The sequence below is a fragment of the Martes martes genome (assembly GCF_963455335.1).
Source record: "Martes martes genome assembly, chromosome: 12".
NCBI classification, from domain to species: domain Eukaryota; kingdom Metazoa; phylum Chordata; class Mammalia; order Carnivora; family Mustelidae; genus Martes; species Martes martes.
In genome coordinates this window covers 15752962-15816251 of record NC_137900.1, presented here as the reverse complement: position 1 = coordinate 15816251, position 63290 = coordinate 15752962, and the positions used below count along the sequence as shown (strand labels likewise).

The window sequence follows — 63290 nt, the reverse complement described above, 5'->3', positions numbered from 1 at the left end:
GAGATTTCTATAGGAGAAACTCACTGCAAAGAAATGAGGTCAAGGAAATCCTAAAAGTGTTTTAAAACAAGGCTAAAAATTTATCCTAAAGACCTCTGAAAGGAGGAGAAAAAAAAACGAACATCTATTGAGCAGATATAGCAGTCATTTCTCATTCTTTATCTCATTTATTCCTCTTGATGACCCTGTAAGAAGGGTTATATGTCCATTTTAGAAATAATGTAATCAAGGGGCACCTGGGTGGCTCAGTTGGTTAAGCTCATGACTTTGGCTCAGGTCATGATCTCGGGGTCCTGAGACTGCCCACATCAGGCTCCCTGTTCAGTGAAGAGTCGAATTCTCCCTCTCCATCTACCCCTTCCCCTGATGGTGCACTTGCTCTTTCTCAAATAAATAATATCTTTTTTTTCTTTCTTTTAAGAAATAATGTAATCGAGGTCTCAAATTACTTTTCAAACAGTCACAGTTAGCAAACTGGCAAATCGAGACTAAAAAGCTCAGCTTCTAACTGCCTTTAACTCAGTGCAAGAAACATAGGAGGCAGTCAGCACATTTGTTGAAAGGAATGAATGAATAGATAAATGTCAGCTCTGCTGTTTATTTTTTTAAAGATTTTATTAATTTGACAGAGATAGAGAGAGATCACAGGTAGGCAGAGAGGCAGGCAGAGAGAGAAGGGGAAGCAAGCTCCCCACTGAGCAGAGAGCCAGATGTGGGGCTCAATCCCAGGACCCCGAGACCATGATTTGAGCCAAAGGCAGCAGCTTAACCCACTGAGCCACCCAGGCACCCCAGCTCTGCTGTTAATGTATCCCTTGGCAAGACTATTAATTTCTCTGAGTCTGTGTCTTCATTTGTTAAAGGAAGACAGTAATAACACCTCCTTCACAGAGTTGTGAACAAATAAGGTGATACAATAGGGAAAAAAAAAACCAATTTGGAAAATGTAAAATGTTGAACAGCATAATATTCAGTTAGTGTCATAACCAAATACTGACAAAATGCAGGCAGGAGACTTGGCTAGGAAGGTGTAGTGCCAGTAATGTACTCTGTCCCAGGAATCACTTAATTGCTGTTTCCCTAGGTTCCGCATCTGTGAAATCACAACTGAGATTAAGGTTGAGCACCTTAATGACACAGACCCTAAGATTCTTACCAAGTAATGAGGCAGAATCAAGCAAGCCTCTACATAAGAAATTAATCTGAAAATGTTGCACCTGGTTGGGTCAGTTAGTTAAGCATCTGACTCTAGATTTCCGCCTGGGTCCTGATCTCAGGGTTGTGAGATCTAGTCCCTTGTCAGGCTCTGCTCTAATTGTGCAGGCTGCTTGGGATTCTCTATTTCCCTCTGCCTCTATCCCCCCACCCCAGCTCTCTATCTTTCTTTCTCTGTCTCAAAAAGAAAGGTTTGTTATACTTCCCAGGATGATAAAAAGTATTATGCTGATTATAATTATCCATGGCATTTTGGCCTTTATTAGGTCATTTAGACCTATACCAATGCATCAAAAATTATTACATAGATAATTTGTATATTGATGTGTACATGTATATATGAAAACAGTATTGGTAACAGTTAATAACATGAGTCTATATATATAACTTACAAACACACACGGGTCTCTAAGAAAAATCCACTGGATTATTTCTATCCACAGTGGATAGAAAATGCAGAAGAATGGGCAAGAAATCGATACATTGTGTCTGTGTAGGGGATAAAGCTGGCTAGGGAGAAGGGCACAGAAACTTCACATTTGTAACCCTTTGTACTTTCCTTTTGAATTCTGGACCACATATTTCTGCATTACTATTAAAAAAAGGACAAAATTTTTCTAAAAATCTTATATAAAAACGGAACATTAACATAGAATAACCACAGGACTTTTTAAAGCTTTGCCCTTAAATTAATAATTTAAATTATGAAACCACTTCTGTTTCAGTATGATTTTATGTTTTTCTATGGAATTTTTGCTTCCTGGGCATGTTTAACTCTTCTGAATCAAGCAATCTTTTCTTTTAGTACTTTTTTGTAAGACTGATATGCTGAGTGTAGATAAAATTGAATAAAATGAGTTATTTCCTAAGAATAATATTAAATGTGTGTGAGGCACCTGTTTTAACTATGAGGTCAGAGACAAATGAGATAGAAAGTGTATGTAGATGAAGAGGAAGATGTTAAGTCTTGCATTGCTGAGGGCCACCATTAGATGCTACTGGCGCCAGTGTTGAGGCATTGTGGCTCCTGTGCATTTTGGTGGTCTTCCAAAGCGTGGACACGGGGTAGGGTTTGGCTTTAACAACTTCTTCCTCTGCTGCCGTCACCAGTCAGGACGGGATGCGGATTTTCGCAAGCCTCTAAACACTGAAAAGATGATGGTGATTCTCTTCCCTATGTAATTAAAAATGGAAATACATTTAGAAAATAAAGCTTAAATATTCCCACTAGATTTTCTTAAACAAAAATTCCTAATAAATTCATCAAAGCTGAACTTTTTTCCTGTTTTTCCTTGCTTTAGACTTGGCTCCACAATCCAGCACTTTCAGGCTGTTAAATCAACCCACGCGGCTTCCCGCAGGTGCCAGCCCCACCCCAACAGGGATCTCCTCCTTCACTCCTCCCACCTGCCCCTTCGCCCCGCCCACTGGGCGCGTCGTCGTTACGGCAGCGCGCTGTCGCCGAAGCCCGGCAGCAAATGAGCGCAGGGCGGCTGCGGCCCTCCGTCGTACCCTCGCAGGCGCATGCGCGCTCGTGCCGGGCGCTCCTGAAGACCTGGCGGAGCCCGGCGCGGATGGAGGCCTGAGGGCGGCGGGGGCGGAGCGCACCGCGAGCTGGGGGCATGTCCGCGGCGGGCGCCGTCTAGAGGAAGGCCGAGCAGCCGCCACCACGCTCTCAGTCGCGGCGAGACGCAAGCGAGCCAGGCCTAGGGCCGCGGCGGCGATGCAGCGACGGCGGCGCCCTCCGCCGCCAGCTTCTCAGCTGCCCGAGGGCTGCGGGGGAGGCGGCGGCGGCCGCAGCGGGAGCGAGGAGGTGGAAGTGCAGTTCTCCGCCGGGCGTTTGGCCTCGGCCGCGGCGGTTTCGGCGGCGGCGGCGGCCGCGCGCAGCACGGAGGAGGAGGAGGAGCGGCTGGAGCGCGAGCACTTCTGGAAGATCATTAATGCCTTCCGCTACTACGGGTAAGAAGCCCGTGGCGGACCCCGGCGCAGCCCATCGAGGTGCCCGCCGGTCGCGGCGGACCCGCCGGAACGGGGGCGCCCGCCGCGCTCGCCCTCGGCCGCCACGCCTCCGGGGCGCGGGGACGGGGCCGCCAGATCTGACCTCCGGGCCCCTGAGTCACCTCGTACCACCTTAGCCCCTCCCGGCCCTGCACAGCCGCGTGTCTGCCGCGCCGTCTGCTGCCCAGCCTCGTGTCTTCCAGCCTCGGGATCAGATTAGCTCTCTTGCCTTCCATCCCTCGTTAAAGGTTTGAGGCCGGTGGGGGTGACCGGAAAAGTGCTGTTAACAATTGCGAATAGAAGATGATGGTGGTAAAATCGGCCGGTGCTGGGCATGATCTTTATGTGTTGTCGATGTCCTCCAAACTGAACACACGGAGAACCCAAGTTCACCTACACGTGGGATGCCGTAGGACGAAATTTCCCAAACTGTTGCCAGTTCTTGTGAGAGCTGCATAAGATTTTCACCCCAACCCCCTTGGCGCTTTGAACGTGCAGGCACATTAGTGGTGAATGATGGCGCTCAATGTCTTTAACTGGTGGGTGAAATTAAGGTCGAAGGTGGTCCGGATGTTCTAAAATTTGCTAATTATTAAAGAGGGAAATGAGAGAAGGCACAGTAAAGAACCCTTTTTTGATCTTTTATTCTGCAAACATGTATCGAATTCTCACTGTGGGCTGGGCACTGTGGTAGGACTTTTAAACTCCCTAACTTTACTTTTCTTCTTTCTAGATAGATGTTTAAATAGCGTAGTCACAACATTATAATTCCAGGATCTGAAAGGGACTTAGATTTTCAGGTAAATAGAGCACTTTTATTCCTGTTAGAATTGAGCCCACCGACGACTATGTTCTGAGTCTGCAGTTGTAAAGAGATAGGACCCGCACAAGTAAAACTGTTCCCTTAGATGGGCTCCTGCTGTGATTTATGCAAACTATCTTTTTTTTTTTTTTTTTAATGACTGTGACCTCTTCAAGGGCAGGGACTGAGCCTTATTTATTTTTGTGTCACCAGTGCTTGGCATATGTTGTTGAAGCTCTATTTTTAACAAATAAGACAAGTAGTAGCAAAGAAATACATTTGTCCTTCCCGGATAGCTTGCGAATTTGTGACAAGTGGGTAGTTTGTTACTATTTTGAATTTGGAAACTTGCTTAATTAAAGCTTAAAGTGATTTAGAATCTCATTGCATTTTTGTAACATGAGTTTTTTGAAGTGCAAAGATCTTGAAATAATTTACTGGCTAAACCCAGGCATAGGAACTAGACTGCATTACCTGTGGAGCCCAAAAGGGAATTAACTAGCGTGGGGATTTTATTTGGTATCAACAGAGACAGGAAGGCAGGCAACCACAGAATTGAATTTGATGCAAGTATTGTGTCTTGAGAATCACACAGGGAGGAGAAACAACTAACACTAGATTTAGATAGCTAGGAGAGGTAGATACAGAAAAATCTGGTACATTTTACTTTTGAAAAATCTAGAAAAGGGTACTGGACTATGTTTGGGAAAGATAGTGGACCCAGATAGTTAAAATGTGTTTCTGTGCTGGCTCTAATATATTAAGACTAATCTAAAATTGATAGTTAAGATTCGATATCAAGTTGGCCCTTGTGTGGGCCAATAGGGACCTTTGACCTGGAAGTAGGGCTCAAGTGTGGCAGTGTAGAGAAGAGTGCTTGTGTGCATATTCTAATGGTTGTGGTATAATTTCCTATACTCTAATCCCTCTTTAGCAGTTTAATATGGGATGGAGGATAATTTCATTTTTTAAAAACAATCCTTTTTATTTGTGTGTATTCTTTATGGAACACTTCCAATACGGGCACCTGGGTGGCTCAGTGGGTTAAGCCTCTGTCTTTGTCTCAGGTCATGATCCCAGGGTCCTGGAATCTAGAGCCCCATATTGGGCTCTCTGCTCATCAGGGAGTCTTCTTCTCCCTCTCTCTTTGCCTGCCTCTCTGCCTACGTACGATATCTCTCTCTCTGTCAAATAAATTTAAAAAAACTTTAAAAAATTTATTAAAAAGAACACTTCCAGTAGACTGAAAATAGTATTAAAAATATGCTTTAAAAAACATCACTGGAAGGACTAGGGATATGGAAAGCATTTTGTAGCAGAAAACACACTGGGTTGTTCCATTGCAACATTTTCTGATCTAGACCTGTGCTGTTCAATACCGTAGTCACTAATCACATCTGGCTAAATTTAAGCTTAAGTTAATCAAAATTTAATAAAATTTAAAATTCATTTCCTCAGTCTTACTAGCCACATTTCAAGTGCTCAGTAGCCACATGTGGCTGGTGTCGGCTTTATTGGACAGGGCAGATGTCAGCCTTTCCATCACTGCAGTAAGTTCTGACGGACAATCCTATTCTAAACCTTTAGCAAGTACTTCTAAATTTTGGAGAGCTTAGTTTCACTGCTAAATGCCTTTTAGTCATTATATAGGGGATTTAGCTTAAAGGTCGCAGGGCAAGAGATGTCTTAATATTTTTTCAATGGCTTCTAATTTTGTGTTGCCTCCGGGTTTTGCTTAGATGACATACTTTGATTAAGGCAAAAATGATTGTAGCATTGTAGCGAATAGTAAAATAAAAAAAAAAAAAAGTTGTCATCCCTAAGATACCAGTCTTGTTATGAATGAAGATACTCACATTAGAATATACTACAGTTGAAAATTAAAGATCTTGTCAGAAACAGCCTACTTTTAGAAATAGCAATTAGGTAAGATTTTAAAAATTGAGACGTAGCGTTCTTTTGTACAGGTGCAGGAACAGGCATATGAAAAGGTGAACAGCTTGCCCAGGCTTATACAACCAAATTGTGGTAGAGTCTGGCCTGAAATCCAAGATAGTTCACTGCATTAGTAAGCAGCAATATTAGTAAGACAATCTTAACTTAATATTTCAATAAATTTTGAAGTGGATTGGGTCAGATTTTCCTTCTGAAAAGATACACTTTCCTGTTTGGAATGCTAGAGTAGTTCAACAGGTGCAAAGTAATGGGTCTATGACCTTGGTTCTTGGCTCAGACCCAGTATCAGACCCACCCTGATGAAAGGAGACAGAGTTGGGGTTCACTGCCAAGACCAGCCTTCTGGAGAGAGCTGAAGGTAGAGATACCCTTGAAATATAGCTGGCCACTCTATTTTCTACCCTTAATCACCAGAGGATATGGCCTCTTGCTGCTGACTGTGTTCAGAACCAAGGAGAGTCTGAAGGTTGTAAAACATTCCTTTAAAGCAGCATTGGGAAATTCTTTAAAGGGCCAAGCAATGAATATCTTAAGGTCAGAGGGCTTGGTGGTCTCTGTTACAAGTATTCAACTCTGCCTCTGTGTGAAAGTAACCGTAGGCAGTATGTGAACAAACGGATATGGCTGCGTTCCAGTAAAAGTCTTTACAAGATGGACCTAGTAGCCAGGGGGACATAGTGTGCCCACCCCTGCCTTAAATTACATTGGTAGTGTAAGCATTTCCAGAATAGTGAAGTTAACCCCATTTAAAATAGTATAATAAAGAGTGGACTCTTGTGTCAGCTTTAGTAAGACCTCACTTATTTCGGGAGACTCACTGTGGATGTATGTTACGGACAGTTTTGTGGACCATTAAAAATTAAGGGTTAGGAGATATGCTGCAACTCGCCCTGTTCTGTGTAGTTACCTCACTTCTGTTGTCAGTAATTGACAGCAGATATGTGTGGGCTCTATGGACCATTCCATAACTTACCTCAGCTACCCGGCAATCATGGAAGTTAAGTAGTCCTCATGGAGAATAAAAAATGGCACCAAGGGGGTATATAACTGAGTATTTATTGATTGTTTTTTGCATAGGCTGAAATCTGGAGATTCCGTTGGGACAAACACAAGACTTTGTATTTTAGAGTTCGTTGAGTGTGGTAGACTTTGGGGACAGTATTCCTAGGGAGCAGGCCTCTTAGGAATCTTTGAGAGACCTAATGAGGGCCTGGGAGAGGTAGTGATTTGTAGAGAGTTTATGAAGTAGAATCAAAAGGATCTGGAGCTTGTGGTTGTGGGGTCTGTGAGAGGAGGCGTTTTAGGATGACTCATTTGTTTCTGACTTGAGTGGACGTATGGTATACCATTCATCAATGTCAGCCATACAGGAAGAAGTGCAGGGGTTTTATTGGGGTGGGGGGTGATCATGTGCTAAGTTCAGTTTGGATATGTTGAATTTTGAGATATGCTGAGAGGAAGGTTATGGGGCATCCAGTGCCCAAGAATACTAGAAATGAAGTACTGTGAGACTTTAACCAGTGGACTCTGAGTTGTAACCCTTCATGACTCTGCTGTTTGCCTAACACATAATGGTCACTTTAAATAGTTCCTTTAGTGTCCTACTCTATTTTATAGGAATGTAAATTGATACGATCCTTCTGAAAATCAGTTCGTATCAAGAACCTTAAAAATATTTACCTTTTTTTCTTAAAAAAAAAAAAAGATTTATTTATTTTAGAGTGAGCGAGGGATGGGGTGGGGTAGGGGAGGTGGGGGAGGTGGGGAAGGTCAGGGGAAGAGGGAAAGGGAGAGAAGCAGACTCCCCACTGAGCTCAGAGCCCACTCCGGGACTCCATCCCACAGCCCATGAAATTATGAGCTGAACTGAAACGAAGAGTCAGACACTTAACTGACTGAGCCACCCAAGCACCCCAATACTTGTCCTTTCTAACTTGGTATTTCTTCCTTTGGGAATTTGTACTGTTTTTGTCTTTCTAAAATATAGACAGATTTGGGACACAGAAAGTTCATATAGACAAGTGAAAGTATCTAGATGCCTAGGGAGAAGTACTAAATAAATTTTGGTTGCACAGATGGGATAATGAACAGTCATTACAGTCATTTGCCCTGTAGTCATTAGGGAAGTTTTTTTCTGATCTGGGAAAATTCTTTGATAAAGATGAAGAATTACAAGTGCTTCTAAAAAGTTGATGTGCATGTGAACCATTTGGAGAGCTTGTGAAAAGGCAGATTGCATTTCAGAGGTCTTAGGTTGGGCCTGAGCTTCTTCATTTCTAGTTATCTCCAAGTGAAGTGCTGTTCTCTGTATCACATTTTGACTAGAGAGGCACTTAAATGGCTTTGTTTTAACAACAGCAAGGAGAAAGAATGCCAAAAAGTTAGAAGTGATTCCCTTTAAAGAGGGATTATTAGTAGCTTTTTTTCCTAGAGTACTTTTAATTCTCTACATTTTTTGTATTTTCATTGTGAACATATTAGTTCATAACTGAGGTGTACCTACCATGTTTGAGCTGTGTTTTATATAGGCCCTGGGCTAAGTGATTTGTGTGCATTATTTTGTTACATTTTCAGTGAAATCCCGTTGGATTGGCAGAAAAATATAATAGTACGTAACCTTGTGGGGTTTTATGGCTATTTTCCAGAGTAATCCATTTTCAGTGACTTAGTGGTGGGCCTGGCTTTTATGTTAGCTTCTCTAATCATCATCAGTGTTGTTGTTATGTATTACCTTGTTTTTTATGTGAGACAGTTGGGACACAGAGAAAGGAAGTAACTTACCAAGGGTCACGCAGCAATAGGTGGCATAACCTGGATTTCAATCCAGATTGACTCCACAGCTCACTATTACACTGTCTGTTTGGGGGACAAAAGCAAACATCAATGTAGCCACTGGCAACTTAATCTTTTCCCATTACCCTGCCATTTCCTCCTCGCCCCTGACCACCACAACCACCACACACAAGCTTCTAAAAACCTGGTCAGGTTATTGCTTCACTCAAGAGCTTCTTCAGAACTTCTTAATTATTATCCAGAAATTAGAGAGTAATTTGGCATAAAAATGAGACAGTTACTTGGGTGAATAGAAAGATTCAGACAACCAAATAAAAAAGTGTTTTTCATTTTCATTTAGTATTTAGTATTGAGAAGAAACACAAACACTTACTCATTTGTTTGTATATATAAAATGCAAAGAATTATACAGTGAATACTCATGCACCTAACACCTGGTATGCAAAAAAATCCTTTCCCCTGAAAGAACATCACTTTCTTTAATTTTCATTTCCTTGCTTTCTTTGTAGTTATTTTTTATGTGTGTTCAGTCCCTGTAATATTATTTTTATATAAGATGGAATTGTACATTGTGTATTTTTCTGCAACTTGCTTTTTTCAACAAATATTTACATTCATGAGTTTTCTCCATATTGTGTATAGTTGTAGTTTATTAATTTAGTAGCATTCCATTATACTGCACTTCATTCATTTTACTGGTGATGAACCACTAGGTTGTTTGCAGATTTCTTGTTTGTTATATATAACAGTGCTAATAAGAAGATAGTTTATGTTTCATGGTGCCCATTTGCAAGAGTTTCTTGAGTATGTGTCTAGGACTGTAATTGCTAGGGAATGTGCATACTAAGCTTTACTGGGTAATGCTAAATTATGTTCCAAAGTGGTTGTACTGGTTTATGCACCTCTCATCAATCAGTATGTATATATATTCAAGTTACTCCATACTTTTGGAATATTTCCTAATTTTTTTCCATATTACCTATAGTCAAGCTTTTAGATTTTGCCCATCTGATTGATGTAAAATGGCAGTCATTACAAGTGTAATAATCAGCTTTTTAAAATGGTGGGTTTTTTTGTTTGTTTTCAGGTTTGGTTTTTTTTTTTAAAGATTTTTAAATTTATTTATTTGACAGACAGAGATCACAAGTAGGCAGAGAGGCAGGCAGAGAGAGAGGAAGGGAAGCAGGCTCCCCGCTGAGCAGAGAGCCCATGCGGGGATGCGAGGCTCGGATCCCAGGGTCCTGGGATCATGACCTGAGCCGAAGGAGGCAGAGGCTTTAACCCACTGGGCCACCCAGGTGCCCCTGTTTTCAGGTTTTGTAAATAGGTAATCTCCAAAGTGACCTTTAGAGTTATTTGGAAACTTCTGGAATGCAAATTGTGAATACTATCATGTAAAATGCTATAGAATTTCAATTTTTCCTCTGTTTGCTACTTTTGTAGTACATAAGATCCTTTGTTTTTTAAAAAAATCATCTTGGTTGGTTCTTAATTTCAAAACACATTTTGTATATTCTAAAGTAATTTCAGAGCAGTGTTCTGTTTGATGGAGAAATTTAAAGTATTCATCTATTTTGCTGAAAATTTTAAGTTTGGAAATGAAAATCATAAAAATAAACTAATTGTACATTAATCCTCTTTATGTTTTCTTTTTCCCTTCTAAATGGTGCAAATGTTTACTTTCTTATAAACTGTCTTTTGTTTGGTTGCTTAGAGAATTTGTAATAAGGTAAAAACATAAAACTTCCTAAGTTGATATCGTTTAAGAAACCAAAAGATTGTAAATCACAGGACAGTATCCCAACATTATAAAGGAATAATTGTACAGAAAGGCAACCTTAAAATAAGATTAGCCCTGGTGAGAATTCTTTTGCCAATTTAAAAAACACCTTTTATGTTTTAGCACCAGTATGCATGAGCGAGTGAACCGAACAGAAAGACAATTTCGATCACTTCCAGATAATCAACAGAAACTACTTCCTCAGTTTCTTCTTCACTTGGACAAGATTCGGAAATGCATTGATCATAATCAAGAAATACTACTGACCATTGTGAATGATTGCATACATATGTTTGAAAATAAAGAATATGGAGAAGATGTATGTGAAAGTTTGTTCTATTTTTATTTTAGGGTTTAATCTCTGCATTTTGAGGTCTTTATCTTTCTGGATTTCATTTTTATATTTTGCATGGGCCATTTGCTCTACTCAGAGAATGTTTTCACTTACATGTTCAAGTATTTGATTAGACTTTTTAGAATAGCATGCCAGAAACTGGATTTGTTCACAGATTTTTTTTTTTCCCTAAAAGTAGTAAGGTAATTGTTGGCATATTGCTGTATGATTCACATTGTGTTCTAACTGTTCTAGCATATAGAGTTAGTGACTTTAACTTTTATAACCAACTTTTTAGCTGTGTAAAATTAATTTCCCTTAAATTCATTTTCAATATCTTGTATTGATACTTATCTTTTACTTTAAGAAGTTATTTTCACTTATAAATCTCAAGGGACTAGCAGTAATAGAGACTGAAGTCCTTTTTTTGTATCCACAGGATGGATACAGTTGGGCCACTCCTGTGTGAGCCTCTCCATGCTGCCCCATCAATGACCTGGAGGGACTTTCTTCTCTCTCTTAGAGAGAGAAGTTGTTCCGTCTCCATAGCAGCTCAGTTCTGGTCCTCTCCTGAGTAAAGACTGCTTAATTATATGGTGGTTTCATGATTAATGGACCTTAAATCTATTGAGGGTAGAAGTGAGACCACCAAACTCTTTTCATGTAGGATCTCAAGCTGCACTTGAACCCTGGTTGAGGTGAGAGGCTAGTGATTTATCCACTAAACCATCCATATAGCCCTGTAGTAGCATGTCTGTTTGATCATATTCAAGACTGATTCCTTGGTCAGAAGCTAATTGATTTCTCTTTTTTTAAACAGGGGAATGGAAAGATTATGCCAGCATCTACATTTGACATGGATAAATTAAAATCTACACTGAAACAGTTTGTGAGAGACTGGAGTGAAACTGGGAAAGCAGAGAGGGAAGCCTGCTACCAACCAATCATTAAAGAAATTTTAAAAAATTTTCCGAAAGAAAGATGGTAAATAGTATCTTATTTTTAACCTGTTTCTTTAAGATATGTAAGCACTCAATTTCTCTGTAAGAAATTCCACAGTCCTGATTCATGTTTATAGTTGCTGCATGCTTGTATTTTTCCACATATGGGTGTGTGGTGTTGTCTGTGTTCGTAGATGCTTTGTGTGAGGTTGTAGTTAATATTTTGAATACTCGATTTAGCACTGAAGGGAAATCACTCCGTCTAGAAATTAATAAGGTTAGATTGAATGTTCATTATCAATTATGTTTTCTTTTATAATTTGCTAATGGCAATGCCAGAAGCTGCACTGCAGACTTTGCACTTTCCTCATTATGACAAACTTGTAAGTAGATAAGGGATCTGTAGCTTAGAGCAGAGATTCTTTTTTGTGCCATGAAAAGCCTCAGCAGTCCGCTTTTCAGAATAGCATTTATAAACGAATCAAGTGAAATGCGTAAATCATTTTATGGAATATTCCTCAGTTTGAGATTATTGATGTTTCTTTCTTTCTTTTTTTTAAAGATTTTATTTAATTATTTGACAGAGAGAGAAATCACACGTAGGCAAAGAGGCAGACAGAGAAAGAGGGGGAAGCAGGGCCCCACTGAGAGAGAGCCCAATGCGGGGCTCCATCCCAGGACCCTCAGATCATGACCCGAGCTGAAGGCAGAAGCTTAACCGACTGAGCCACCCAGGTGCCCCTATCTCATGTTTCTTTATGATTGGATCTGGATTATATGCCCTTTTCAAAATAATACATAATTGATATGTAATTGATCGTTCTTCTCAGGATATCCCATTGAAAGTCATACAGTGTCTGCCTTAGAGTTGTCAGCCATTGATGATTCTTGCATGAACTCGTCTGTCCTGTGCTGAGTATGGAATGGTGCTTTCCTAAATTTATAATTATCAGTCAACATTCTACTGTATCTATAAACTATTACCTGAAAAGACAAATTGTTCCTATTTTATTCAGTGGGTTAATCTGTTACTATTGGTTTTTTATTGTCATTGCTGCCTCAGATTTAGCAAGTGGGAATCCCTTCAAGTTGGCCCCTATGTCCTTTCACGGGGCCCAATTCTTTTTGAGCGCTTCCTTATTTTCTGGCACAATAAGGTATTTCAATCCCATCATGTATCTTCCCTACTTTAGTCCTGGAATTGGATATTTTTCCAAGGACCTGTTTCCTTTAATGTGGAATTGTATGTAGAAACCAAGATCTGGCACTAGGCATGTTCGTTGTTACTAAGGTGTCACAGCTTTTGAGCCTTTGAGGAGGTAGAGAATACACACATAAACACATACTAGAAAGCATTCATTCATACCGATTCCTTCAGTTCCAGTCCAACCCCAAAGGTTTCCTTCTTGGCTTCCCCTGTTCTTTATATCTGTCTGCCTTTTCCCACAGTGAGAGCCTGGCTTCTGACAACATCAATACATTTACTCATTTACTCAGTCCTATAGTACTCACATAATGGTTTCAGAATTGCTGCCTCCATACTGCTATGAGAAACAAACTGCCAGCAGGTGTTTAGGATTTGCTAGCAATTATTTTTTCCCCTAAGTGAAGAGTATTCGCAAAAATATTCTTCACAAGTTACTGACATAAGCTTTGCTTCAGCCCCCTATCCTCAGTGTGGTTGTGTTTTTTATTTGAAATTCAGTATATCGAGGTTTACTTCTGTTTGCTTTCCATTTTTAGGGTTCTGTATTGCCCCCACTCCCTATCCTTGTTCGTTTAAATTTACTTTTTGATTTGTGTGCTATCAGCTATCAACTTGTGATATCCAGAAAAAGTGGTATTCCCTTCCCTGTTCCTTTAGTAGCCATTTCAACACCGTATTCTCAATCCCACATCCCGTGTAGGTAATCAGTATCATTAATTTCTTGTTTATCCTTCTTGTTTTTATTTTTTGTTTCTTTTTTTTTTAAGATTTTTAAAAAAATTTATTTATTTGACAGATAGAGATCACAAGTAGGCAGAGAGGCAGGCAGAGAGAGAGGAGGAAGCAGGCTCCATGCTGAGCAGAGAGCCCACTCGATCCCAGGATCATGGCCACCCAAGCACCCCTATTTTTTGTTTCTTACGTAAGCAGATACAGGTGTTTTCTTCTTAGTTACCTCCTTTTGTTTCATGCACAAAATGCAGTAGCATTCTGTGTATTTTATGTTGCACTTTGCTTTTTTCACTTAGCAATGTGTCTTAGAAATAGCTACATAGCAATTCATGGAGATGCTCCTCAGCCTTTTTTACAGCTGTGAAGTACTTCAGCCAATCTCCTGTATGTGGTTATTTAAGTAGTTGGCAGTATCTTACAGTTATAAATTATGTTACAGTTAATAACCATATGCATGGGTATTTTTGTGCTGTTGGACGTGTATCTGCAGTATAAATTCTTAGACATGGGATTGCTGAGTCTGAAAGGTAAATGCATATGTAGTGTGGTATGTTAGTCACCTATTGCATGCAACAGATTACCACAAACTTAACTGCTTAAAACAGCATACATTTATTATTTCACAGTTTCTTTGGTCAGAAGTCTGGGCATAGCATAATTGCATCCTCCGCATAGGATTTTACAGAGTTGCAAACCAGATGTCTGCTGGGCTGCGTTCTCATCTGGAGGCTTGACTGTGGAAATACCTGTCTCCAAGCTCACTCGTGTTGTTGGCAGACTTGACTTCATTGTGTGTCTGTAGGACTGAGGGCTCTGGCTTTATGTTAACTGCCTTGGAAACCTGCCTCAGCTCCTAGAAGCCAGTTGCCGTTCCTCGTCTTGTGAGCTTTCCCAAAATGGTCACTTCATCAAGCAGGCAAGGAGAGTCTTAGAGCAAGCAGGCTTTCAGGGGAGTCTTCTATAATGTGGAGTCATTGCAGGGGTGGCTGTTGGTTAGAAGCAAGTCCTAGATCCCTATGCACACTAAAGGGAGGGATTATAAAAAGGCGTGGACACTGGTAGGTGGGGGCCACTTTCGGGTCTGTGCCAGTTATTGCCACATATGCCTGTAAGGGTTGTACTGTTTTGCCTTCTTGCCAGCGATTTATGAGAGTGCCTGTTTACTCACAGCTTTGCCAGATATCGTACTACCAAGCTTTTGAACTTTTGCCGATCTGATGGGTGGAGAAACGTATCTTGGCCTACTTCTCATTTGCATTTCTTATTATGAATGAAATTGAATATCTTCATATGTTTAAGGGCCATTTTATACTATGTTTTGAGAACTACGTACATATTCATGTTTTCCCCCTCATTTAAAAATGTTGAGGTGAGGGGTGCCTGGGTGGTTCAGTCATCTGCCTTCAGCTCAGGTCATGATCCAGGGTCCTGGGAGTGAGTCCCGCATTGGGCTCCCTGCTTGGCAGGGAGCCTGCTTCTCCCTCTCCCTGCCACTCCCCCTGCTTGTACAAGCTCACCTGTGTGCGCATGAGCGCGTGCTCGCTCTCTCTGACAAATAATAAAATCTTTAAAAAATACATAAATAAAGTTGAGGTAAAATGCATACAGCAAAAGTGATGGTTTTAAAGTAAACAATTTGATGGTATTTAGTAGATGCACAGTATTGTGTATCCATCATCTCTACAGAGTTTGAAAACATTTGCATGAACCCAGAATAAATCCCATACCCGTTAGGTAGTTATCCTCCATTCTCCTTACCCCACCCCCAACCTCTGTCAGCAGTTTAACTATGAGGTGCCTAGATGTGTTTTACTTTGAGTTTATCCTGCTTGGTGTTTGTTTTACTTTGGAAGGTTTGGGTAGGTAAGTATCACCAAATCAAAAGATTGTTTGCTCTTAATTTTTTTTCTCTTCTGGGACTTGAGTTGCTTGTATATGAAACTGCTTGACAATGTCTCTGAGGTGTCAGATGACTCTTTTCTCATTAACTCTTTATATTTTAGTTTGGATAATTTCTATTGACCTTACTTGAATTTTACTGATTGTTTATTATCCCAGTCTATTGATAAACTCATTGAAAGACTTAACTCTGCTACCAAATTAAAAAAAAAAAAATGTCTAGGGCTTCCATATACACATACATTTCTGTGTGTGTTCTCTCTGTGCTCACATTTCCTATTTGTGCATGTGATCGACCTTTTCTCCTTGATGCTTTAAGGTATTTTTTATGGTTAGTTCCAAATCCCTGTCTGATAATTTCAACGTATGTGCTCTTTGTGGGTCAGTTCTGATGATGGTTTCCTCTCATGTCAGTGGTTACATTTTTGTTCTGGTTGGCATGTCTCATTTTTTGTTGAATGCCAGATGATGTATGTAAAAGAATACAGAAATTGAAGTAAATAAAGGCATTCTCCTTTTGCAAGCTGTGAGCTTGGAGGGGTAAGTGAAACTTGTGTTTTTAATTTTTAATATTATTACATATATTAGTTGCTTCAATCAGTTAAGAAAAAATAGTCTATAAACCTTTCATCTAGAAATGTGGCAGTGTAACAATTGTCACTTTCTAGAAAATGAAGTAGTTTCTAAGTTTTCCTCTGCATCTCACCATTTACTTCTTGTACATTGATTTTAGTATCTTTCCTGTGGTAGACTAATAGAAAGATCTTTGCAATGTTAAGAAACACTCAGACTCTCAGGCATGAAAATATAGTTACTTCTTCAGTAGTAAATGAACTGCTGTGTCCACAGGAAACCTTTGGTGTATTGGAATTATCATCTGCAAAGTATAGGATTTGGGCTCTTGTATCATTTAGCAGGCTTTTAACAGGTAATGGCTGCTAATCCACCTGGTTTGGACCTCTGCATGGGAATGCCATGTAGATTATCTGTAGCTGGGTGCCATGAAAATTATCCACTGTTTTTTAACTTGTGGCCAGTACATTTTTGACGTGCTCTGCTATGGTTACCTGCTGAACACACAGTCAATGGGATAATAGATTCATTATAGACTTGCGATTCCTGTGTCACCTAAAGCTTTCATTATTTTCATTCCATCATTGATGACAATTGTGACACTTCACTGATTTTCTTTCTTTCTTTCTTTCTTTCTTTCTTTCTTTCTTTTTTAAGATTTTATTTATTTGACGGAGAGAGAGAGAGAACACAAGCAGGGGAAGCAGGAGAGGGAGAAGGCGGCTCCTTGCTGAGCAGGGAGCCCAACACGGGGCTCAGTCCCAGGACCCTGGGATCATGACCTGAGCTGAAGGCAGACGCTTAACTGACTGAGGCACCCAAGGGCCTCTCACTGATGATTAATTCTAAAAATAATAATTCTTCAATCTGATTTATAGTGTCCTGAGTCTGAGACCCAGAAATAACCCAGTAAGTGAGTGACATTGAGAGCACAGGTGAAATTATTATTCCAGCCACGTTATCACTCAAAACAAAACAAAACAAAACAAAACAACCAAAAAATGAAAAACCAGTGCTTCCATTGCTTGTTTCTACATGTCCAAATATCTGATGTACAAGATTCAGAAGTAATATGGTAATAATAATTCACTGACTTTTTAAAAAAAGATAAAATTTAGGAAGTTTCTAATGACATGTTTTTCTGGAAAGAAGTTTATTCAGGGGCACCTGGGTGGTTCAGTGGGTTAAAGCCTCTGCTTTCAGCTCGGGTCATAATCTCAGGGTCCTGGGATCGAGCCCACGTTGGGCTCTCTGCTCAGCAGGGAGCCTGCTTCCTCCTCTCTCTCTGCCTGCCTCTCTGCCTACTTGTGATCTCTGTCTGTCAAATAGATAAATAAAATCTTAAAAAAAAAAGTTTATTCATAGGCTTCAAAGCTAGGAGCGTTTCAAATACTTCAGCTACTAGAAATGCTTGAGATATATAGTACTCATTTAAGAAGCTTTTAATTTATATTATTAGTGTCCACAGACTTGTTAATGAATTCTGTGATTCCCAGTTTTATCAGTGAAGCTACAGTATGCTTGGGTTTCCTAATTTCGTATAACACTGACTCTTTTCTTCATGCTTTTTGTTGTCTTTATTATATTTGGATTGAAGATGATTTGTCAGAGATGAAATTGTGTGGTCTTTGTGATCTTTGACCCTTTTTTTTTTTTGCATGTATTGATTCTTTGTTGGATATATGATTTGCAAATATTTTCTCCAGTTATGTAGGTTGTCTTTTCACTTTCTTGATGTCCATTGATGTACAAAATTGTATAATTTTGATGAAGCCCAATTAATCTATTTTTTCTTTTGGTGCTAGTGTTTTTCAAACTAGTGTTTTTCAAATCTGGTGTCATGAAGATTTTCCCCAGTACTTTCTTCTAAGAGTTTTATAGTTTTAATTCTTAAGTTTGTATCTTTGATCCATTTTGAGCTCATTTTGTATGTGGTATATTTTTTTACATACAGATATCTGGTTTTCCCAGCACCATTTGTTAGACTGTCCTTTCCCCATTGAATAGTCTTGGTACTATTGTTGAAAATCAATTGACTATACATGTGAGGGTTTCTTTCTGGGCTCTTTGTTCTATTGGTCTGTACATTGCCCCTTACAGCAATTCCACAGTATTTTAATTTCTGTAGCTTTGTAAGTTTTGAAGTCAAGAAGCATTAGTCCTTCAGTTTATTCTTTTTCAAGATAGTTTTGGCTATTTGACTATACATGTGAGGGTTTCTTTCTGGGCTCTTTGTTCTATTGGTCTGTACATTGCCCCTTACAGCAATTCCACAGTATTTTAATTTCTGTAGCTTTGTAAGTTTTGAAGTCAAGAAGCGTTAGTCCTTCAGTTTATTCTTTTTCAAGATAGTTTTGGCTTTTTCAAGATAGTTTTGGCCCCTTGCAATTCCATATGAATTTCAGAATAAACTTTTTCATTTTTGTGAAAAGGCTATTGCAGTTTTATTAGGCATTATGTTAACTGAGTAGCTTGGTTTGGATAGTATTGATATCTTAACAATGTTAAATCTTCCTGTCCATAATCACAGAATGTCTATTTAGATCTTAAATTTCTTTCACCACTGTTTTGTAGTTTTCAGTGTACAAGTCTTTCTTGGTCAGATTTATTCCTGAAGTATTTAGTTCTTTTAGATGTTACGGTAAACGGAATTGCTCTCTAAATTTCCTTTTGGATTATTCATTGCTGTTGTATAGAAACACATTTTTTAAATGTCTTGATTGTGTAACCCTGCTGCTTTGCTTAATAGCTGGAGGGGCTTTCTTGTGGATTCTTGGCAGTTTTCTACATACAGATTCATAGCATCTGCAGATTGAGATGGTTTACCTCTTCTTTTTCCCTTGAATACGTCTGGCCAGAACTTGTAATACAGTGTTGAGTATCAGTGGTGAAAGGGGGCATCCTTATCATGTTCTGGGTCTTAGAGGGAAAACTTTCGTTTTTTTACCGTTGAGTGTGACGTTAGCTGTAAGTTTTTCTTAAATACCCCTTATCATATTAAGGAATTTGGGGTGCCTGGGTGGCTCAGTCAAGCATCTGCCTTCAGCTCAGGTCATGATCGCAGGGTCCTGGGATCCAGCCCAGCATCATGCTCCCTGCTCAGTGGGAAGCCTGTTTCTTCCTCTCCCAATCCCCTTGCTTGTGTTCCTTCTCTCACTGTGTCTCTCTCTGTCAAATAAATAAAAATCTTAAAAAAAAAAAAAAGAATTTTCCCTCTGTTTCTAGTGTCATGAGCATTTTTATCAAGAAAAGAAAATGTCTTTTCTGTGTCAAGTGAAATGATCATGTTTCTTTCCTTTGTTCGATTAATGTGATATATTACATTGATTGACTTTCTTTTGTTGAACCACCCTTGCATTCCTTGCATAAATTCCTTTCAGTCATGGTGAATAATCCTTTTAATGTGTTGTTGGATTCTATCTGCTAATATTTTGTTGAGGATTTTTACACCTGTATAAAGGGTGTTATTAATCTGTTCTCTTTTTCTTTTGTGAAAATTCTTGTGAATTTTCTTTTCCTGGGATGTTATCTGATTTTAGGATAATGTTGGCCTCATAGAACGAGTTATAGGAAGTGTTCTTTAATTTTTTGGGAGTTTGAGAAGAATTGGTGTTCATTCATCATTAAATATTTAATAGAATTTACCTCTAAAAGCATCTGGTCAGGACTTTTCTTTGTTGGGAGACATCTTTGTCTCTTTAATGATGGGATATTGAGGTGGCAATGTTAAAACATGCTTTTAATTTTTCTTTAGGATATGAAGCCTTCCTCAATAATGCTTCTTTTGAAAACTGTAGGCTTTAGTTGGAGTGAATAGCTAAAAATCACACAGTTTTTAAAGGCTCCCTGTGTTTACTTTAATGAATGCTACGGGTTAGTCTTTTTATCAGTAGTCCTACATTAAATATTCTACAACTATTAGAATTATGATATAATTATTATGAACTTTTATAAATGTTGATATATTGCAGGATATGTTATTATATTGTAGGATGTTACAGTCTTAAAATTTCTAGTTGGTACTCTCTGTCAATGTATATATTCAGTGCTGTGCTCTAAAAATAATAGATAATAGTTGATGAATAGCTTCTGTAAACATAAAGTCTAGGTCTTTCTCAAAATTCAAAATATTTGTTTTTGAAAAGTAGGTTATGAAGTAAGACATTATAATTGGAATGTACAAAAGTTTGCATATATTTGAAGGGCTGAATGCCAAATGCTTATGTTAGCTTTATTTCTACCACTTTCAACATGACTTTGTTCCTATGCATTGAATCATGATCATTGAATCATGTATATTACCATGGTGTCCAAACAGCATAACAATGTCAGCTGTACCAAAGGGCATGCATGCTATTGTTAAAAGTACTTAGTGAACTGACACAGAGTATTGTTTTACTGTTATCTAGCTACTATTTTATTATTATTGTTCCCGACAGATAGAATGTGGACTGGTGAAGAAAGAATTAACTCAATGAATTTAGTAGGTTATTTTATTTTACTTAATTTTTAAAAAAAAATATTTTTACTTATTTATTTGACAAGAGAGCGAGCACAAGCTGGGGGTGCGGCAGAGGGAGAGGGAGAAGCATGCTCCTCGCCAAGCAAGGAGCCCCATGCTGGAGTTAATCCCAAGACCCTGGGATCGTGACCTGAGCTGGAGGCAGATGTGTAATCGACTGAGCCACCCAGCTGCCCCTAGGTTATTTTAAAATAAAAAAAAATTAATTTTTTTGATTAGGTAAAGCATATTACAGTGTTGAAAATTTTTAATATTTTTTTAAAGATTTTATTTATTTATTTGACAGAAAGAGATCACAAGTAGATAGAGAGGCAGGCTCCCTGCTGAGCAGAGAGCGTGATGCGGGGCGCGATCCCAGGACCCTGAGATCATGACCTGAGCTGAAGGCAGAGGCTTAACCTACTGAGCCACCCAGGCACCCCCACAGTGTTGAAAATCTTTAAAACTTCACAAGATTTAAAGTCGCTTTCCTAAAACTGTTACTCGGTCACCCATTTCCCTTCCATGAAAATAATCAATATTATAAGAGTAGATAGGCAGATAAACTTTACATGAAGTGTGCCAAGATATCTGTCAAACTTTTTTGTGTGTGCTATTCTTGGACACAACGGAAAAATTTCATATCTCTTCCTATGTCATTTGTTTTGCTTTTTTAGTTTATACTGGTTTCCTTATAGTTGATAGGATGAGCTATCAAAAACTTTAAAAAAATAAAGCTAATGAAACAGTAAAGTCCGTGTCCAGGTTAAATAATTTTGCCATAAAGAAGTAAACCTCTAGTCCTAAAAAAGGGACGTTAATTACAGCCCTTCAGTATCCAAGTTGATTTTTAGGAAAATCCTGGTCAACTTTGAGTCTCAGATAAGTTTCCAGGATCTTGTTTATGTCACAGTAAAGCATATGAGAATTTGATGTCTTTACACTTGGCTGGATTTGACCCACATTTATGTCAGCTTGTGTTTGTTCTTTTTGAAATTTCAGTGAAGGCCTTTTCTAACTGAGCTGTCTATAAAGGAAAGAATCCTTAAATATGTGTAGAAGTAACTATACCTGTGAGCGTTAAAGTATTTTTTCCTGTGAAAACACACTTGTCTTATCAGTTGGTCCAATTTGTCTCTGTTTAGAGTTTTACTTCATTCTGCTTTTTAGTTTTCTTAAATAGGCTCCATGCCCAGTATGGGGCTTGAACTCAGGATGCTGAGATAGAGAACTGGATGCTATACTGACTGGGCCACCCACACCCATGCGCCCCTACTTAGAGTTTTTAAGTGCCTGAGTTTGCAGGCACAAGTGGCTTTGAAGCCACAGATTGACATCTGTATTGCGGTCTATTGGCTAATTAAGGAAATGCTATATTAATTGTGCTGAATGCCAACCATTTCGGTAGTTACTAGCCTCTGGTCTGTTTTGGTTTAAATAGATTAGGACTGTACTTTAGTGAGCAGCTCATTGAAATTAGCAGTAAAATTTTTCTTGAAGTATGAGCTCGAAGTTTAAACCTTTTTCTCAAATATGAACATACGCACACTAGCTTCTCATTTGATGGCCTGAACAGTATGTATTGAGAGTTTCACTTTTTCAAGTGACTAATCGTGTTATCATTTGAATTTTAAAATTCTGTGCTATAAAGTTTATAGTTTGCTAAGGAAGGAGATTCTTAAGCTTGAGTCCTACCTGAAATGAAATCACAGCATGTAGAACCATATTCTCTTGTGAATCCTGAAAACTGTTGGGACTATATTTTTATATTGTAATTTCATTAACCCACCCCATTTTAGAAGAAAATGAAGTGATACTTTGTGTGTGGGAGAAAAATCAATCGTGTCTTTGCATTTCACTCTAAAACGAAACAGATATACTGTTGGCCAGTTGAATATAGTTCTTTTTTCATATGATTGGACATTAGGAAACTATATGGTAAGCTTTAAAGAAGCATTTTTTGTCTACCTACATTAAAGAATGTAAATCGTAAATTATGAAAGGATTCTCTTAGCTAAAAGAAACCATTTAAAAAGAGAAAATGGAGAAAATGTAGACTGCCAAGTAATGCAAGAATAGAGACCGAAAATTTAGATTTATCCTTCATCCTGAAAGCCCTCTTAGCCCCAAACAAATAGTTATTTCAGATCTTTCAAACAAAATCTTAAGCTCTTAAGGTTCAGGATTTCAAGTGCTTATAAATCTAGAGTAATAACTCAGTGGAAAAATAGTGTAACTAGACAGTTCACAGAAAAAGAAATACCAGATCCTCAGTCTCATAAGAATATGTAAATGTGAAAACCACACTAAGATGCCATTTTTCACTTCTTACATTGCAAAGTTTAAAAGTTATATAACTTAACTAAATGTATGAGGAAACATAGCTTGCTGAAGGAAGAATAAATCAGTAAAATCTTTTCGAAGGCAACTTGGTAATAGCTAACAAAATTTAAATGTGTATCTTTTGATTCTTGGAATTCATTTTGTGGAAGCTTTCTACGATTCCTGCATGTGGAAGATCATTTATGCCAAAGATTTTAACATTATAATAACAAAAGATTGGGAAAAAACCTAAATGTCCTTAATTAGAGGATTTGGAGACTGTATGGTATAGTCATGTAATGGAATATTGATTCAGTCATAAAACAACAGGTAAGGAAGCTCTGTGTACAAATAGGAAAGATGTTCAAGATGCATTAAATCAGGGATAGCCAACTTTTTCTTAAAGGGCCAACCAGCAAATATTTTAGGCTGTCCAGGCAGAGTAGTCTCTGGGTACGACCCTCTGTTGTTGTGGGGCACAGCCATAGACAATTTGTGTATGCGCATGACTATATTCCAGTAAAGCCTTATTTAAAAAATAGGTCCCTGGCCTGTGAGTCATAGAAAAACTTGGTATGTAAACTGTAGCAGAGGTGTGATGTGCTGAAATTATTGAGAAGTGAGTCCAAGTTTTGCCTGGGATATTTGGGGAAAACATCATAGATAAGGTGATAATTTAAACTGAGTTTCTGTGGGTGTATAGGAGTCTAAAGATTAAGGAATTGGTGAGAAGTTGTTTGATAATGGGGGTGCTTTGTTGAGAGTTAATTAAGAGGTAAACTGGGATATTTTTGAAGGGAGTAGGCACTAATGGGATTTCTAACCCATTTTCTACCTTTTTAAGGAATTTATTTATTTATTTATTTGAGAGAGAGCATGATCAGGGTGGAGAGGCAGAGGGAGAGGGAGAAGCAGACTCCCCGTTGAGCAGGGAGCCTGATGTAGGGCTCCATCCCAGACCCCCAGGATCAAGATCTGAGCCAAAGGGAGACACTTAACAGACTGAGCCACCCAGGCAACCCCCAGTCACTACTTTGAATAAAAAATATTTCAACACCTAGCTCTGTTAATCCTTGAAATTTTGCCATACTTACTTCATTCAGGGTTTGGTTTTGTGTGGGGTTTTCTTGATAACTTTTTTAAAAGAAATATTACAGATACAGTTTAAACCGTGCCCTGTAAAACACACTGAGTATATTCTCTTTTTCCAGAGATAACAACTAATACGAAGTTGTTACTCTAACCTTACCTTCCTATAATAACTTCATGTTTATATACCTTTAAACAAAACATTTTATTGTTTTTTATATTTTAAAAATTCATAGAGTGGTTGTGGTATCATTTCACAATTGACTTTTGCTCAGAATTGTGTTTTTACTATTTCCCTGTGTGGATCAGCACTGGTCAACAGAAATATAATGCAAGCCATATATGTTGTTTTAAATTTTCTCATAGTCACATAAAAAGCCACAGGTGAAATTAATAATATACTTTAATAACCCAGTATATCTGAAATACTATTTCAGTATAAAATCAGTATGTGACATTATTAAGAAGGTATTTTACATTCCCTTTTTATACTGAAATCTGTCATCTGTTTTGCACACACATCACATTAGACTAGTCACATTTTACGTGTTCAGTAGCCGTAAGTGGTGAGTGGCTTCTCGTATTGAACAGAGAACTGCTGGGATTTGGATAGAACTGAACACTTGGAGGGCTTGAAAGTGTGCACACGCCGAACTGCCAGGGGGCAGCTGAGTGTCAGTATGTTGACTCAAGAGAGAGTATTTTGTGTGTTGGAACTTGCTAATCTCCATCTGCAATGCAAAAACCCTTCCATGTCCAATAAAAGAAGCCTCTCTCAGGAACATTTCCTGCTGGTAATCTTTGGAGCACAGAACGGTGATACCAGCCCGGCCCACGTTCTCTCGATACACAGGAGCTCCACGTTCTGTCCGTATAGGTGTACTCTCTTCCTTCTTGCTTGTCCGGAATAAAGTGTTGAAATTGTTCCTGCTGTTATCAGGGATGTCACATTTGTAGTAAATACACTGCTTCTCCATATTTGGACCTTAATAACTAGGTAAACTTTTTGCTTACTTATTTTTGCTAAGAATCTCCAGTGGCACCATGGAGCCCCATATTATATGCCTCTGTTCCTAGTTTTCTAAGTTTTAGCCAAGTGTACAGTCCCATCACACTAAAGGTCTATCTGTAGACTTTAATTCCCTTATTTTCCACAGAAATACCTTCATAGAAATGCCCTAGAGTTAACATGCAGTCATAGCAGAAACTGCCTATTAAAATGCTTTAGTTTTATTCACACTATAATTAGAGGGATTTTCCATTATGCTGTTACTGTCCCTCAAAAATGACTTAATGAAGAAAAAAAGTCCAAGAACAAAAACATAGGGAAAAATTCTCTCCATCTTGCTCATTCATTGCTCGAGTTTTTCTTTCTTTTTTTTTTTCAGTTCTGTGGCGTTTGTTTTAATGTGTCTCCTTTTGTATGTCCATAGAAATCCTTTTGTCATAATGTAGGTGATTGATAGATCATAATCTTTGTTAACTCTTACTAATCAAGGGCTTTGATACAGTCTGCCTTCAGCTTGATGACAGCGTTTTAATAGCAGTTGTATACAGCGCTTTCCTCCACAAGGTGGGGGTAGAGAGTTCTCTGGGCCTGTTTGGATGCAGAGAATTTGATGGTGGTAATCATCAAGTTAACTTTCCATAAGTTGACCAAAAAAAATTGTCAGTACCAATATTAACACAACTTTGCCTTAGAGTTAGCATGATTTCAAAATTCTTGTTCTACTCAGCTCATCAGCCATCCAAACATTGTTAGTGATTATATTTTATAGCGATTTAAGTACTCTATGAGTTTACTTCTAAATCCATTTACTCTTGTTGCATTACTTTGCCCTCCCCCTTTTTTAATCTAAGGGGAGCACAGCCACATGCAAAAAATGCATGTTTGATTGGGCAAATGGGAACTGAGAAAAGAAAAGAGGTAATTCTAGGAGAGTACGGGTTTTGGTGGGTCTGATAGGGAGTAGAAGAAGAGAGAGAGGCCCCGGGTGGGGTGCCACAGTGGCAGGTCTGTCATACAAAGGGTGGCTTAGAGTGTGGCCAGCAGCTTTTCAAATTTGAATACTAAAAATATGTATATGCTTTATATACTTGTTAGATAAATGATACAGGTAGGTCTAAACCACATGGGAGGATGTTACCCATTCTCTTCATGAGAAATTTAATCAAGTAAGTCAATTGAAAATTAAAGTGTTCACACACAAACTTTGTAATCTGAAATGAGAAGAAAGCATTTTATATGGCAGGTTGGCATCAGTTTCCTCATATCAAGTGTTAAAGAATGTCTCCTAATCATAATAAGCCTATTTGTCAGAAGTCACTTTTAACAAATTTTGGGTTATGTCTTACTGTATATATAAAATTCAACAATAAAATTAAATAGAATTTGTGAAGATTTTTATTCTAATAACATGTAGTTCAGATGGATGACCTGGGACAAATTCCCATGTTACTGTATTTATAGACTCAATTTTCAAAAGCTCCTTAGTTCTGTTTGGTTCTTCATTTCAGAGTGGGAAATGGTAGGGGTTTACTGTATGGACCGTTAGTAAAAAGCCCTGTTGCTGTTTGGAGCACACCAAACTTAAAGGCCATGTAGTATAAAGATTAAAAAAGAGAATTATACATGGGAAGGTTTGGAAATTGTTTATGATTTATGAATTAAATTTGGAGAATGCAGATAATAGTGAAGATTTTTTTTTAATTGACATGATGACAGCTGATTATACACATTTGCCTTTGGTTTCTATAAGAATACCATTTTGGTTTCCTTAGGATTATATTGATTGGCTGGAATTTCTGAGAAAGTCCCTTGCTTTGCTAAGGCTTTTTAGCCATTTGAAAATGGATGGTGGATCTTACAGTGAAGAGAATTTGTTTCTGTAGTATGATACTAATAAGTGAGAGCAGTTGGGTTGTGAGTCTGTGGTTTGGTGTGATGTACTTGCCATTATTTATGCTCGGTTAGAAGGCAATTCCTCATTTTCCCCTTGCGAATACCTTCTTTCCAAATTCTTTCACCAGCTAAAATATACAGGATCTTAAAGCTATAACTAACCCATTAAAGTCTACACATATTTCATCTATTTAATCACACAAACTTCTGTATTAGTTACAGAATTTAGAAATAACGTTTTGTTTCACTGTCTTATGATAAAATAATTTTGTTCAATCTTTGTGTGTATTGGGTTCCCTTTGGGATAATTTGTCTTCTTGAGATAGTTTTTCAAGTGACAGCTACAATAGGAATATGAGTGTCATCATAAGTCTTTAGATATAAGGCGACTCCTTTTTTCTCCGAAAAGTATTTAGGGCATAAAACCCTCATCTGGTATTTAAACATATGATAATTCCTCCTACCCTTATTTTTCATTTATATTTAGAAGTATTTCTCAGTTTTAAAAAGTCAATTTTGAGTGAGCTTATTCTTACTGAATATCTAAGTTTCTAGTTGTTAATGTGGATTTTGCCTTTTTTTTTTTTCTTTGAGGGGTTGGACATAATTGCCTTATTTCATTTCAGGGATCCTTCTAAAGTAAATATTCTGGTACCTGGTGCTGGACTAGGAAGACTGGCCTGGGAAGTAGCTATGCTAGGTTATGCTTGTCAAGGAAATGAATGGAGTTTTTTTATGCTCTTTTCTTCCAACTTTGTACTCAACAGGTATTTAATTTACTTTTTGCTGGAAATAGTAATTTCTCAGAATCAGATTGACTTACCTATTTTTGAACAATTCTGAATTTGAAGATAAATACATAGTGTTTAATTATGATATGTATCAAAAGTGTTTCTTAAAATCAAGTTGCTTATACAAATTACCACTTTAATTAGTTTTTAGTTAACAGAATGTTGAAATGGGATGAATAAGTGACTTTTTAGAAAACCATGGGACATCCCACAAAACAAATGCTCCCTGTGCAGAATTTCAAGACTTTGGATGATCCAAGAAGGAGTATTTTCTCATTGTTCCTTAAACTTCTTCACCCCTTTGTTTCTTGAGTGGAGTAAGTTCAGTGTAGCAATCATGACTTTTTCCCATAATCAAATTCTGATAGGACGGCCATGTATGCTCATATGACTGAGTTGGAAACATCTCTTAGAATTTCTGTGGCCTCTTTTAGAAAACAGTGGAAAAGAGTTGTTATTTTTAAAGCCAGAAGAGGGGCATTGGAAAAAATAACTAGCTGCCTTATTTAAATAATATGTTGTCCAGTATGGGTTAGGGAATGGTGAGAAGTTCAAATGGAGAGAATTAGAATAGTTGGGTAGCAAACAAAACCCATGCCACTTGTTTGAGAAAAGGTTGGCCTGTTTTTTACTTGAGTTTGAGGTTTGGAAATACAGTTTTAAAAATGTGAATGAACAACACATTTATATTTCTGAATTTACTTTAATTTTTTTTCCTGTCTTTTAATTCACTATTGGTTACTCATCTACATCTGTATGTGCATTTTCAGATAATTGGTTGGGGTATAGTGGTAACACCTTAAGTATTAATGAATTATATAAGTAAATCTTCAATCAGGTTATATTTTAGTATTTAAAGTAGACTTTCTTGGTAAAATATTTAGTTAACACTGAATTTTGTGCTCATATTTTGCAGATGTTCTGAAATTAATAAATATAAGCTTTATCCCTGGATCCATCAGTTTAGCAATAACCGGAGGTCAGCTGATCAGATTCGACCCATCTTTTTCCCTGATGTTGATCCCCACAGTCTTCCTCCTGGTTCTAATTTTTCTATGACAGCAGGAGATTTTCAGGAGATCTACTCAGAATGCAGTAAGTCCAAAACAAGCATTTAAAAGTTTTTGTTCTTTAGTCTAAATTTAATGAGCGGATTTTATACTAAATCAAAGTATTGGTCATTCATTGACAAGTTAGGATATTTTCAAAGTCCTGTATAAGGAAATGATGGGAAATACAAAGTATAAGATCCCACCATTTAGAAATATAGACCCTGCTGGGTCTATTAATATAAGACAACATGTAAAAAAAAGTTCATGAGTAATGAATACAGTAAAAGCAAAGGTAGATTAGTGTGGGAAAGGAGACTTTTGTAGAGAGAAGGCTGTGACTTCAAGAATAGGGAGGCAGGGGCGCCTGGGTGGCTCAGTCGGTTAAGTGTCTGCCTTTGACTCAGGTCACTCTTCCGTGATCCTGGGATCAAGTCCCGCATTGGGCCCCCTGCTCAGCTGAGAGCCTGTTTCTCCCTCTGCTGTTTTTCTTGCTTGTGTGCACTCACTCTCTTCTCTCTGTCAAATAAATAAAAATGTAAAAAAAAAAAAAAAAAGGAAGGCAGAGGTAGGAAGATATAAATGAATAAGGTAATCAGGGATGGTGGGACAGCCTGACTGGGAGGGAAAGAGAGGTTGGTTTGCTAGTTTAATGGGAGATACGGCTAGAAAAGGTAGGTTGGTTCTAGATTATGGAAAACCTTTACAATCAGGCTATCAAGTTGGGACTTCACCTTGAAAAACTGTTGAAGTTTCAGCTAGCATTAGAGAAAGAGAGATGGTAATGGAGAGAGGGGTGGTCGGGGAGTGGATTGGCGGTAAAAGGAAGAAGAAAAATAGTATCCTGAGAGGTCAGCAAGATCATTCATTCAACAGATATTTATTGGAGCACCTAAGTTCCAGGTATGTTCTAGGCATGGGAAAGAGCAGTGAACAAAGCAAAGCTCCCGGTCACAGGGAATCTGTTCCAATAGGGAGAGAGGGGCACTAACAAATTTAGTAATGTAAGGAGGAGTACTGAGGCAGGGTAACGGGGGTGCAGAGTGACTGGGGAGAAGCTGCTGTTTATAGAGTTACCAGGGAAGGCTCCCTAAGCAGATTTCAAAAAAAAATGTTGAGCAGAGTACCTCAAAAAAGTGAAGAGGCAAACCATTAGCTATTTGGGGAGAGATGTTGCAGACAGAAGCAGTGGCGAGGGCAGGTGAATTTAGGGTGGGGAGGGTGCTTGTTCTGCTGAAGGAAAAGCAAGGGTCCACTTTGGCTGGGGTGAAATGAGCAGTGGTGCAGTGGGAGATCAGATTGGGGAGGATTTGGTGAGGCTGACTTTGATTATACTCAGAGAAGTGGGAAGCCATTGGAGGGACTTGAGCAGGGGAGTAATGAGATAGTCAAGCTTTTGTTTCTTTTTCCCTGAACTCTGACATTGAAAACCTGTATTCCAAAGGTAGAAAGAGAGAGATGGAAAATGTTAGGTGCTGGGGATAGGCCAGAGAGCGAGTTCTCAAGAGAGAGGTGACATAATGGAAGACATCACTTAGGCAAGTACAGGTGACCTTGTTCTGCAGCAGGGCTTGTGAGAGCAGATGATGAAGGTCATCCTCGGTGGGATCAGTGCCTTCACGGCGCTGAGATTTGTAGAATCCAGCCTCTGACCCTGTGCCCAGTCACGGCCTCCACGGGGCACTGACAGCCTCGTTCCCCTGTTCCACAGGTGATTATCTGAAGTACTGGTGAATAGTTTAAGTATTTTTATGCCATTTTTTCTCACTTGGCAACAAGTGTATATGGCCTTTCTGAAACTTGCCAGAATTGGTGGTTAACAGTGGCTTAAATCAGTTTAAAATTCAAATGACAATTACTTCATCTTAACCCATTTGAAATGGACGCTAGACATTGAGTAGATTTACAAACAAAACTCTTACAAATACATTTGGTAAAGATACCTAGTTATATAGGCTATCAAAATGGTTTCCAAGTTGATTATCAAATTATTAGTAAAAACTTTATGAACTGCAAGGCATCTTGTAAATGATTGTTGGGTTACCCTAACTTCAGTGTTGACTGGAAGAGTTTAGCTTCTGTATTCTTCTGGTTAAATGAAATATTCATAATCTGTAAGAGGTCACATTTGTAGAAGTAATTAAAAGAAAAGGCAACCTAACATAATGAATGTAGTAATGTGGTTTTCCTTGAATAGATACCTGGGACTGTATTGCTACCTGTTTCTTCATAGACACAGCTCACAATGTCATTGATTATATTGATACAATTTGGAAAATACTCAAGCCAGGTGGAATTTGGATAAATCTAGGTAAGTTCCTCAGTGCTTATTAGAATCTTATACGTGAACCTGAGTACTTATTGCTGTTCTCTGTTTGGTAACTTTACAGTACCAAATATTCATAAAGGTTATAGTTATGTTGTATAATTTCCTTTAGACTGTATCCCAGTTAGTGTGGAGTCCTCTGAAAGCAGTGCAAGCCCCAAGAGATAACAGGTTTGAGTCCGTGGCCTTCAGAATGGGTCTAGTCTTATTGTTGGGTTCTGTCATGTGCTCTTTTTTGAATGGCTGGGTTTCACCACAGATTTTGCCATTAGGACTAAGACCAAAGATAGAAGTAGGTCTTTTCAAACTTCTCTTTAGAATTTCATGGGACAAATGAGAGTGGCTATAAAATGCAACTGTAATATGAAAGTTAACCCATACCTTAGGTCCTCTTTCGAAGGAGTCACTTATTTAAATTTCTCTAAAAATTTCCCAAGGAATGTTTGAAACATGATACATATAACCCTTGAACAGTGTGGGCCTTAGGGTTGCTGACCCCTTGCACAATCAGAAATCTGCATATAACTTTTGACTCCCCAGAAACTTAACTACAGATAGCCTTCTCTTGGCCAGAAGCCTACTGATAACATAAACAATTAGTGTGCATTTTGTCTACTACAAATAGACTGTCTACAGTAGACTGTACTGTAGACTATACTATATATATACTATACTGTAGACTGTCTACAGTATTATATACCATATATACTGTGTGCATATCTATACTGTGTATATTGTATAGTGTATTCTTAAAGTAAGCTAGAGAAAAGAATATTATTAAGAAAATCACAAGAAAGAGAAATTACATTGACAGTAGTATGCTGTGTTTATCAACAAAACAAAACGTGTAGAAGTGGACCTGTGTAGTTTGAACCTGTGATGTTCAAGGTCAACTGCATTACCACTGCGGGGGAGCAAGTACCTTATTGAATCATAAAACAACCCTAGGTTGAAATGGTATTTCTACTGTTTCATAGTTGGAGAGTCTGATCTTGCTGTAAGTAACTAGCAGTGGGGTCCCACAGCTTACATGTATAGCAGAGACAGCCTCACAGCCCAGAACCAACCGCTTGAATGCCTAACCAGCTAGTTCTGCAGGCTCATCCTGGGCCTAACAGTTCTTGTTAGTTATGTGATTAATATTTCTGACCCTGGTTACTGAGTTAGGGGAAGGTTTCGTATATTTTCAAAGTGTTAACTTTCATAGAAACTTTTCTCTTTGAGCTTTTATCTTAATTGGCTTATTAATATTTTATTAAGTTATATAATAACAGTAATTATAACTGCCCAGAACAAATAAAATTGGCTCCTCATAAGCACACTGTTTGATAAGAGCAGACATGCTGGGCTGCACTGTGATCCGTCTCAGGCTTCAGAGGTAATAGGGCACTTGGATCGGGGGGAAGGTCAGTTAGGAGAGCTTCTACTCTTCATACCACAGAGTTCCGAAACAATTCGGAGCATTGGAATAATGGAGATGCATAGACCTTAAAAGTAGTTATTCGGGAGGTCAGTACTTTCCAAATCAAATTCTTCACATGTGTAAGCTGAGGTTACAAAATGATGATGATCTCAGAGTGGATTTTCCCTCACTCCTGGTGTGCTCTGGGCATCTGTTCGGAAGAGCGTTCTCACTCTTCATGCCGTGTCCTCGTCCTTTACGACACGTGACTCCCAGCGCGGCTCCTCCTGCTCTTTCATTTCCCAGTCTGCATCTCTGGGCCAGGTATCGGTTACGTTCCAAGCCACTGTGTGCCAACTGGGATACTGCGACATCCAGGAAAACCCCTTGTCTTTTCGGACCCATCATGGATGCAGACTCCCCCAGGCAGAAGCCTGCGCGCGCTCCTTTACCCCTCTTCTTCCTCGCCGTCTGCACGCAGTCACTCCGCAAGGTGCATCTCCTAAAACTTCTCTGTAGGTCTTGAATCTTCTGTGCGAGGGTTCCTCAGCTCTGGCACCATTGGCATTCGGGGCTGGATGGTTCTTCATGTGGAGGCTGTGGAGAGGGAGGGTTGCCTGCGGCCGGTGCGGGTGGGGGGGACGTGGTGAGCGGCATCCCTGGCTTCTGCTGGCTTCACTGCAGCAGGACCTCCTCGGGTGTGAGGACGGGAATGCAGAATCCGCCCAGCTGAGAACCACTGTTCAGCTCGGCTCGTTGCTTAGTTCAGGCCCTCATCCCTGCTTGCCCGGTTACTGCAGCAGTTCCGGTGGGGGAGCCCCACCTTCAGGTTGTCTCCAGTCTTCTGCGCCTCGTTTAGTCGTCCGTATGCTGCCACCAGGGGGATCCTCCCAACACCTGAATCCGTGCCTGTCACACTCCCTACGTACAGCCCTAGCTTTTGAGATGCCCAGAACTCTTCAGGATTGGGCAAAATGCCCTTTGTGGTCTTCGTGTCTGAGCTTCGTTATTTCTGTTCTGTACCACCCCAGCCCTGCCCAGAGATGCCCGCCCTCAGACCCAGAAAGCCCTTTCTCTTCCCTCTCTTGTCATGTTGCCTCTTTCCTAGGTGCTCTGAACACTCAGCGGAGGTGATCCTTTCAGGTTGGAGTACATGTTTGTTGTATTCTTCTTTTATGTTCTCGCACCATCCGTGAGCATTTAACACAACACGGTGTGGCCCCCGATACATTTTGTTTTCACTGGTGGTCGTGAGCTCAGTGAGGGCCGGGAGCTGACTGGCTCTTTACCTCCCGCAGAGCCCGACAGCCAGCGGCTCTTCAGTGACTGGTGTGTGTGTGAGTTACTGTTTCAAAATTGGAAAGCGGGGGAGATGTGATGTTAAGATGCCACAGAAGGTTGGCTGCCAGGAGACAGGACAGAGTGGCATTTCTGTCAGTAAATTCATAACATTCCCATGGTTTTGGCATCAGTCCTGTGGGCCTGGAAAAATAATTTTATCTGGAAGCTGAGAGTGCATCAACCCCTGGGGGACGATTTCACCCTAACCGTGCTGATGTAAGGCCGGATCGTCAACACATTCATAGAAAATGAGAACGGGTCCCTGTCAGCCGTAGCGGAATACTAAGAATCTACATTGGAAGTTAAATTACAGTGAAGGTGTTGTCTATGTTCTATAAAATCACAAGTGGGAATATTATTAATTTAAAAAATCTCTTTAAGGGGATCTGAAGTACTCTAATATTCCTCAGGTTAGGGAAAGCTAGTGAGAGTGAGCTTTTTAAGGAAACTGTTTGCATGTGTCCTTTGGGAAAGTCTGTTAGCAAAACGTAGAAGAGTGCCTGTGCATCCTGTTCCTCAGTTTTTCATGGTGACATATGTGTAATTTATGGTGAAAACTGCGTGTGGGTGTACATATGTGTGAGCTGGTGCGTTTGTAGTCCAGCAGTGGAGGGCAGGCAATTAGCAGACGAAATCTAATTTCGTCTGGAAGAATAAACAGGTTAAAGTACTAAAAAGAAAGACTCGCAGTCTTTTCCTTCCTATGAAGTAGAAAAAACCCAGTTCTTCCCTACTGTGTATTTCTTCCCCGTGTGTCTCCTTTATTCCTCATATAGTAAAACACTCATACTCTGACACGTCTGGTCACCATATGTAAGTTTTCCCATCACAAGAGTTCTCTGTGACACCAGCTGGGTGCCCCCCACTTTAACTCCCGATACGGTCTACCTGGAGATAGTGTGAGATACCACAGGGGAAGGGGTCAGTCTCACAGGACCCTCTCCCCCATTTCCCACAACTTCAGCCGCTAGTCCAAAATTGTCACTTGTGCTTCCGACCTACTGTAGATCTATCTATGGGCTGCAGATTGGAGGTTCCAGCGAGCCCCTCTTCGGGTGTGATTGCTAGAGTGGCTCATGGGACTTAGCGAAACACGTAGGTTGGCAATTTTATTAAAGGAGTGAAGGATCCAGAGGAACATCCAGATGGAAGAGAAGCGTAGGGCAGACTATCTGGGAAAGGGTGTGGAGCTTCCATGCTCTGTCCCGGGGTTGCCACTCTCCCAGCACCTGCACATGTTCATCCCGGTAGCTCTCTGGACTCTGTGCTCTTGGGATTTAATGGAGGCTTGATCAGCCATTCCATTTTTAAGCTCTTCTCCCTTCTCAAGACATTAGTGGGGTGGGGCTGAAAATCCAGCCTTCTAATCATGGGTTGGTGTTTTTGGTGACCAGCCCTCACTGAGAGTTGTCTCATTAGAACCAAAGATGCTTCTGTCACTCACGAATTATGAGTTTCAGGAGCCCTGTGTCAGGGACCAGAGTCACAGGCCTAATATTTGAACAAAAGATGCTCCTAGTGTTCTTATCACTTAGGAAATTATGAGGGTTTCAGGAGCTTTTTGCCAGAAACCAGTGTGTATATTTTCTATCATCTTGCAAGTACCAAAGCAGATCTTTATAAAGTGTAAGGAGTCTTATCAAATTTTAAAGCATTATAAAGCTGAATGTTTTTTGAAACATGAGAGGTTTCCTGTGAAAGGTAGATAACTGACACATTATCTCCTTTACACACTGAGACCTTGTTGCAGTGGTTGTAAAAATAGAAAAAGGGTCTAAAACAATGACAGAGAATGGCAAGGAGGTCATCAGGAGACAACAAAATGTAACCTTTTTTCAGATGGGGTAGCTGGATAAGTTTTGCAAAACACCCAGTGTGAACAACCAGTTGACCTGCAGTAACCCTGGAAAATGACCAGCTATATGGAGGATCTGGAATAATCCTGGAATAGGAGTGACTATATGGGGAAAAAGAGAAGTTGAAGATCTACGTATGGGGGCCTGTGAACCCCTATAACCAGGGAACCAAGTTCCAGTCCATGCTCAGGCAAAGACCAGAAGTTTAATTTACTGGAAAAAGTGAATGGGAAAGAATAAAATTTATGAAGGCATGACCTAGTAGAGAGTGAGGGTGAGATGTAGGACAGAAAAGGATATTGGTTAAGTCAGCTTTGGAAAACGAGCAGGCAGTAACCACTCCCCGCCCGTGCCCCCGCCCCGACCTGCCCCTGCAATAACTCCTTGCCCAGCCTGTAAAATTTTTTGCTAAGGTTTGAGTGCCAGCTCTTTTGTTTTGAACAATTGCAAGCCATGTTTCTTTAAGTGGGCATTTCAAGATAGCTACTACAAGCTTTCTTCTAGTTACTGTGTACTGTATATTTTTCTGTATTTTAAACCCTTTCTCTTTGTTTTAGATGTATCTTGGGAACAGCATAGTTACATTTTGTTACCCAATCTAAGAGTCTCTGTCTCTTAACTGGAATTTTTAGAACCTTAATGGTTTAAGTTAACTTGTCCCAGATTTGGCACATAGGGCCCCCTTCCCCTGTGTCCATTTGACATCGCCTCCTTTCTGGCATCACCACTGTTCCAGGCTTTTCTTGTATTCTCTCTGCCAGGCCCTGAGAGTAGCCACCCTACCCCACCCCCCCCAAAGGATCCCTGGTTCTTTTTAATAGAGAATAGTACGTAGAAACATTAGGTTGATTGGACTTGTAGAAGGCTGAAATACGCACAAAGATGTTTGTCGAAGTACCATTTGTAATAGACTGTAAAAAATACTCAACTGTAGGGACGCCTGGGTGGCTCAGTTGGTTGAGCAGCTGCCTTCGGCTCAGGTCATGATCCCAGCGTCCTGGGATCGAGTCCCACATCGGGCTCCTTGCTTGGTGGGGAGCCTGCTTCTCCCTCTGCCTCTGCCTGTGCTTGCTTACTCTCCTTCTCTCTCTCTGACAAATAAATAAATAAAAAATCTTTAAAAAAAAAAAAAAAGAGAAAAAAAAATACTCAACTGTAATGGTTCTCTTTGGGTGGTAAAATTAGAGCTACGTAACTGTACATTCACTGCTCTGCTGGGCATTGTGGTGGACTCACAAGAAACTGAAGACGTGTGCCTTTACTCATGTAGCTTGTAATCTGGTTAAAAAGTGTGGATTACATGAAAAATAATCACTGAGCAAAGCCATACTACATTACATGAATTTTAAAGTAGGCTATATTAAGAGAGTGAGCAGTAGGGCTGGAAACTTGGCTGGATTATATTAAAACTTGCTTTCAGCAAGGTTTGGGAGCATGGCTAAAGCTTGCATTGGGCAGTTGGAGCTCTCTAGGTGGAACACAACATGTCGAGAGGTACAATATGACCTGAGTATGTAAGAATCCCTCGGGTGTTTAGATCTAAGAAGACAGTAATGCTGCAGGCTCTTAAAATAATGGAGCAGGAACATCACATATTTTAGAGCTGGATGGACTGCTCTGGGGCTCTTCGTGTTTATAACAGGGCTTCAAAGGCTTCGGGATGGTCTAGGACACAGCAATGCTCAGTAAATGGTAGCTACTGTCATTTTTGCTAGTCCTAATAAAACTAACCGGAAGTTAAGCTTGACGGAATAGTTTGATGGTGAACCATTGTTTTCTCCTGAAAAGAGTTCTAACATACATATTCATAGTCATTTTTCCTAGTGGTTTATGTAGGGTAAAAAAAGAGGAGAGGAAGAAAAAACGTTTTAACGCTTAGTAAGTGTGTTCCACAGAGTGATGAGCCTTTTGGGAGGAGAAACTGTCCTGTCGTTACTCTTAATTCCTGTGATTAGCACATTGTATGAGGGGAAGGGGACGTGAGATGGGCACTGGACTTTTAGTTAAGCCAATGAAAGGAAAAGAGAAGATTGTTTAGATTAATCCTAAAGTAACTCTTGAATGATAGTGTGGCCTGGACGAGGCCGATGATGGACTGGGCAGAATGTGAGAGATTGAAAGCCTGGAGACTCTGGTTGGCATCGGATGATAGTTCTTGGATACATGGAATGAGAGAATAGTAAAGGGGGAATGTCATTTTAAAGAGCTGTGGTTGCTGTCACTTACTGAATGCCTTCTCTGTGCCGAGTGTACTGGGTGTTGCGGAGCTAGGGACCGGTCCACAGGCCCACAGTCAGTGAGTGTTAGAGCTGGGATGTGAGTCGTGCACTTAAAGAGCCAGATCTGGTGTCACGTCTTCCTTCCAGGAAGCCTTGCCTATAACTTCCCACCATGTGCATGCACTCTCTTAAACCTAGGCTAGCTTGAAGACCCTTCTGTTTTCACATGATATGCAGTCTGCAGCTGCAGTTGTGTATTTACTTAAGGAATTATAATTACAGTATACTTCCGGAATTTAGGGACTTCACATTTTCTAATCCAGGTGCTCCCTCAATAACCTCGGAGTTACAGGCGTAGGGCTCATATGTGGGGAATCACAGTGCAGCCCTGGTATACCACAGGGACTCCCTCCCCACCAGTATAGGCCCAGCACTCAAATGGGCCAAAGTTTCAGGGGTTTGGACACATGCCCTTGGCAGATGTAAGGGTTCTGTTCTCCTTTTTGTTTGTTTCACCTACTACCCATCTTATAATTCAATTTGGAGTTCTACCACAGCCACTAGTGCATGTTTATATTTAAGTAATTCATTCATAATATCTTTAAACCATAGGTCCCCTACTGTACCACTTTGAAAATTTGGCAAATGAACTTTCCATAGAATTGAGCTATGAAGATATAAAAAATGTCGTTCTGCAGTATGGATTCCAGGTGGAGGTAAGGATGGAATGAGGTTTCACTTCCAACGCTTTTAGGAATGGGAGTATCATGACAGTTCCTGACTTGACTTCTTAATTGTTCTCTCATCCACAAAGTGAAAATAATAGTTAGCTTTTAGAATTATTAGGATTTGGCATGTGTGTAGGGAAATGGAAAACTGTAATCCCTGTTGTCATCCGTCAACTCTCAGTACATGGCAGCTTCCTGTTCTCAGCAGGGTCGGCCCTCCTAGACGGGCAGATACCAAACCCATGAGCGTCTGGAGGAGCAGGTGGAGCGGGGAGGGCAGTGACGGGGATCACTGTGTGTACTTCTGTAGTGTTCAGTCTTTTTTATCATGTGATTATAAGGTTTTATGATACCTTGACTTGTGTTTTAGTTGTATGTTTATTTAAAAGCATTTCATTCCTTAAAAAAATAAACAACAGATTTGTTCTTAAAAATGAAGAGAAGCAATGTAACAGAGTCATGGAGAGCTCCAGCTCTTACTACTGGTGTGACCATGAGCAATCTGTTTTTTGTAAAGTGCGGTTACTAATAATGCCAATCTTAAGGGGGTATGTATACGTAAGAAGTCGATTAATAGAGTACGTTTGCAGTGGTATCTGTCACAAATACTGTTTGTATTATCCTCATGGTCGTCATCATCATTATGATTATTGTTTGCATTCCAGGTGGAAAAAGAATCTGTCTTGTCAACATATACTGTGAATGATCTCTCCATGATGAAATACTACTATGAATGTGTCTTGTTTGTGGTCCGTAAACCACAGTAACGTTCTCAAGTGGTATCAGCAGGAAAAGAGTTTGATAAGAGCAAATCCTGAAATAAACAACTCAAAATCAACTATCCCAATGACAGGACACGACCTCAAATCAGTGGTGCCTTCTTATTCCTAACAAAATTTAGAAATAGCGTCTATTTTCTTAATACGTCTATCGCTTTTTCAGAAATATACTATGCCATGCATATTTGTACTACAGAAGTAAAAATGGAGGAAATGTCTTCAAGTATACATTTTCCCTGAAGCCCAGAATTGTCTTTCAGTAGAGAAAACTTTATCTCCAGTGGTCTTCATGAAGCTGTCTGTTGCAAGTCTGCCATATTAATGACTACTAGTATCGAAGTCCCCCCCAAATCTTTGTTTTGTGTGCATTGCACATATTCTTTTTAGAAGAGTCTGAGGATCCTCTGTCACATTCAGCATCTGGAATTGGGACTTCTGTTTGCCTTGGACCTAAGCAATCCATTCATAAAATGTGTGTGTGTCCTTTTAATCACTCAAATTATTTTTTTTCTAGCTCAGCTGAATTTAGAGAAGCATCAACCATTTCATTTTTATGAAATGCTGAATTTAATAAGATCACAGGCCAGTAAAATGCATTTAAGCATTCAAGTAACTGAGAGTCTTTGGGGCATACTAACCTGAACATTATTTGAAAGCGTACTCATCATGAATCACTCTGAAATGTATGAGATCTGAACACTCTTAAGTGAGGCGCAATAGCCTTTATTCAAGGTACTGCTCAGAAAATGGGGAAATAATAAAATCTCCCATTTGAAATGTATGATTTTAAACTAGAAGTGAATACAGTTTGTCAGTGAATGTTTACAATAATGTCTTTTCTTTAAATTACCTGGATCACAAAAGCAAGCACTTTTTTTTTTTCAATAAACTGTCATGATGGTATTACCGTGGGGAAATTCTGAATATGAAATTCAGGGATAACTTACTGCCCGTGGTCTGTGTCTTCAGTATTGTAAGCAGCAGCCATTCATGTAATTTTAGATTAACACCAATTTTGTTCCCTGATAGCTGGAGTTAAAATAGTATATGCTGCTTTAAATTTCTACCTCTAGCAGATCTTTTCTATTGGAGGGAGTTTTCCTTTATATATATTTTTTATGTTTATTATTTTGTTTCTAGTAGCTTGGAAAGCAGAGATGACTGATGTTGTAACCTTTTCTTGGGAAAAGGAAGTACTCTTGGGTATTTTCACAGGTGATTATGATGGCATTAAATGACCTCTGTGGCAATTTGAATTAGATAGACTTAATCTCAATAATGTGCTGTAGGATTAATGTCATGTTCTAATAGGAAAACTTACTCGTGAATCTTTAGTCCTTTTTTGTTAGGTTGGAGGAGTCCACGCAATTTGGCATCTTATTAGTAGGGGCTTTTCCGTGGACAGTGAGGGAGCTCTTGTGGCCTTTGCTCCTGTTATGCAGTAAAGGGCTCTGTGAAGTTTATTTGACTTGCTAAATTCTGGAGGCCTTAGCCTCTTGAGTTAAAAAAAAAAACAACCCAAAAACTATTTCTCTTTTTTGTGTCTCCCCCTACCCCCAATACTTGGCAGATTTTCAGTTATTAGAATTTTCGTTAACTACCACATGAATGAATTTTCAGTTAATTGGTAGGGGGAAAAATCCAGATTTGTTTTTGTTTGTTTCAGGGGGAAAAAAAAAGTTTAAAAGGATCCTAAGTATTTAAAAAATCCACTGAAAAGAAAGGAATGCATGCTATTTTTGAGTAATGTAGAAAGGCTTTTTATTCACTGACTGGTATTCACTTTTTTACTTGTATCAGAACAAACGATCTTGTTTTTCCCATAGAGGCAAAAATATGTTGGTAGCAAGGACTCGGCTTTATTACTTAAAATTTTGGCTATCAGGTTTTATTCTTTAATAATATTACTTCTATTTCTAAATTACAGCTTAGCTTTTAGTTGATTCTGAAATCAGTTATTTCGTTTGTTTTTAACTTCTCCTATCATGATGACGTTTTTTCAAATATTCTATATAAATCTGCATCACTTTTTTTCTCATTGCTTTTGTGTTAATATATTCAAAACTTGAAAATTGTGGTATCAGTCAATAATAGAAGTGTCACTGGAGGATTTAATTTTCTATTTTTTAATGTGTAGTCCTAGCTACTAAAGTATGTAAGCCTTAAAATTTTTTGTTCTAATTCCTTATATTAGCTCGATACACAAATATTTTCATTTTCATAAAGCAGGAGGAGATAGGTCATTGTGCTTGCTCCCCCCCCTTTTTTCCATATTCTGAAGCGGTGCAGGTTAGGGTATTTTAATCAAGTGAGCAAGATGGGAAATGTAAAATATAAAGAGAAGCTGTATAAATCACAGTATAAAATTATGAAGTTTGGGAACTGTAAAATGTACTGTATTTATATGTAATTCTCATTCTAAAAGTTGCCACAAAGGCTGAATTGGAAGCTTCATGTCTGCATGAAATTTCCTATATTTTTAATGTGTATGATGGACTTAATTTTTCTTGAATATTAAAGTCTGCCAATTGCTACGAAACAGTATTTGCTTGGTTGTTTCCATTTAAGTCAGTAGTTAACTGTAGAAGTGGGAATTTGAATTCTTAATCCTTAGATGAGCTTATTCTTATATGCTTCTAGAAAGTCAATAATAAGAGTATTTGGTCTTTGAGTATGTTAGGCCTTAATACTATTTAATCTTGGTCTTTGGTTTTGTTAAATAACAGAAAATAAATCTAAAGGACACCAGTACAAGAGAGGTCCAGGACCAGCCATTAGTAGCAGAACCGATGGACTTGGCGCTTACTCTGGGTTTGTTCCCTGAACTGTTGTTTGCGATCTCAGGCAAGATGCTCTAAGTGTGTTGCCTCATCTGTAAGAGGATTGATACCACTTACTTCAGAGGGTTTCAGGCGGTCATGTGCTGCTGTGTGCGGTATCCTATGTGAAAGCACCTGGTAGATAGACAATGTAATTTCACTCTGTGTTGACTGCTGTATAGTGATAGAAAAAGATGAAGATAAGTCCCAGGACATTAGTTTTAATGTTATGGTGGAAAAAAAAAAAAAAAAAACCGTTTCAGTGGAATCCTGGGGGGATTCAAAGATAACAGGTATGTATGTATCGATTCTTGAATATTAAAGTTTGCTGGGAATTGTAAAGAAATTAAAATGATAGGTAACAGGAGAGAAGGCACAGGCAAAACTTAATGGAGGGTTACTCCCACTTGTAGAAACATGCTAGTACTTGCCTCTTAAAGAGTTGGATTATTTCTCTTGGATACACAGAAGCAAAATCATCCAGCCAGCCAAAATCATGTGCATTTTCAGTCAACTTGCCTTTCAAAATGATGAACATTTTCCATGCCACTGATAGTGTTTTGGAATAACTTTGCATCCATTCTCTGGCCAGTACTAGGTTTTGCTAAACTTGTCATTTTGGGCAGTATGACAGGAAAAAGTATCTAATTTTAATATTCATTTCTTTAACTATTACAGAAGTTGAACTATTTATTTAAGTGTAATGCCCAAAGAAAGGTATCTTTAATCTGCCAGTCTAGGTTTTCAGCTGGTATACCAGACAGGTCATTGGCAACAATCCAAAAGTTCATAAAACTGTATCAAGCTCCACCAACAGAGGACTGGCCAGTCTCCTAGCACTGCTTTAAGTTCTAGCTACTGATAGGAAGGACCTGCTTCTGGATTTACCTGGCCGGCACTGAGGCCTGAGTGGCTACAGCCCATTGGACCCTGCTAGGTTTCAACGTAGCCAACCAGGGATTTGGGCCCAGGAGTTAGTTCAACTAATGTCTGTGAGTCAGGAGTCCCATCGAACCAACGGCTTTGCTTTAGGTGGCAGAGAGGGGCATTAAGTTTACCTCCAAAGGAATAGCTGCCATTTTCTCATAGCACCAAAAAGCTGCTAGGGCGAGGCCAGCTACACCCTTGAATATGCTATTTGTTTTGACTTGGAGGGCTTGTTGGGTCCTTTTCACCTTGGTAGTCATCAGGTTCAAATTGACTCACCTCCAAATGAGAACATCAAACCCAACGAGGCATTCAGTCTCAAAAGCTCAGTAGCAGATTAATAACTTCCTTCTTTTGTACAAAGGTGTCTTTGGTGATTGTCTGGGATTTGATTCTGTTGTAGTACCTGGCTATGCCTGTGAGAATTTAGGCAGCCAGTAAGTCTTTGAAGCTGTGGTTTCTCTCTCCTGGAGTTCAGTATTAATTCTGCTGGACCACCCAGGAAGGGACAGCCTTTGACCGTGACCCTTAAGTGGAAGGAAACGTGCAGGCGAATAATACATCAGATCCATGATACATGTACTGAACTGGCCCAAAGAGCCTCAGTGAGAGGTTATTTTTGAGGTGTCTGACTCCTTAGGAAAAACAACTGTGATTTTTCTTTTTTTTTTTCAGGCCTGAACCTAGGTCATTACAAAGGTTTTACCTGGCAGGTTCATGGAACAAAGCTGGCCTCGCTGGACCAGACTTGCTGCACTGCAGTCTCTAGTGGGACTTGCAGTCGAAAATGCAGGCTCCTATGCACAGCGGCAGCCCTGGCCCAGTGCCTCTCAGCAGCTTTGGGATAAGCCTTCCTCAGGTCCCTCTGCTGACACCCGCTAATCGGAGGAGGGAAAGGGGAAAACTTGGAAACCACATTTCTATACTCCCACTCAGTACTTTACCCACTCCTAGGTTCTCCTCCTCTTCCACCCCATCCCCCAGGTCTGCAAGCTTGCAGGAGCCTGTCTGGACTTCCTTTAGCAATGAAACCACTACCATGTCCGTGCAGACTCCGCTGACTCCTGACTGGTGTGCTGTCCCAGGATGAAAATGGAGCAGAAGCTCCCTGTGGTTTGTCTGGTTCAGCTTCTTGCTTGTACTATTGAAGCGATCAGAGGTTTGACTGTGAGTTTCGTCTTGGCTTCTTGTATTCACCTGCTTAGTTAGCCACCAGCTCTCCCTGGCTCAGATGAGCCACTAACAATTTTTCACACCTTCCTTCCCATCACAAGCCCTGTCCATACTATCAGTTCAATTCAAGTGTCTTTTCCCCCTATAGGATCACAGAACCAAGAAGTTTAGCACGTGCATTAGGGGCTACAACACAGCAGCCAGGAGACCAAGTTGCCTCCAGCTGGGAGGCAAGTCCACGGAGACAGTGGGGGGAAATGGTGGGAGGGAAGCCTGATTTTCTCCATTGACCTGACTCCAGAGTTAATGCCCGAGCAGGCTGCTGCTTCCTCCCCTGTGTGCTTCCAGCATCCAATGCATGCCCAGCCCCTAGGGCCCTTTACTTGGTGCTCAAGCACATGCCACTGTACTGTCCAGCCCGGTCTTCTAGCTTTGGCCATCCCGGCACCCAGAGCCCCAACTTTGCTGCCAGCCACTTTTGGCTGTGGCAAGACTTTGCACTGATAGGCAAGGCTTCTTCCTCACTTTCGAGGGGCCACCTACACTCAGTTCAACCAAATGGCCGTCTGTTTTCAGGTCCTCTGTATTGAATAGCAGATTCCTCATTGCTGACTTTAATCTCAGTTGAGGACTCTGTCAGCAGATGCAGCCTTATTGCCTCTGGCTGGGGCCACAGGGCTTGCTACTCTGTGGTGATAACATCCCTATCTCTTCCTGCCGGGAAGAGTGAGCAAATTTGGGTGCCATTTGGGTGACTTATCTCAAACCCACCTGTAGCCGTTCATCACTAACAGAACCCAAGGGCCTCATTACTTTCCTGCCATATTAACCATGTAGGTAAGAGCATATGCTGCTGTATCCCAGGTTTCTCATATTCCTGAACTGGCCTGTAGGACCTAGTCCTTCCAAATCTGGAATGCCAAGTCTGTCAGCATCCCAGATTTGTCAGCAAAACTGTGGAGTCTGGGGCTTGGTCCTACCTTTTTGACGAGTGAGTGACTTAGCCTATTAGTTTCATGCACGCTGCCGGAAGACAGGAGAAGTTACACAAAAGTAGAGGGTTCCTGTGTGCCCTCCAGCTTTCACCCCAAAGTAACATTTCACGTAACTATAAGACAGTAATCAAAACCATGAAATGGACATTGGCGTGATTCTGTTACTGAACTGTAGACCTTGAAGCATGCCAGTTTTTGCAAGCACTTATTAAAAAATCCTACTTTTCAACTTTCCGATTTATTTCTAAAATGGGTTTCTTATTGATAGTATGTACCTAGGTCTTGCCTTTTTATTCATTCTGATTGTCTTTTTTTGTCTTGTAATTGGGTATTTAAACCGTTTACATTTTAAAGTAATTATTGACATGGGTGAATTTAAACCTACCATTTTGCCAGTTTTCTACTTGTTCCATTTCTTCTTTTTTCCTCCTTTGTCATTTATTTCTGGACTTATTTTCTTGATTTCATCTCCACTACTGGCTTATGAGTTACAGCTCTTTACAAAAAGAAGTTTCAGTGGTTTCCTTAGGGCTTCCAATATACATTGTTATTCACAGTCCACCTTCAAAGTATTATACCACTGAATATATAGTTGTAAGTATTACCACTCTTAAAATATACTTCCAACTCCTTTCTTCCAGCATTCATGCTATTGTCACACATTTTACTTCAATGTGCATAATAAACCCCAGAATACATGGTTACTATTTATGCTTTAACTGAATTCTTTTGTAGCAATAAAAACAGAAATATTTTACTTATCTTCATTTTTATAGTTTCTGGTGTGTGCTGCTTTAAAGATCTCTCTACAGATTCTCTTTTTTTAAGATTTTATTTATTTATTTGACAGAGACAGAGATCACAAGTAGGCAGAGAGAGAGAGAGGGAAGCAGGCTCCCCGCTGAGCAGACAGCCCGATGTGGGACTTGATCTCAGGACCCTGAGATCATGACCTGAGCTGAAGGCAGAGGCTTTAACCCATTAAGCCACCCAGGTGCCCCTCTACAGATTCTCTTGATAACTTCTCCCTTCAGTATAGCCTCATTCCTCTCCCTCCTGAAGTGTGGACTGCAGTGGCTCACTTCTAATGAAGAGACGGAGGTAGAAACGTGTGACTTACATGAGCCCCCCTCAGCAGCAGCTATCCTGGATATATTGTAAGCCAGGAGGCCTTCTGGCCTCCTGACCTGCTCCAAGGCTTTCTCTTGATCACCCAATGGAAGGCTATGAGAAAAACCAAATCTTGTGAGTGCAAACATCCCCTGTGTCTGAGACTTTTCCAAACTGAGAATGGTAACCCACAATTGCCAAGAATGTAAAAATTTTTGCAAGTCATGAAGGACTTCCATTCTTCAGTCGGATCACTTGGCATTAAGGGAGACAACAATACATGTCATGAGGACATTCCAAATAACCCCATGGAGAGTTCCACGTGGTGAAGAAAGAAGGCCTTCTCCAAACAGTTACATGTGTAGAATGAGCTTGAAAGTGGGTCTCCCGGCTCTAGTCAAGACTTCGATGAAGCCCCAACCAACATCTCAACTGCAACCAGGTGAGCAACTCTGGTCAGCAACCCTAAATGACCCAGCTAAGCTGATGTTGAATTCCTGACCCACAGGTTGAGGAAATGGGTCAGGTTTATTGTTGTAAGCCATAGAGTTTTGGGGTAATTTGTGACAAGACACTCTTCACTTTTCGTATGGTTCCAGGTTTCCATCTGTTAGACATACTTGCACCTGAAAAACTTCCCTTAACTTTTCTCATTGCAGGTCTGCTGACAATCTCTTAGATTTTGTCTGAAAAATCCTTTATCTCAAGTTTTATTTTGTAAAAGATTTGCTGAGTACAGAATTCTAGGTTGACCTTTATTCTTTATAGACCACCATTGTTTAGATGAGTACGCTGCTGTCATTCTTATTTTTGTCTCTCTGAGTGGGTTTCTCTTTAAACTGGCTGCTACAGTTTTCAGCAGTTGGATTGTCTATGCGTGTGTGTTTTGGTTTGCTTTTTAAATTTACCCTGTTTGTTTTATCTGTGTGGTTGATGTTACTATTTCTGAAAAATCTTATCTCTTCAATTATTCCTTCTGCCCTACTCCCTTTTTCTGGGACTTCTATTGCATGTCCATTAAATGGCTTGTTCTTGTCCCACAATTCCTGGATGCTCTGTTCAGGTGTTTGTTTTTTTTATTTTTTTTTTAGTTTTTACTTTTTATTTTCTTCTTTATGTTTCCTGTTTATGTTTCCTTATATTCATGTTCCTTGAATCTTTCCTCATCTGTGTCCATTCTAATAATGAGCCTGTTAAGAATTTTTATGTTGTGCTTTTTATTTCAAGCATTTCCACTTAACCTTATAATTATATAAATTATATAAGTAATTTATAATATCTAATTCTCTGCTGACATTCCCTGTGCATCAATGCATGTTGTTCACCATTTCCACCATATCCTTTAATATGTTACAGGAGTTTGATTGATAAAGACTGATAACCCCAATATCCTGCTCAGCTCTGAGACTAGTTCTATTAATTGCTTCATTTTTTCATGTTTTGTTTGTTTTCTCCTGTTGCTTTTTTCCTGAGTCTTCCGGTATTGAATTTGATCTGTTGTGTAGAAAAATAACAAAAAACAAACTGAGATAAACAGTATTTATGCCCAGGTATAAATATGTGCCTGATAGGCTGATATGGTAGGCTGAGTCAATCTTGCAAGAAGGTGAGCTGGGTTTGCATTTTATCAGCAAGCAGTGCATCACTGGCTTCAACCTCTGCTGGCAGTAACTTGTTTTTACCTTGTGCTTAGAGTAGAGGACAGGATGCCAGACGGTTTTTCCCAGTGTTGTTGTACCCTCTCCAGCATTCAGCTGTGTCTGCATGCCTGTGCCACAGGGAATTTTTGCTACGTGCTCCTACCTCCACCCCAGGGGTAGACTACCATTCCTTGTGAGTCTGTGCTAGGTTCATGGTAGGGAAAATGGGAATTCTTGTTGTCTTAGTGTAGCCCCAGTCTTAGGCAGCCTCTGTCACCTGGGCCTCATAAGTGGGTTTTTCTCAACATTCCCATCCTCTTCCCCATGTATTTATAGTTGGTTTTGAGCAAGAATGTCCTGATTTTTGCTTTTATTTTTCCTCTAAGGATCTTTACCATTGTCCTGGGGATAAGAGGTTTTCCTACCCCTCCTTAAGGCAGAGGGGGTTTGCTTCCACTGCTCCCTAAAAAGAAACACTGTCTGTCCCTTCCAGTCGCCTGCTTTACCCCAAGTCTTTGTCTTGAGCAATGGAAGGCCATGAAAAAAAAAATCTTAGAGAAGTGCAAACATCCTTTGTGTAAGAGACTCCCAACTATTCCAAACTGAGTTGCTAATCCACAACTGCCAAAATGGAAAAATTTCTGCAGATTTCTTAGCTTATAAAACAGCCACTTGTGACACAAAACTCCTACATCAAAGTCAAAGGAGAATTTATAACTCACAGCAATAGCATTAGCCCAAGTATTAATTTTGCCCAGTACCCTGAGACCCAAATCTCACAGAATGACACAAGATAGTGCTAGGTGACACTTGGCACAAGCATTGGGTTGTATTACAGAAGAATCTTGAGCTTTGGAAATCTTACTCTCTCACGATGGGGAAGCAGTAAGTGTGACTGACTTTGCCCTAGGAGAAGATACTATGCTAGATGGTAAATAAACCTACCCTTTGTTCCAGGAGACAGTCTCTGTCTTCCAAGCAAGAATCTGCATTGTGTCAGGAATAAGGCTTGATCAAAGATCAGAAGTTACTTCTTTTCCCACCAGAGCTTACACAGCAGAGGAAAGATGTCAAACAAGTAATTACAAAACAACAACCGACAACAAGTAATTAGCTAATTGTAAGAACTGAGGTCACCGTCATAAGGGACAGGTACAGGGTACTCTGAGCAGTAGGGAAATGCTGACTTAAGAGAAGACTTTCCTAAAGAAATGATTATTTGAGCTGAGACCTAAAAGAAGAAAAGAACCTATCAAATACACGTCCAGGTACAATCAAGAATCTGGATTATATATTTCAAGTGTTTCTGCTACAATCACCATTTCCTTGTACCTTAATTAGTACAAAGAGGAAAACTGGTATTTTACCAGTCTGTAAGGAAATTTACACAATTTTCTTTATACTGGTTGAGTTCTTATAGAATAAGATCAGGTATGTCATATAGTCAGTGGTCTGAACATTACAAGGTTGATGAATTTCCTTTTGTATATTATATATATTAATACGTAGCATATAATATACTCATATGTAATGAATTAATACGATTTCCTACAACAAACAAGGAAGCAGGCATATCTCAAAGTTAAAAGTTATACAACAATGTAACCTTGAAGTCAAAGTAAAAGGCATTTCCTGCTTTGAGTCAAGATGGAATAATGGACCATACCCTCTCGCCTAAAACAACCAAAAACCCGGATACAATATATAAAACAACTGCCAACAGAGGACAGTGATCAGTGAGAGACAGGAAACATGGTGAGCCCTACTCACTGCTTTGAGTCTCCGGATATAGTCTTAGGAGGGGGAAACCTGGGCTAAGCCTGGCAGTGTGCCTGAACTGAGGATGTGATGTGATGTGATGTTGACTGTCTGGGGAAACCAAGGCAGCTAGAGTTTGCAGGACAGAGTACCTGAGAGGAGGGAATTACCCACAGAGAGCACTCTGGAGACCAGAGCAGAGCCCCCTCCCACCTCCGAACACTGATCTACAGAGTACTGATGAAGGCATGTGCGTGAAGTAACTTCCTAAGGACAGAGCAAGAAGGACCAACAAGGTAAACCTGTAATACCTGGTATCCAATAAAAAATTGCCATGTATGCGACAGAACAAAACACCCTTAGAGATTAATCAATGGAAACCAACCCAGAACCGATAAAGATGTTAGAGTCAGGCGAGGACATTAAAACATGAGTGTAACTGTTCCGTGTGTTCAGAAGGCTATACAGAGATGCACAGAAGACTTACACTGAACTTCTGGAGATAGTAAGCACATTGTCTGGGATGAAAAATACAGCCTATGAGATTAACAGCAGAAAAGGCGTGAGAAAAGAAAAGGTTTGTGAGCTTCAAATCACAGCAATAGAAACTAGCAAAAACACTATGGGAAAAAAGGCCACACTGGCTTTTCTGCTGTCCCAAGCTCAAGCCAGATGTGTTCTTTCTTTAGCACATTTGCACTCATTACCTCCGCCTACAATCAGTCACCATAAATGCTCAACTCACCCCTGATTTTCTTCAGGTCCCTATTCAAAAGTCTCCTTATCTGAGAAAAACCCTTCTTGACCACCTAAGGTAACCTCACCCATCCTTCCTCTGCTCTGTTCTTCTTCAGCACCTGACAGATGTACTTGTTTCCTGTCTATCTCCCTCAATATAAGCTTCACTTGGGGAGTCATGAAACGGATTTTTGTTTTGTTTGCTGTGGTAACTCTAGAATTTTCCCTGGTCCAGAGCAAATGCTATTTTCCAAATAGTGAGGGAGGACGAGGTTGTGAAGGGGGACAGTTATACTTCTGATATGAGTACCTGGTTGGATAAATGATGGGATACATGGGGGGACACAAGATTGGACTAGGAGATGCTTGTGAAACATCCGAACGAAAATGACGAACAGTCATTCATTCAACAAATAGGTACCGAGCACCCGATACATGCCAGGCACTGTTCTAGGTGCTCGAGTATATCCCAAGTGAAGAAAAAAAAAAATGAAGAACCCTACCCTCAAGGAGCTTACTTCCTAGAGAAGGGCACAGTAAGAATAATAAGTAAGTGAGTCATGTAATAGATTGGAAAGTGATATGTGCTATAGGCAAACAAATAAATAAATCAGGCAACATGAATCTCAAGAGTCCTGGGCAGCACTGAGTGAGTTGAAATTTTAAATAGGGTCGTCAGGGCTGGATTCATTGAGAAGTTGGCAAGGGTCTCATGCTCTGGGGTGAGGCTTATCTATTAAGCAGTAATACCTGCCATGGAGTTCCGAGGATTACATGAGATATGGAAAACGTCTGGCAAGTACATAGTTGCTAAAAAAAAGTTTTTAAACCATTCCCCACCCTAAACTGCTGTAGAGCTTTAATCAGTCTGAAACAGGCACATTTCAAGATAAGCAGAACGTTAGTGAGTGCGCATCCCTTCTTTACCAGGAAGACATGAAAAGTTTCCTTCTTTGTTGCTTTTCTATTAGTAATGATGAGTTCTGAGTCATTATCCATAAGAAGTGCTGGGAAAAGAAATCAGAGAGTTGCTTAGACAAAATTATAGGACAGGAAGAAAATCCCGTTGGGTCAATATAAAAGTGCACCCGGACGGGGGGAGGGTGGGAGTGAAGGGCTGCAGGATTTCTGCTTTACATGAAGCGGAACAGTGTTAACTTGAAGTCAGCTGTGGAAAGTTAAAGATGTATATTGCAATCCTTGGAGCAATCACTGAAAATTTCATACAAACAGGTATTTAATTTAATGGATTAAATTAAAATTAAATTCAAAGCAATTCTGAATTAATCCAAAGGAGGTCTGGAAAGGGGGTACGGAGTCAAAAAAGAAAAGGAACAGACAGAAAATAAATAGTAGAAGACTAGACCTACATCCAGTCATCTCAATAATTTCTATCAACTGTTAAAGCACTAAACATTCCAATTAAAATACAGAAACGGGGGTGCCTGGGTGGCTCAGTGGGTTAAGCCTCTGCCTTCGGCTCAGGTCATGATCTCAGGGTCCTGGGATCGAGCCCCACATCGGGCTCTCTGCTCGGCAGGGAGCCTGCTTCTCTCTCTCTTTGCCTGCCTCTCTGCCTACTTGTGATCTCTCTCTCTGTCAAATAAATAAATAAAATCTTTTAAAAAAATAAAATACAGAAACTGTCGTAATGTCAGAAAAGCAAAATCCATCTATATATGTTGTTTCCAAGAGAAACATTAAATATAAGGAGACAGATAAACTGAAAGTAAATGGATGGAAAAAAAAAAAAAAGATGTACTGTGCAAATAAATGGTAAGCACAAGAGGGCTGGAACTGCTATCAAAGACGACTTCAAAATTTAAGAGCATTACCAGAGATAAAAAGGGATATTTCATAAGAACAAAGGGTTAATATATCTCACACATAATATATTTGTGCCTAATAATGGAGCTTCAAAATACACAGACGAAATCTGAGAACTAAAAAGAAAAACAGAAAAATCTACTGTCCTAATTGGATATTTTAACACCTATTTCTTAGCAATTCATGGAACATTTAGATTAAAAAAATCCCCCTCCAAACAAGAAACCCCAAATCTATAAAGACATATAATATCTGAGAAACACTACCAACCACCTTGACCTAAGTGACATTGATAAAATACTACGCCAAATACATGCAGGATATTATGTTCTTTCCAAGAACACGTTACATATACCACGATAATTCGCAGGCTGGATCATAAAATAAATCTCAATAAGTTTAAAAGGATGAAAATCACGCAGATAATGAATTAAATGAGAAAGGAATTAAACTAGCAATCAAGAAGAAAAATATCTAGGAAAACCTCTGATACTTGCAAAGTTAACACAAATAATCTATAGGTCAAACTAGGAATCAGGAAATGCAATGTACAGCACAGGGAATAGTCAATAATTTTGTAATGACTTTGGTGACAGATGGTAACCATACTTATCATGGGAATCATTTCATTATGTAAAAATATCAAATCACTATAATGTATACCTGAAAATAGGATATATCACGTCAATTAGACTTCAATTAAAAAAAAATCAACAAGTATGCTCACTGCACATGATGCAAAAATCTGAAAAAAATCTGAAAAAAACAAAACAAAACAAAAAAACAACCCTCAAATGTTTATCAATAGAGTAGGTTCATATGATGGAATATCATAGTCAACATAAGTGAATGAAAATTACATGCACAAAAATATAAAATAAGGAAAATAGGAAAGAAAGAACTCAATATTTTAAGTAGACAAAAGATTTGAACATTTTACAAAGAAGAGATACAGACTGAGCCCAGGTGGCTCAGTCGGTTAAGCACCTGCCTTTAGCTCGGGTCATGACCCCAGGGTCCTGGGATAGAGTCCCACATCAGGCTCCCTGCTCAGTAGGGAGTCTGCTTCTCCTTCTACCCTTCTCCCTTCTCATGATCTCTCTCTCTCTCACCTTCTCTCACAAATAAATTGTTTAAAAAAAAAAAAAGAGATACAGATAGCAAATAAACTATCATTAGTCAACATCATTAGTCATTAGGGAAATGTAAATTAAAATCATAATAAGATACATGAGGACTAAAAATAGAGTCTGACCATACCAATTGTTGGAGAGCATGTGTAGGAAATGGAGCTCTCATACACTGCTGATGGGAAAGTAAAATGGTATAACCACAATTGGCAATTTGCTAGAAAGTTAAGGACACCTACCACATGGTCCAGCCATTCTACTCCTAGGTATGTACCCAAGAGAAAAGAAATCTTATGTCCATAAGAAGCCTTACACACAAATGTTCTCAGCAGCTTGATCTGTATAGTCCCAAACTGGAAGCAACCTACATGTCCATTAACAGGTGAATGGAGAAACAAATTGGGATACAGCCACTCTCAGAAGTACTGAGTAATAAAAAGGAATGAATATGTGATAACATGAATGAATCTCAAAATAATTGTGCTGAAGAAGCCAAATAAGAACACTATACACCGTGATTCCATTTACATAAAACTCTAGAAAATGCAAATTAATCTATAATGACAGAAAGTAAAGCAGTGGTTAAATTCCCCTGGAAGGAACCAGGGGAGGAGAAAGGAATCACAAAAGGGCAAATGGACTTCTGGGGGTGATGGAAATGTGTATTTTCTTAATTGTGGCTACGGTTTCATAGGAATACACATATGTCAAAATTCAGCAAAGTACACACTTTAAATACATGCATTTTATTTTATGTCAATTAGGGCTCCATGAAGTGTTAAAAAACAAACAAACCCAGCAACACCAAAAATGTTATTTAGGAGCACAAACACAAATGAGAAAATTACAAAGTAACGCAAAGGGATGGTTAATTCAAAATTCAAAACAGCAATTACCTAGAGTGGAGGAAAGGGAGAAAGGCACCTGTAGGAGAAGTACATAAGGACCTTGTCATGTTCTGGCCCAAGTAATATTCTATATATAAAACTAGGTGCTGGGCATCTTACTATCATTCCTTTGTGTTTTATACATATGATGTATTTCACAGTTTAGAAAAACAGAGTCCGTGGTGAGGACCACAGAGGAGTGGACCTCTCTATTGGCTAACCCCGACTTTTATCATTTTGGGGAAGGACACCCTCAAAACCTTTCAAATAAAAGGTCTTTCATATCTGATCTGTGTGATCTGCTCTTTGAGATTGATAGGTTATCAATTTCAAAGAAGAAGAAATGGAAAGATTGAGCAGATTATATTTCTGTGCCTATTAAGTAAGTTGTTGCCTATGTTCTCACAACCTTGGCATGGGGTAAATAATATAGGTTAATATACCAGTAATACCTGGTAATGTACCAGTAATACCTGGTAATAATATACCAGTTGGAATAGTTATCTTCCTTGCACTATCTCTGCAAGATCATGTAGCTCTCTTCCTCATTTTTGTTTACTTGGTTCTATCTTTACCAACCATCAAAATACAAGCTATAGTAAATTCACGGCTCTCACCCCCCTCACTTCGCTTGACAACAAATTCAGCTGTAAGGAAGGTCTTGGGATCTCACTTCAGATCATCCCACCGAGTAAGAAGAACTCTGTGTGCTTCCCACGTAATTTAAGAGCCAAACAAGTTTAGGTTTCAATGGGAAAAGAAAAGGCTTGGCTCCGGGATGAGCTATTTTGGATGAGTTGCACATGTCCTCTGCAACTTCATCAGTGAATTTTTATTCAAAAAGATCTTCGAAGAATGTGGTGCCAATCCACGACAGTCACTGCAAAACATACCCTTGGCTGGATTTTGTTTTCCTTGGGTTTTGCGTGTTGGCTTTAGCGGCTTCCCTCAGTCCCCACCCCTGCAGAGCAGTCCGCCTGAAAGGATCATTTAATGTGGCGCCAGTGCCTCTCAACACTAGTTTGCTGAGAGTCTGTACCTCCTGGAGGTGATTTCAACCTCCTGAAAGCGTCCCTGAGGCCACTGACTCCAAAGGACTATTAACAAATGCATCCTGAAGGTCTTAAACCTACTCGGCTTCCCCAAGCTCGGGATTTGCATAGCCCCTCCCCGCCCTTGGGGAAACAAGGTCACGCCCTCGGGGGAACCATGCCACTGGGCCTTTAATAAAGCGGCAGCCGCCTTCCCGCCTCCCCCCGGGGCGCGCACTTCCGGCCGCGGGGGCGTTCGGAAGCGCGCCCCGCCAGTCTCCACCAACCAGCGGCTCCGCCTGGTCGGCGCGAGTACGCGCGCGCACACTTGTGCGCAGGTTCGAATCTCCGCCGCTTCGCGGTAGCTCCCCAACGTCCGGCAGTACTTCGAGTGCAGGGAGGGCAGCGCGCGGGGCTGCGCCGGGCCCAGCCACCCCGCCCCCTCCGCCCGCCCCACCTGCCCCGCGCCCCCTCGTCCCGGGCTGGTCCTCGCCCGCCCTCGCGCGCCCCGCCCTCGCCCTCCGCGGGCAGAGTTATCCGCGCTCGGCCTCCCGCGCCTGGCGGGCTCCGCCCGAGGCTCCGGGGCCCATGGCCAAGCGGCGTGCGGCCGAGCCGCTGACGTTCCACGTGCCTTGGAAGCGGCTTCTGCTCTGCGACTTTCCCGAGGAGCCGCCGCCGCCCCCGCCGCCGCTCTGGATCCCGCCGCCGGGGGCCTCCCATCCCGGGCAGCCCGTCGGCGTCCCGGAGCTGCCCCGAAAGCGCAAAATCGACGCGGGGGCTATGACTGAGCCTTCAGCTTCGCCCAGCAAGCGTCGCGACGGCCGGGACAGCAGCGTTCCGGGCGGCGTGCAGCGTGAGGGCCGAGGCCTGGAGACGGGCGAGCCGCCGCTGCAGCAGCCTCCGGTGCGGCCCCGCGGGCCAGGGGAGGAGCCCCGGGGCGCCCGGCCCCCGAGGGGCGGTGGCGACGACGGGGCGGGGCGCACAGAGCCCCGGCAGGGAGACTGGGGGGCAGCACCGCGCCAGGTAGGGGCCGGGGGCTGGCTGACCTTTCCAGAGGGCGGGCGGCTTGAGGGGACGGGGGTCACCCTTAACGCAGCCCCTGCGCGCCCCGGGAGGGAACACTTCTTGAGTCGTGTTCTTCAAGAAGTCCCAGAAGGCGAAAAGCCGGGGTCCCTGCTGCAGGAAGGACTCGGACTCCCGGGCTGCACAGGAAGGGCCCCAGAGCCCTTGACCTCATGCTTGGCAGCTTTGGGGACTCTCCCCTAAACCTGCCAAGCATGAGGTAAAGCACCCGAAAGCACCTGGGTAAATGAGGGGCTGAGGTAGACGTGGGCTTGCACCGGCCGTGCCTGTCCTGTATAAGAGGAAAGCGGGAGTGTGGGTCACGACAGACTCGAGCTTTCTGGAGACTTAACCGGGAACCGCGATAGGTCTGCTCAACGACGAACGGAGAAAGGTGCAGCGCACCTTCCTTGGCTTAACGGTGATTTCTTCTACAATTCGTGATAGATTTCTTTCTAAGGAGAGTGACCAATGTGGTGGCCATCAGTTGGACGGCCTGTAGGCATGGTAAGCAGTTTGGTAGAGAGGAAGGACCCCCCCCGCCCCCCTGTTTAGGAAAAGGCATTTTAATAACTCACAGTGTTAGATCGGATCCTGTGAAAAAGGATTATTGTTGAAAATTAATTTCGATCCTAAAGTAAAGCGTATATACTGGGATCATATATAAGAGTGTAAGAGTCACTATGTTTTGGGGAAGCGGGCCTGCCCCATCTCTGCACCTAAGATCTGATTTGTCTAGATCTGCGCTCTTCAATATGGCCTCCGCTAACTGTGTGGGACAACTGAAAACTTGAAATGTGACTAGTCCAAAGGGAGGTGTCCTTTAAGTGTAAAATACACTCTAGATTTCAAAGATCTCAAAAATTTTTATATTGATTACCCATTGGAAGAACTTGGAGATACTGGGTTGAGTAAAATGGATGAAAATTTACCTGTTGTACCTTTTTTAGTGTGGCCACTAGAAAAATTTTAAAGTATGTTTGTGGCTGGCATTAGTAATATTTGTTGGACAGGTTTGGTCAAGACTTAGGAATTAAAGCTGGTTTTTGGCAGTTCTGGGTTGACTTACCAGAAGCTTTGGCAATAGAAAGACCAAATGTAGGGCTCAGTTCACCAAACTCTTCAAGCATTACATCGTGGGATCCAGCTCACATTTTTCCATTGTTTTAAGTATATTACGGAGAATTTACCAAATGCCTTGCTAGACTAAAAGTGAATTAAGGTTCCTTTGGCAGGACTTCTTGGTGAAAAACCCAATAAAATGAGAATTTGCCTTGCTAGACTAAAAGTGAATTAAGGTTCCTTTGGCAGGACTTCTTGGTGAAAAACCCAATAAAATGAGAATTTGATAGGAAAGAGCTTTTTCTGTGGTTGTGAGAAATTGCCTTTGGACAGTAAACGATGAGCATTTCTGGATGAAATTCTAAATTGTAAACATTTCCACCCCCAGTTGTCTTGGAATTTAGAAAACATGAGGGGTTTTTTAAGACTTCGGATTGCTTTTAGATGTTCAAAATCTGCTTACTTAAAACCAAATGATAGCCCTTATGTTTTGAAAACAGAATAATTAGAATTTATAGTTATATTTGTATGTTGCTAATGGCAAACCTTAAAAAAAAAAAAACAGAATCATAGTCATCCAGACCTATTTGATATGGAGATAACTACTGTGCACTTTGAAAACTTTTCCTCTTCAGACCATTTTGGTACCCCACCCATAAATAGGCTTGTCTTTTCTACCAGAACATACTGACTGCAGTATGCCACAGATTGATAAGAGGAAAATATGGAAATTGTAGGTAGGCAAGGAAGGAGAATTTTTTTAGTGGGCTGGCAAAAACACCTTACAATCTTTCAGACACACCAATATCTTTCACAGCAGTGACTGCATTTGGCAGATCTCTGCTTCCTAGTCACTGTAGGCCCATGGCAAGGACTAAGCTTGGCCATAGGCATACCTTCTTCACGAAGACAGTCCCTCCTCTTTTCTTTTGGCAAAAGTCCAGGAATCCTTACGTTTCTTCCTTTTGTTGGTTTTGTTCATGAACTTCTTGTCTTCTGCAAATTTAAGAGAGGAACATATTTTCTCCAGCTCCCTTCTTTCCTGCCTCCAAAGATGGAGGTTTTTGGTTTTAAGAGATTTACAGTGAATTAACAAGATACAGGGTATGATGAAAACATGGAGAAGCTAAAAAGGCTTTTCAATTCATGCAGTAAATGTCTCTCCCTGGTTCCTGGCACTCAGAATAGTCCCTACCCTCACCCTTGGGATCTCATTTCGGAAAAGTTTCTCAAGTATGTCTTTCTAATTGAGGATTCAGTTGAGGCAGAGTAATGATACCTTTTTTCTGTCCTAGAACCTCAGAATATTTTTTGAGTTGTCTCAGATGGTTTTTTGTTGTTGTTGGCTTTTTTCTGTTTTTGTTTTGTTTTGGTGTTTTTAACCAGAGAACTGAACTAAAACCAGGTATTACTTAATTAAATATTTATGTTTTCTCATGATGGTGTCACTTTATGCAGATTCATTACTCTGTGCTGGCCCTGTTAGCTTAGCTATTTTTAATGGAAAGTAAGCAGAAATGTGTTTTTTTTTTTTTTTCTATTCCTAAGAAGAAAATAATGAATGATTCATAGGTTTCTTGGGATATAATATCTAGCAGTATTGAGCAATTACAGTACTAATCCTGAATTTCAAAGAGTCTTGGGGGGGGCACTAGGTGGCTCAGTTGGTTAAGCATCAGACTCTTGATTTTGGCTCAGGGTTGTAAGATCAAGGCCCAAATTGGGTTCTGTGCTGGGCATGAAGCCTGCTTTAGATTCTCTCTCCCCTTCTCCTGCATCCCCCCATCCATAAATATAAATCACATCCATAAATATAAATAAATAAATAAATTATTATTATTACTATTTTTTTAAAAGAGCCCTGCGTTTTACCAGTGAGGAAACAGACTTAGATCAAGGTCAGAGTTAGTGGGTGGTGGAGTTATCACACAAACCCAGGTCTATCTGGTGGCAAAGTTTGTGCTCTTAGCTACTAGGTTACACTGATGTCATTAAATGATCTTTTCTGGGCTCATGTTTAAAGTAGGTAATTTGAACAGTAGATTTTTCCCCAAAGTTGGAGATCTTGACCCTTGTTTTTAACCCTGTTTGCCTATCAAAATTAATTTTGGAGGGGGGCATCATTTGGATTATTACATTTTTTTTATCCCATTATAAAGAAATTCCAAAGACACTCTTAATTCTCTAAGCCTTAGTGTCTAAGGCACTCAGTGTACTTCCTACTGAGATTTCCTAATAGGCTTGTGCAGTTTAGTAAAGTGACTGGCGACGTGTGGCTATTGAGCATTGAAATGTGGCCAGTCTGAATAGTGCTGAAAGTGTAAAATATTTGCCAGATTGTGAAAACTTAGTATGACAAAAATAATGTAAAATATCTCATTAATTTTTAAAAATATTGACTGCTTGTTGAAATGATAATATTTTGCATATATCAGGTCAAATAAAATATTGTTAAGAATAATTCCATCTCTTTTTTACTTTTTAAAATTATATACGTGGCTTTCATTATTTCTGTTGGATGGTGGTGTGTCAGCAAGTATGAGCCTAAAGTGAAAACACAACTGAGTAGTATAGGTATATACATATTCATCTGGGTAGGGTGTTAACGTTCAAACTGGTGACCTTGGAATCCTGTATATAATTCCAGTGCTGCTTCCTTGCACAAAGTATTTTGGGGTTGCTTTTGAAATTCTTTGCCAGTTTTGAATTTCATTGGGACATCAGCTTCACTTCATAATAACTTGAAACGATATTATAGCCATTCAGAGGAAGCTGTTGAATTTTAAAAGGGCCTGTACTCACTTGCATTTTTCAGTGTTAGTATACTGATTTGAAAGTCTTGCTGTGTACCAAATCTTATATCTTTAATAAAATAATCAGTTTAAGATTTTCTTGCTATTTAGCATGTTTATAACCTAAAAGTTTTTTGGCAAGGTGTCAAAATACTTTATCTTATATGAAGTCAGCCCCTTAAATTAAATACCGAACCTCAGGGGAAAGACCAAAAATAAGTTTTAAGGTATGTGTGTATTTCTTAAATAAATTGTTTTCCTCACTGAAAGGTTTAAAAACAAAAATTAAAAAAAAAAACCAGACCCATTTTCCAATGTTTTCCTTGGTTGAAAAATAGAAGAAAATTATCAAGAAGAGAAGCTCTTGGAAGAAATGCTTTTAAAATAAACTACTAACAAAATATTTTCACAAATCCATGAATATGAAAATGCACAGATTTGACTGAGTCCATGAAGCACTTTGATTAGGCAGAATTTAAAGGTGTCTTTGTTGACGATGCAAAATAAAAGACCACAAAATCTCAAGTGAGTTTGCTTTTAAAACAAGAAAATTTTTTGCCTAAAAAAAAAAAAAAGTAACTTTCTATAAACTGTTGATATACTTTCATCTTTCTTTTTTTCCTAAAGCTCAATGAAGAATTTTGGCAGTATAACTCCTTCCAGTATTGGAGGAATCCTTTACCACCTATTGATCTGGCAGACATCGAAGATGTAATTGAAGATAACCTGCCAGAAGCAACACTTCCAGGCAAGAATGAAGTGGTTGAGATTGACATGGAGTCCTGACAGAAGGAGTTGAAGAACAGGTTTTTCTGAATTTGAGGAGACATCTCTTAAACGAATTCACGTATTCTTAAGGAGAAAAGTTATTTTCCATACTTGATGTGATACCATTCCCAAACCTGAGAAATGAGGAAAAGTTGTTTGAAAAATAAATACCTACAGTCACTACTGAAACTCCCAAGGGGGTCTGTTAAGGGTATAGTACAGTTACAGGGGAAGTATTTTATATATGTACTCTTAAAGAAAAATTTATGTTTAGACTTGAAATTTGAACATACTGATCTTGTAAAAAGGAATTCTGACAGTTTTCAAAGTAAGTGGAGAACAGAAATAATTCCTCTTCTCTGTACCAAAAAGTTAATTTGTGGTACATGAAATGAATATTGTTTTATAATAACTATTATTAATAAAATGCTTTCTAGTACATTGTATTGCCTCTTCTTAGTTGAACAGATAGCCAACTTAAACATCTATGCAAACTTAAAATGTGGGGGATTCTTAAAGGTGGTATAGTTTTAAAAGAACTTTCTAAATGTAAAGTAGTGAAAATTTCCATTTGGGCAGCATGTTTGCATAGCTTCCAGTGTTTGATACTTGTTTAACTCTCCTTTGGGGAATCATAAATGGTTAAAGAACAATGAGGAGCAAATAGGTGTTGCCCCCCGCCCTTTTCCTAGGTAAGAAGAAAGAAATTTAGTTGTATTTTTTAATTTCTTGATTTTGAATTGTTTTGAGGGCATGGTTTTTATTGCTTATTACTTGAGACTTGTTCTCAACACAGAAAACACTTCAGAAATCCTTTCCTGAGCCCCACTGGAGAGATTCCCATTTAATTGAGATGGGCCTTAGGTATAGCTATTTTTTAAAACACCAGTCCTCCTTTTCCCCAGTCCTAATGCGTGGACAACTTTGAGAACCACTAGACTAATGGTAGTTTTTCCTGTTTAAAGGAGATAACTCATTTGAGATGAAGCAACTCCTCTTAATTAGCTTTGTTTTTATTTTGTTCTTTCAGTGGCTTTGTTACAAGTGAGTTATTGTGTTACTGTTAAAAAAATAAAGTAAGCAGTTTGTGTTTGAGTTGAATATCAATGATTAAGTTAATTAACTTTTGTACTACGTCTAGAGTGTTGGATTTGTAATTGAGTAACTTGTCCCCGTATACTTTTTTGTTGTTAATGACAGTAGATCCAAAATTGAGAAAGGGTGATAAATGCCAGTGGGGGGGGGGGAGGGGGACAATGTTGTGTATATACCTGTAGGAATTAAGTATGGGTTGACATTAATGAGAATATTCTAGAACAGAAGACATGTACTGTGGTTAAGAATTAAGGCTTTGGTGTCAGACATGATTCAAAGGTTTGTACTGCCACTTTCTACCTGTGTAACATTAAGCAAGTTATTTTTCATCTTTGAGCCCCAGGTTCCTTAACTGTAATATGAGAAACAATAAATAGTATCTACCTCAGAGAGGCTATGTTGATTGTTAAGCAGTGTACCAAGTACTTTACCTGCATCTTGTTTAATTCTCATAATAACCTTATTGTAGGTTAAAAAAAATAGAATAAACGTGCTTTTTGTAGTTATACTTACACTTTAAGTTGCCACTAGAAATTTCAGGATAAGAATTGGAATTGAAATATCAAGGATGGCAAGCAAGTGGGGGAAGCAGTTAAATTGCTGTGGAACGAAAAAACAGTAAACCTTCTTCCCCCTTCTGTTTGACCTGAGGGTAGGAAAGGGTCCGTTTTTGTTCAGTGCTCTTCCTACTGACTAGAACAGTGCCTGTCACATAGTAGATAGTCAATAAAAATTGCATGAGCAAATTAATGAGTATTCTTCTCTATTGATGGGAAGGTAATGGCAACCATTTTCTAGGAACATATCACAAAGCTAGGCATTTTACCAAAGATGTGTATACAAAAGATGTGTCACAGAGATCAAATAATAAAACATTGGAAATAGTAAAACACTGGAAACGATAATGTAAAAACTAAGATATATCTACCTATCTACCTATT

General features: G+C 39.9%; 2 protein-coding genes across 2 annotated transcripts; both read left to right on the top strand.

The window, feature by feature from the left end:
- The first annotated feature begins 2749 nt into the window (after positions 1–2749).
- CARNMT1 (carnosine N-methyltransferase 1) lies at positions 2750–42079 on the top strand. The gene is made up of 8 exons (XM_080819405.1): positions 2750–3174; positions 10668–10863; positions 11699–11862; positions 27671–27811; positions 28752–28930; positions 31082–31195; positions 38641–38744; positions 39422–42079. Exons 1-8 carry the CDS (start codon positions 2939–2941, stop codon positions 39521–39523), a joined length of 1236 nt encoding a protein of 411 aa, XP_080675531.1. The 5' UTR covers positions 2750–2938; the 3' UTR covers positions 39524–42079.
- A 13949-nt stretch (positions 42080–56028) lies between these two features.
- Positions 56029–62353, top strand: LOC308353644 (uncharacterized protein C9orf40). The gene is made up of 2 exons (XM_080820605.1): positions 56029–56593; positions 61114–62353. Exons 1-2 carry the CDS (start codon positions 56159–56161, stop codon positions 61270–61272), a joined length of 594 nt encoding a protein of 197 aa, XP_080676731.1. The 5' UTR covers positions 56029–56158; the 3' UTR covers positions 61273–62353.
- Positions 62354–63290: the final 937 nt, after the last annotated feature.

Coding starts and splice junctions, on each gene's coding strand:
- CARNMT1 (XM_080819405.1), top strand. CDS start 2,939: ATGCAGCGACGGCGGCGCCCTCCGCCGCCAGCTTCTCAGCTGCCCGAG. Junction 10,864..11,698: donor ATAAAGAATATGGAGAAGAT/GTATGTGAAAGT, acceptor TTTTTTAAACAG/GGGAATGGAAAGATTATGCC. Junction 11,863..27,670: donor AATTTTCCGAAAGAAAGATG/GTAAATAGTATC, acceptor ATTTCATTTCAG/GGATCCTTCTAAAGTAAATA.
- LOC308353644 (XM_080820605.1), top strand. CDS start 56,159: ATGGCCAAGCGGCGTGCGGCCGAGCCGCTGACGTTCCACGTGCCTTGG. Junction 56,594..61,113: donor GGGGGGCAGCACCGCGCCAG/GTAGGGGCCGGG, acceptor TTTTTCCTAAAG/CTCAATGAAGAATTTTGGCA.